Here is a 70,315-nt window from a genome sequence, read left to right as displayed (position 1 = left end):
AGGTGCGGTTGGCTTGGCATGGTGGGGCCAAGGGTTTGGCATGCCATTGGAGCATGGTTCGGCTAGCATGGTTGGGGACAAGGCAAGGTGCGGTTGGCTTGGCATGGTGGGGCCAAGGGTTTGGCATGCCATTGGCGCATCTAGCATGGTTGGGGCCAAGGCAAGGTGTGGTTGGCTTGGCATGGTGAGGCCAAGGGTTTGGCATTCCATTGGCGCATGGTGTGGCTAGCATGGTTGGCATGCCTTGGCGTGGAGATGTGGCTGGCATGGTTGGCATGCCTTGGCGCGGAGATGTGGCTGGCATGGTTTTTCATTGGCACAGTGGTGCGGCTGGCATGGTTGGCATGCCTTGGCGTTGATATGTGGCTGGCATGGTTGGCATGCCTTGGCGCGGAGACGTGGCTGGCATGGTTTGCCATTGGCACAGTGGTTCGGCTGGCATGGTTGGAATGCCTTGGCGCGGTAGCATGAGAATTAGGGTTTGGCATAGATGATGTCAGTCGATGTTAAAGGTTCTGCCATGGAACATGACCCATGTAAAAAAAAAAAGGTACCCCGGTAATTCTTTCGTAGGCATGCTGATTGATTCAATAAATGTGCTAATGGCCATAGAGACGTCATATGTCATTCTCTTCATATGGATTTCCTCTACAACATATCCAAATTTAATAGCAATTAGATAAACGACCAAAAATATGTGGCTGAAACCTTGGACTACATGACAGTTGAAAATTTTCTGAAAACATCCTAGAAGTTTACTGTTTCGTCAATTTCGGCCCTTAAACGTACTCAAAATCCGAAAAGCTTCTGTACTAAAGCTTGGAAATTTTCTGAGGATGAAGAAACATGGGTGGATCACAAAAATCCGGCATCGGACGAAGACTCTACAACAAATTCAATGAAGACTTAACTACTGAATTTTTTGATGACGAATTATGACAAAATTCTTCATTCATCCACATTTGAATAAGGATATACACCATCTATGCAAAGCCTAACTTCATATTCAGCCGATAGTCTAACTTGATGAAGTCGGTGGTGCTTCTGATGATGAGATATGAGCTTTTCATCTTCAGCTATTTTCTTCTATGATATTTCATCACATCCCCGCTTTCTCTCCGCATCTTCTAATACCAAGAAAGCATATATCTTAGCATGAACGACTACCAGATGATCGAGATACATACAAAGTATCATCTTTCCAGCGTCTTTGAAAGGTTGATTCACCTCGGCATGAATATCTGCAGAGGTTCTCATCTTTGACTTGATATTTCTGGAACATTCCCTGGAAGAGCCAGAAGGGTGGTTGTAACTGGAGGTCACCATTATCTAAGGCGAAATACATGGAGTCGTGAATATACCAATAACAAACACGCAACAAAAATGGTAACAATCCAACTCTTACTTGTTTACAATTTCACTAACAATAGTGAACTTAGCACAAAATTTTCAAAAGACTTGCTCGTTTCTTCAAACTTGCAAAGACGAGCAAAGTCCATTATTCAAAAAATCATAAATTGATTTTCATAAAACCGTGAACAACCCGCGTAAATTTTACTGTGTTAACATTCACTGATTTTTCAAAAATTGGACAGACGTCTATTCTACAATCGTGAAAACTCACATACAGACATTATTCCACCATGTATAATTGTCTACTTTCAACAGTTGTTCAAAATCAAAACATTGATTTTATAAAAAATATATTTTAACGTGAAACTCACGTAAATTTGGAAAAAAATATATTTTTTCTCCCTAACGCGAGCATCTGTCTTTGAAATGAGAGTATACTTTCAAAAATATGTGAACGCTCACATATCGAAAATAAAAAAATTCATAAAAGCTCATAGACAAATTTTTTATTACTAACAGATGCACGTCTATTCAAAAAAAAAATCCCTCACATGCAAGGATGCTAGGGATGATTACTCATTTATTAAACTAACTAACGAACATTCGTTCCCAAAATAAGGATTTCTTTTTTTGGGCTCGACCCCGTAAACGCTAAACCGACCAAAACTGGACGTCCGACCGTCCAAATCAGCAGTGCCTCGTCTCTCTGTACTCGTGAGATGACACTTTATCATGATGACAGGTTCCTTATCTGGGCATTTGCTCGTACATGACATCATTGGAGCAAATTGGGGATTCTGAAAATGCCTTTGTACGACTAAGCCTGACTGCTTATCTCCTCCACTGGAAAATCACCATCCAGTGCTTACTGCGGAACATGACCGTCCCCCACTAAGCAGGGGACTTAATGATGATGGTGGATTTTCAACAAAGGTCAAAATCGTAAAATCAATATACTGCATGTTTCTTACCCAGCTTCAGGAACTCATGTGATGATTCATATTTACGATCTGTGAACCGTTTCACGATCTCTGACCGAGTGATCGTTCCTCTCAGAGCCATGATGAACATGTTTCTCGAAAGGCCTCCCCGTCTGACTGTTCGATGCTGCACATTTCATCATGACCTCTATGTAGAATCAAATGTTTGGGCGGTTCTCTAGAAATAATTGTTTTTTAGAGGGCTTAACGCCTTCAGGAGGTCGGCGATACTCGTTGTTCCTTGACAACATAGAGAGACCCACCTCTATGTAGAATAATGATTGAGTGGTTCCCTAAACATAATTGTTTGTTAGAGGGCTTAACGCCTTCAGGACGTCGGCGATACTCTTTGTTCCCTGACTATGTAGAGAGACCATGTATATATTCAGGCGGCTCTCTAGACATAATTGTTTGCTGGAGGGCTAAACGCCTTCAGGACATCGACGATGCACGTTGTTTCCTGACTATGTACTCTTCAGAACGAATATGATGCTTCAACTATCTGATATCTCTTCTGCAATAGAATAATTCTACTGTGACATTCACCGACTGAATTCTTAGAAAATAATTTATTTCATCTCACTACTCCGTTCCATGGCTATCCCCAGCTGATTCCATGGATTAGTAATAGATATCCATTTTATCTCATTACTCTATTCCCTGAATCCCCCACCTGGATTCATGGATTAGTAATAGATACTCAATTCATTTTTATTACTCCGTTTCATGAATCATTCTCCATGGAATTTCATGAATTAGTAATAATTACTCAACAATCAGGCATCTGGACTATCACCGAGTAAGTCCCAAGAAAATGGTGCAAGTGTACTCAACGATGATGCACGAACGAGCACCGAAATGCGCGAACAAGCATTTAAAAGTATGGACAAACGAGGAATCCTACACAAAATAGGAGAGAAAAAAATAATAATAAAAAAAATATAAAATAGACGTTTAGGGACCGGGCCCACCGGCCGGCCTGTCATGCCGCTGTGGATGGTCCTCCACGCCTCTTCCTTATTTTTCTTGTTTTATTATTTTCATGATCTCATGAAGACTCCTTCATCCGAGCAATTTTCCTTCTTTGAGCAAAAATCACGGTTTCTTCATTTCCTTATACGATTAAAAATAATAAAATATGGGAAAGTATCACGGGACGGGCTACCTAGTCATGGCCGGTCCCGCACTTTACAATCCCTTGTTTTCATAATTATTATTTCCCTTATCTCATGAAATTCCTCCGTTTGAGCAAAAACCCTGGTTTTTCCATATTTTCTCAAATATTGCTCAAACCATGTAAAAGTCAAATGGTCACATGACCGACCAGGCTACTCACGAAAAATATTATTATTTTAATATTCTCAAAATATTGATCAAATGGGCAAAGTTTTACTTGCTCATTCGAGCAAAATCAATAATTTCGGTTAAAGATCGAACTCTTCTGAAAATCCAAAATATTGCTCAAACGCACACCAGAAAATACCAAAACTCTGAGGACTGAGACACGAATATTATGGTGACACGGGCATGCTTCCTTGACCGATCAAGGCCGACCCTAAGGATTGCAAGTTGCCGGTCCCACACATCTTCATGATTTTGACCTAATTTGCTCAAATGCTCATATTGTGTCCAAACTCTTTCCAACCAACTTGGAATTTTCTCAAACGACCAGACCACCAAGGGACGGTCTCATGCCCTCTTGGTAGGTCCCTCACTTCTACATAATTAAGTTTTATCACCTAACGCTCGCACGAGCATTATTCTAATAAATGATCAACACCAACATTTGATCATTCTTGAAAATGCGGGGGTCTAACAACCACACCCAACAATTCGTTTGGCAATCTGAGAGGACTTACTCCAATACACTTTCTAGAAAATCAACTAGACAGTCAGAATCAATCTAGAATAAAGTATATCAAAGAGTTTAATATCTCTAACTCTTAATTCAATCCGCAATCATCAAATATAAATCTGCGAGCCCGATTGAATATAAAAGGAGTTTCTTGAACGGTACCAAAGACCAATGTTCAAGTGTTAATCAATGTAAATCAACAACCAAAGGTTGGATATTCTAATTTATTGATCTTAACGCACAACCTGTGATATTTCAATTATATAACAAAATATAATGCGGAAAAGAAATGAAACAGACGCCAGAATTTTGTTAACGACGAAACCGCAAATGCAGAAAAACCTCGGGACCTAGTACAGTTTGAGCACCACACTGTACTAAGCCAATACAGATACTAGCCTACTACCAATTAACTTCAGACTGGACTGTAGTTGAACCCTAATCAATCTCACATTGATTCAAGGTAAAGATGCGCTCCTTAGTCTCTTATCCCAGCAGGATACTATGCACTTGATTCCCTTAGCTGATCTCACCCACAAATAAGATTTGCTACGACCCAAAGTCGAAGACTTGATAGACAAATCTGTCTCACATAGAAAAGTTCATAGGATTGAATAAATCTGTCTCCCACAGAAATACCCAAGATTTTTTGTTCCGTCTTTTAATAAATCAAGGTGAACATGAACCAATTGATAAGCCAGACTTATATTCCCAAAGAAGAGCCTAATATTATCAATCACCTCAAAATAAACTTAATCGACTAGCGAAACAAGTTATTGTGGAATCACAAACGATGAGACGAAGTTTGTTTGTGATTACTTTTCTATCTTTCCTATCGGAGATATAAAATCTCGAGACAATTATTCCAATTGCACTCAACACGATAGAAACAACAAGATCAAATCACGCAACGACAAAGACAATAGTTGGGTCTGGCTTCACAATTCTAATGAAGTATTCAAGTCGTTAACCTACAGGGTCTCGAGAAGAAACGTAAGGTTAAAGGATAATCGAATCTAGTTATGCAACTAGTAACACACATGAGGTGTGGGGATTAGTCTTCCAAGTTGCTAGAGTTCCCATTTATATAGTTTTCAAATCATTGGTAACAAAGCATTCAATCTAAGTTACCTTGGTAACAAAGCATTCAATAATCATCGTTAGATGAAAACCAAGCTAATATTTTTCAACCATTAGATCGAACTTATCTTGTTACACACAAATGAATTGTACCCTCATTTAGGTTTATGTAACCGTACCCAAACGTGTACACCAAGTTGGTTCACAAATAGTTAACCGAGGTTAGCCATATGATTACTCTCATATCAACCTTATTCATCTTAACCATAACTAGTTCAAGTGACTCAAATGAAACTAGTTAAAGAGTTGGTCAATTGTTTAGAGAACACAATTGTTTGAGTCACTTGAATAAATCATGGACATTATAGCCACGGTTTGCAAAGATTGCATTCCTTAGGATTTAAATGTTTAAGTCCATGAACTGACCGATTTGACAAAGTAACCAGCTTAAGTATGCGTACTTAAGCAACCGGATTTGAGTTTGTTAAGTTTCCAAACTCAGCAGAAATTTTCAGTTCAAAAAATTCTGCCGGTATGTGTACGGGTACGCATACTTAAGGTGACTAGTTAAGAGTTTGCCAAAACCAAACTCAGAAGAAATTTTTGGTTTGAAAACTTCCGCCAGTATGCGTACGGGTACACATACTTAACCTGTCTCCTTCACCAATTTCGTACACACACATATGCATACTCTTGGCTCCCGGTTTATGGATTTATACACTAATGTGCGAACACACTATATATGCTTATATACAAAGATGATTACATTATCAACTCTTTATTTCAATCATTGAAACATTCTTCTATAATGACAATAGTCGTTTTCACACACTATTAGCATCAAAGCAATTTTCAAGATATTGAAATAATCATTATCGAAACATTCCTAGCCTACATCAAATGATTGTATCACACAAACCATGTAAGATGTTACTCGACAATTTTCTCATGATATAAGATGAACTTGGTCGAAGCGAAAGCTTACCAACATATATTTCGAGAAATATGTAAGCGAGATATACTCAGCTCGAAATCTCAAATGTGTATAGAGAAAACTATATCATAACACGACTTATGTCTCAATATAGGAGATAGTAGAAATAGACTTTCCAAGTGATATATGAGTTAATATCTCCACATACCTTTTGTCGAAGAAGTTCCACAAGCTCCCCTTAGTAGTTATTCGTCTTCAAGAGATGAACTTCGAGAGATCTAAGCTCAACTACACTATCTATGTACTAGTCCGAGACATATATAAATAGGCTACAAATCAAGACTTATAGTTTTGATCACTAACATTGACAAACATGCTTGAGATAGCAATGCTCTAACAATTCTTTCACCAACCGGTCAACTAAAGGCTCTGGTGCATGCTCACTCGAGCACTTGGGAAACACATAGTTTTCCATTATCCCCCGTGGTCGGTCCCTCCTTCACTCAGTGATCTATTTTCAGTAATTCATCAATTGACGAACAATTTATCAAAATTAGGGTTTCGAACAAACGCTCCACAAATTATAATTTTGAGAAAGTTCAAATACTAATAATTTTATGTTAATCCAGTAATCAACGTCCATATTAATTATATAATATCCGGTCCATCTACCAATATTTTAATTAATATTTTATTTGGTCACGCTACCAATAATTCATCTAATGAGAAATATTCGCTCAGATGAGCAATATTTGCTCAATTCGTCAATATTGGTTCAACTATCAATATCCAACAATTCATCATACGAGAAATGTTTGCTGAGTTCATTAATATTCATCATGTTGATCCAATTATCAACATTTATTTAAGAATTATACGTCTCAACAGACAAGTTCAATCCATGAAACACTGAGCATTTGTCAATCATGCTCAATTCAACAAAACTTAGACTCACTGTCTAATTAAGTCAATAACTGACTAGTTAAATACACGTCTGCTTTGCAGACTCCACGTTCGTGAGATATCAATCACGTCACATGGGGGATATCAATTAAGGTTTTGGTCTGGCGGCCTACACCACCTGTGTTCATCCACAATGAGAAAAGTGAGTAATCCGTGCAAGCGATTGAGGGAGTTAGCAAAGTAGTGGGTGGACGATCAATCAAGTCTCCACACGATATGGAACTGATTTTATCACGATCTCCCACTTCCCCACTCTTTCACTAAAGAAACCATCATACTTAATAGGATCAATGTGTTTGCTATTCTGACAATATAAATAAGTTCTGAATCGATGACTGAAAACAACATTCGTCTACACAACAATTCTCTCGATCGAAACGTACTTACAGAACTCCACAGTTCACATACTTGTATAAACCTTCAACACATCCACAATCCTTGATCATCATTGATCCCACAATTCTCAGCTTCCCTCCTACAGATCAACCCATCTCCCTCTTTGTGACCGAATTGACTCTGGAACGTCCATTGACTTGGTTTAGTCCGGAATCTTACAGATTGATCTCTTGAACTCAAAGCACTCCCGTGCATTGCATCTGTGTGAGGTTAGGAAGTTTGCTCGGTTGAGGAGTCTCATCCGAACCGTCGTCTCTTCACTTTCCTAAAAACCAGCAAATCGTTTTCCCCATCTACAAGGTCAAAAGATTTTCATGTGAAAATCGCCCGGTAACATCTTACATGATTTGAGATAGTCATTTGATGTAGACTCGGAATGTTTCGTACTGATCATTTGATCACTTGAAAATTGCTTTGAAGCTAATAGTTTGTGTGAGACAACTATTCACGTCTTCTAAGAATTTTTCAATGATAAAAATGGGAGTACAGAAAAACTAATCATTGATTGGATATAGCACAGTATGCATACTTGTATGCTAACTGTTGCAAGTGGATTCCAAGTCCGGTAATTTAGTACGCATACACGTATGCATACTGATTTCAACTGAGTTCGGTCGTGAACGACAGTATGCGTACCCGTTTGGTTACTGGCGAACAAGACCAAGTCCGGGAACTTAGGTACGCGTACCCGTTTTCATACTTGAGTGGGTTAAGTTATAAAATCGGTTTACTCATGAACAAATATATTTATATAATAAGGAATGCAATCTTTGCAAACCGTGGTGATATGTTCATGAATTGATTCGAGTGAATCAAAACCAATTTTTCTTCAATTGTGTCTTGTATACTTCTATAAGGAAATAAACAATTGAAAAACTTTATAACTAGTTTCGTTTGAGTCATTTTAACTAGTTGTGATTAAGATGAAGAAGGTTGATATGAAAGTGTTCAGATGGCTAACTTCGGTTAACTATTGTTAATCCAACTAAGTGTGTACGTTTTGGTACGGTTACCCATATCTATTAGAGCATAGCTGGGTTGAACCCACTAAGCGTTGGTATGTCAAGTTTGGTTGTCATATTTTAGTGAGCCAAAACTCATTTAAAGAGTCGCTTGATTATGCACTAGAGTCAACTTCCTATTGGTTAGCTTGAAAGTATTAGGATATGAGACATTACAAGTATTGCGAAGACTTGAAAAAGTGAAGAAGTAAGGAGCTACAACAACAACATCATCCTTCCACTTGAGGTTAGTGTTATTTGACTTGAAATGTTTCATTCCCTAACATATCTTTTAAGTCGTGCATATTGAAAACATAACTGCGAAGAATGAATGATTATACTCTAGTTAGACATAATATTAAGGAATACAATACGAGTTTTATTGCTTAACCATTAAACTATGTATGTAAGACATCGACATAATTGTTTGAATGCTATTGTGATTATGTATGAGTATAAGGTGAGATTTTATCCTAGGAAACAATGTTTTACATTTGTTTTAAGGAAGTAAGTTCATGAACTTGTTTTATGAATCGAAAGGGAAATCGCCAGGTATTATTGGTATTGTATTCATTGCATATCTTTCGAACAACCAATATGTGTGATTAGTATAACCTCTCATGACTTATTTATGTTCTTGGTAAAATTATTCACAAATGCCTGACTTTTGTATTGGTATGACTTTTATTAGTGAAACCCGATCTTAAGTAATCACCTGAGATGGTATGATCGATTTAGTGTTATTGGTATGACCGACTTTGGATAAATAGGAACTGATCCTAGTAAGAGGTGCAACCAATCACAAAGGGGAATCGATCCTTGTATGAGGTGCAACAAGTTTTTAGCAAAAAGGAGAACCGATCCTATGGACATGTGCAACATGTTTTTAGGCAAAGGGGAACCGATCCTATGGACATGTGCATCAAATACAAGTAGTTACCATAAGTATGTGGGGAACCGATCCTAGTACCTAGTCAACCGAATTTTTGTAAAGCTAGTATGACTGTGCATAGTACCCACATGGAGGTAAAACTAGAACTTTCCTTGGTGATTGAGTGTTCTTGATCAATCACGTACTTCTTCAAATTCAGATGAACAAAATCTAAACTTGTTTGGAAGTGTGGCAAATCGGTTTCAAGATTGTAAGTTTGAAAGAGGACTTACAAAGTAAAAATGTCGACATACTTTGAACATGTGCAGTAACGCTTATCTTTAATTGTTCAAAGTTATTCCTATCTAAAGGAAAATCCCAGATCGAAAAATAAGTTGAGAACCTTTTAATTATGGTTCTTAATTTTATTTTTGAAAATTGAAAATTAGTAGTGTGAATTTACTAGTTGGAGATTTTCCAAGAGATTTTCTGTCAATATTTGGAAAAAGTATTTTCAGGAATTATGGAAACCGAATTTGGAATATATTGCATATCTTGAGAATATTTTCGGTTGTGGAAATTTCTTGGTGTCAGAATTTCCTTGTCTATAAACTAATCCTCAGAGACAACAAAGCTACCTCAGTTGCGTTGCTACTGGTGAAGCCGCCTATTCGGAGATGAAAGTAACCTAATTAGGCGAAATCTCTTACGACCGCTCAGTTTAAAGACTTCTTTGGGATTGAGAAGCTCTATTAGTACCGTTGGTGGGAAACTAGATAATTGCGGTTTATCTTTTGTTTTCGATTGATTTGAATGAATAACGGTGGTTGAACTTTGATTGCACCTAGTTTGTTTATGCTTGAGAATCTTCTCTTCTGATATAAGATTCACTCAAATTATATTGAAGTTTCGACGGGGATCTTTAGACTCTTTGTAGTTCCAAAGACATCTTGTGATAATCCATCGTTAACAGACTCCATTCTGTGCGTGATTGATCACAAGAGATTCAAGTTGATTGTGTGCAGGTGTTTATTGAAGATCTAAGAATATTTGAAGACAAAGAATACTTTGAAGATTTCTGATTTGGGTTTTATAATCTTTGGTGTGCACAATACTTGTTTCGGTAAAAGAGGATCCAACTTTAATCGGTTTATCCTTGTGGTAGATTAGATTAATTAGTTGTGTAGATCGGAATTAATACAATTCTTTGTGATTAAAAGTATTAATTGCAAAATCTTAACAATTACCTTGAGTAGTTGATAATAACATAGATCTAAGAAACTGACAAAGGAGTTTATTGAGATAAATATAAGAGCCTTTTGTCGAACTCACATCACTTGGTTAAAAAGATTTGATACCAAACAGATTTGTTGTTCCTTTACTGTTTGGAATACGAACCAAAGGAATTGTTCCATGTACGTGACTTATTACAGGTCAGAGGCGTGGGAATACACACGGAACTAGGCGAACTATAAGTTTAGTTGCTTGGTCTCAACTATACGAAGTTGGTTTGATTTTTTATAGCGGCTTAATCCTGAGAGTATTCAATTCTGGACAAGATCTCGGGTTTTTTCTGCATTTGAGGTTTCCACGTTAACAAAACCTTGTTGTGTCTTTTACTTTTATTTTCCGCAATTATAATTGTTGTTATTACAATTTAAAGTAAATTACACAAAGGTCAATTCCTATTTACTTTGTAGTAATCCTATTGTGTTTGGTTAAGTCTGAACCTCTTATCAAGTAAACATACTTCGTTGTTGTATTGTCTCGATCTCTTATCCATACGCGGTCACACGAAGTGTGAACCGATTTCTTGTATTGTCTCGACTCAGTCCATAGACAATCACTTTCGGAGAAAGGACTTATATGTGGAAAAGTTTTAGTTTGAGGTATATTTGGGTACTCTCGTATTTTTAATTGGTATCAGAGCAGGAAAACACGAAAATATCTCACAATCTGTGTTTGGTGCGATCCATCCTATAAGAAAGTGAATCTTATTGATGATTCAGGAAACGTAATGGCAGGATTTAACATATTTAGGGTTCCATGGTGAGAACTCAAATGAATAATGTTATATTCTTACTTAAGGAATCATCTAAAAGTTGGTCCGAAACTTGTGATTTCTTAAGAAAAACTCTCTTAGATCTAAGAGACAATTCTACGATTTCTTCTGTTGATGAATCTTTCATACAAGAAAATCAATACAGTTCAACAAAGTTTTATAATGTTGAACTGAGAGGGTTTCAAAATATGTTCTCAGTTGCTTCTGTTTCTCACCATGAACACTTCTCTAAAAGAGACAATCGTGTAAAAATCTTAAGCTTTGTGAATCTTACATTTGGACCTGTATCAATGATATTCACAAAGAATCATGTTGGATTAGATTTTAGAAAAAATCATATAGAGAGGTATTTTAAAAGAAAGAATTGAATAACTCAAAAGGTTATTAATAAAGTAAGAACTCCTATTTTATTAAAAACCAATATTGTAATAAATCCCTGCTACGATATAATTCGAGTTAAGGAGATACTTCTAACTTACAAGTTTAATAAAAAGAAGTATTCCTTCATATTCTCTATGAAAAATAGCCATATGCATTCTCCGCACAATGTTTTCATTGAAACCAGCGATAGGCTAAAGGGAATCAGTAACCTAAATGGTTTGTCATTTTATGTTTCGAAATTTCTCAAACATAACTTACAACTGGTGGGTTGTTCTTTGGATCTACGGGCCAATCCGGTCCCTAAAAATCCTTGAATGGTTTGGTATCATCTCTATCAAAAGAACGTATTTCCGAAAATATGTTTTCCTTAAAATAGATGTTTTCTCAACATCGAAAATTAAAACTTGGATTTTTCCGCAAGTTTTTGTGATATTTTTGGAGAAGATAAATATTTTGATTATTCAAAGTATTCATCTTGAAGGTCTCACAAGCATATGTTCAAAGATGATACTGAGTGAAGTTCTAAGGAGAAAACTGACGACTATGATACTCTCCAAGAAACTTGCTCGCATGTTCGATGGGAAGTGCTATCACATATTCTATGAAGTGGATGGTATAGTCTGCAGGGAGACTGTCAGTGATTATTTCCTTTACAAGATTGAAAGATATCTTGACTCCTTAGACTCTGACAGGTTGGTGTTGTGCAACAATACATGCTACCATTTAATTCAACTCATGTCCTCTTCAAAAGTACATGCATCTAGCCTTCTCGATGGTGTATTGGACCTGATCGGAAGAAGAGTTCTACTTGATGAAAGATTTGAAAGTGAATGGTACTACAAAGAGTTAATAAAAACAACTCATAAAAATTCGTCAAACGATATTGAGCATCTTACCAACATCCTTGATCATTATGAGGATGTTTTGTGGAAGTTTCAGTCTCTACTTGATAAGATTTCTCCTTAAACGGAATTACAAGTGAATTGGAAAAACACTTGTATGAAAAACAAGAAGATACAATAAGATTAGATTCTTATTTACTAAATGGAAAAATAGACATCAATTTTTGATTTCTTTCAATGATTGTATTAGGTCTATTATGAATAAAACTATTATGAATAAAATTATTTGATTTATAATTTTTCTTGTGATAGTTTTTGATTTACATAGCCTGTGTTTGAATGCTTTATCTTATTACTATGTATGTTTATGGGATGTTTGATTTCGGTTTTACTACCTTGATATTCGATCTCATAATGTTGTGAACCCTTATGGTTTTGGTGACTTTTTGATTTAGCGGGATTAAGTTCTAGCCCATGTTGGTAGGCTTTATCAAAGGATCATGAGGGGTTCCGATTGAAACAATATGTGAAAAAGTCACAATATGTTGAATAGTTTGGTTTAGTATAGAAGCATATGTGTTTCGGGGTTTTCAACTTTTGCTTGCAACAATTAAAAACCGATTTTCAACCTTTCTCTAGTAAAGGTTGGTTGTTGTTATTCTTTTGTTTTGCATAAGGATGACAACATAATGATATTTCGATATCAATTCTCCCTGGAAGAAGATGCAAACATATTGGACAAGTTTATGTGAAATTTGAGGTAACGAGTTTGTTAGTTAATCGTTTTCCTGTTTAAGAAAAGTCTGATTTTATTGCGTATATTTATTGCTTTTGTTTAACAAAATTTCGGTACAATTTATGTTTTATTCCATTATTTGTGTATGGATGTGTATGTGATTCAATTTTTTCCGGTTAAGAAAAACTATTGTTATCTTGCTTTATTATTTGATATCAATTGTTTAGGCTTACAAAATTTTGGTGCAATTACGGTGTTTTAATGTCTATGTTGTTTCAATTGCTTCCAGTTGAGGTGAATAATTATGCAAGTTGATTTATTTGGTTTGTATGAATTGTTTATGGCTTAACGAAATAAAAGGTTTTCGGGATGAATTGTTTAGTCCAATTCGATTCCAGATAAGAGAAACTAATTTAATTCTGATCTTAGTTAGACTTATCAAAGTGGAGGTTTCGTTTATTCAAGTCTAATCGAATGCCTTAACAAGAAATGCTAGTTAACTAACCTAGTACTTGTCTTGTTTAAAAGTTAAAGGTCTAAGTTATATGGATAATTAGAACCCGGTGAGAAAAATAAAGTTATCTTTGTTTTGGTCTTATCGAACAAGCGGTTGTATTTGTACAATCGGTTTAGCAAAGGAACTAAGGTGCTTAGTTGATTTTTGGTATGCTAAAATATTAGGAAAAATTTCTTCGGGCATTTGTTTCCTTGGTAACATATCAAAACAAAATTTATTATTGAAAAACATAAAGAATAAATAATAATTTATTCGTACAAACTTTAGGTGGCAGCCTAGCAACAAGCTGGACGCCAACACCCCTTTGAATAGCAACCCCTAGTCTATGAAATTTTTTTTACCTACTCCCCTACTAATGTCATTGCTAACAAGACAATTCTTCAACCTCTTAAAAAACGCAAAAAATCCTCCCCAAGCTCTCCCAACGTGGAAAATGCTAGAATACCCATCCCATAACCATGCGAAGCACATTGATCTAAATATTTGGTACATTTGCGCAAAACAGCCTTCGCAATAGCCTGACCCGGAATGAAAGCACGAACACCTTCATCTGTGAGGGGGAAACGCCTGTAAAATCCATACAAACATCTTGTCCATTCTCCCAAACATGAACAAAGATATCAGCAGGGCGCAAATCCTTGTTGTCATCTAACAAAAAACCAAGAGCAACTTCTTTGCTAGCAGGCACACTAGCTTTGTAACATATATCAACAACAATGTCAAGTACATGATCATGCCGAAACTTGATCCTAACATCCTTGGCACAATGAAGAGCGTGATCACCAAAAATATCCATAGGTTTATTGCAGCTTGAACATAAGCCATCTTCGACGAACAAGGGGATACCAAGGCGGTAACAAATAACAGCTCTAAATTGTCTTGGTCCAAGGCATTGATTCAGACCGCTAACAGGTATGGCCAAAAGATAGTCTTGAGCATGTTTAACCCGATTGCATTGCTACAAAACGGATTCTCTCACTGGCATAGAAAATTGGGCGGGGATTTGCCTTTTAACTGTGTCAACATAAGTAACTACCAAGGAGTGCATAGAAGGGGGGGATGTATCATCAACGCAAAAATTAGAAGGCAGACCACAAACCTGTATGAAGTTCTTAAGAGCCGATTGATAAGCAGAAACTTTGTCTGATGGGAATAAACTGAAAAAGCGGGTGTCTAACAAGACCACCCAATAATTCGATTAGCAATCTGTATGGACTAACCCCGAAATACTTTTCTAGAGAATCAACTAGACAGTCAGACTCAATCTAGATTAAAGTATCTCAAGGAGTTAATATCTCTCACTTGTTTTTATTTACTCAAGCTAAAACAATAGCGAGTCTTTAATCAAACACAAGGAATAACTTGGACGGTACCAAAGACCAATATCCAAGGATCAATCAATATCAATCAACAACCAAAGGTTGGATTTCAATTTGATGATCTTAACGCACAACCTGTATTATTTTAATTATATAAAATATAATGCGGAAAAGAAATAACACAGACACTAGAAGTTTTGTTAACGAGGAAACCGCAAATGCAGAAAAACCCTGGGACCTAGTCCATATTGAATACACATTGTATTAAGCCGCTACAGACTCTAGCCTACTACAAGCTAACTTCAGACTGGACTATAGTTGAACCCCACTCAGTCTCCCACCGATCCAAGGTACAGTTGTACTCCTACGCCTCTGATCCCAGCAGGACACTGCGTACTTGATTCCCTTAGCTGATCTCACCCACAACTAAGAGTTGATGCGAACCAAAATCGCAGACTTGATAATAAACAAATCTGTCTCACCCAGAAAAGTCTATCAAAGGATAAATCTATCTCCCACAGAAAAACCCTAGGTTTTGTTCCGTCTTATCATATGAAATCAAGGTGAACAGGAACCATATGATAATCCGGTCTTATATTCCCGAAGAACATCCTAGATTAATCAATCACCTCTCAACAATCCTTCCTGACTACACAAGCGGATTGTCGAGGAATCACAAACAGTGAGACAAAGATGTTTGTGACTTATTTATCTTTCCTATCGGAGAACTCTCACGATCTAAAGTCAATCAAAGATTGTACTCGTACGATAGAAGATGCAAGATCAGGTCACACAACTACGATAAAAGTAGTATCGGTTTGGCTTCACAATCCCAATGAAGTCTTTAAGTCGTTAACCTGGTTTTAGAGAAGAAAACCAAAGGTTAAACGAGAATCGACTCTAGCGAGCGCACTAGTATCACACAGACGTGTGGGGATTAGTTTTTCCCAATGCTAGATATCACCTTTATATAGCCTTCAAATCAGGTTTTTGCCTTTGTTACAAAGCAATCCATATTCACCGTTAGATGAAAACTTGATTTAGATTCAAGCTAATATTTCTCATCCGTTAGATCGAAAACTTAGCTTGTCACACACTTAAGATATACGTTTTACTGGGTTCGTGAAAACCGTGCCAAACGTGTATGTGTATGTTGGTTCAACATAGTAACCCAAAAGGTCAACCATATGAGCATTTCATATTAACCTTGTTCTTCTTCACCATAACTAGTTCAAATTGACTCAAATGAACTAGTTAGAGAGTTGTTCAATTTCCATGAGATCTTATGTACTATACAAGACACAATTGAAACAAAGATGATTCGATTCGATTGAATCGGCTCATGAACTTATAGCCACGGTTTGCATAAAACATTCCTTAGTAATTTAAGTTTCATGTTCATGGCACATCTTTAGATCATAACTACTTAAGCTCACAAAAAAGTTCGTGGACTTAAGACAACCGGCAGAGTTTTTCAAACTCAGCAGAAAATCTCGGCAAGGAGACTTCCGCCATTTCGCGGACTAGGTTCGCGGACTAACACGCAAACGAGTTTTTGGAAAATCCCATCAGAAATTCTCGGGAAGAGAACTTTCGTCAGTTCGCGGACTTGGCAATGCCAATTCCTCCGGCCTCTCTCAATCAACAAAGTTCAAAAACTTCGGACTAAGAAATATGACTTATGCACATATGTGTTACCACATAATGCTTATATCCATCATTGGTTATATAGACCTGAACTCTCATTCCAACTATTGAAACATTCTCAGAGGACGTTATTCAGTCGTTATTCACAGACCTTTCTCGTCAGAGCAATTTCCAAAGTAATTGAAACTTTTCATGACTTTCGTCACTAGGTGAAGATAAACTTGATCAAAGCGAAACGCTTTTTCCAACACACAATTTCGAGAAAAAATATAAGTAGAATAGCTCGAAATGTCAAATGTGTATGATCCAGTCTGTATAGCATACGACTTTTGTCTCATAAGAAGTAGGAGATAAAATAGATAGACTTTTAAGTGATAGATAAGTTCAAGGTTGGTGAAGTTCCACGGTTCCTTGAGTAGATCTTCGTCGTTGTATGATGAATCGCCATGAAGTCCTTGAGCTCAACTACACTTTTCTATCCTAGTCCGAGACTTAGCTATAATAGACTAGAAATCAAGACTCATAGTTTTGATCACTAACATTGACAAACATGCTTGATAAAGCAACGCATGCGAGGTTGACTGAGCTATGCTCTAACATAAACTACCAAGAATCAACTTTTGTACCGAAACCGTCTGACTCTGGGAGGCAAGGTATCAATAGTTGCGGGTGTCTGCCATAGTATAAATGCCAAGACCACCATCTTTGATGGGTAAAGTAGATAAACGCTGCTATAAAGGCAGTAAACCGGCCCTATCACTTGTGATCAAAAGTCTCAGATACTAAAATAAATGATCATCAAAAAGTTTTGTGGCTTACTGAAGAGCTGCAGGGTTGGTGGTACGCATAGCAAAGTACAATCTGGATACACTGGTACAGTTACGAAGAAGTAACATCTCACTCTGAGGGTCCTTGAGTTTTTTGATAGCGGACATAAGCTGAATAGTCTTGTGAACTCTACTCAAGGCCATGTCACTAATGAAATTCAAATCCAGACTCACTGGCCCCCCAAAAAGTTTAACACCATTGGTTGGCCTGCCAATATCTCGAGGGAAAAATCTTCTTCAAAACTTCTAGGATCCGCAGTAGGACAAAAAACCTCTGTTTTCTTAATGTTAAGATGTAAACCTATACCAGGGCCCTCTGCTTATATGATGCTGAGTGCTTTGGACACCTCAAGAGTGTCACCAATAATAGTCCCATCATCGAGGTACCAGGCATGCAAATCAAGTTTGCACCGAGAAGCAATGGTTTTCACAAGTGGATGGAGTGTCAAAGAAAACAACAAATGACCAAGTTGTTCCCCTTGTTGAACACCAAGAGCCGAGGACAATATATATTGGTCAGAATAAAGTCTAGCATGCTTACTATAACAAAACTCCACCCAACGTGAAATAACTGGACAATGGAGCCGAACTTCCTTAATGAGATGAGACCGGCACACCAAATTGAAAGCATTAGAGAAGTCAAAAAGCAGCATTGACATCTTGGAAGACTGACCTTTCAACTCCAACAAGTTATTTACATCATGTAAAATACTTTCACCTCCAACGGGCACTCCAACCTCAAATTGGTAATCGCCTAAGTAAGAAGTCATGGCCTTGCTGACAGAAAAGGAAGCTATCTTGGAGACCAATCTGCGGCAAATGGTACCCACCACAATAGGCCTAAGCCCGCCACCTGGATTCAATAAAGGAGTTAGGAGTGCACTAGCTATGAACTCACCCAAAACCTCGGGGCATTTACCAGCCAACCATAAATTGACGATCCCCGTGATTGAAGACAATAACTCGTCCCCTATAACAGAAGCCGACCCACTCAATGCATCCAATAAATGTTGTGCTCGCAAACCGTCTCGACCGCAAGAGGTTCCTTTAAGTAAGCTCTTAATAGCTCCAAAAACAGCCTTAGAATCAACTGTGATTGCATCAACACCAACGGATTCACTAGGAATTGAAGGGGTCGGGGATGTAGGATGTTTCGACTTTAACTCTGCAAAGGCTGATTCGTTGTAAGGAGCAACTCTGTTTGAAGAAAGCACACGAATTGCAGCTGAAAAATTCCCACAACTCATCTTCTTCTTAGCAGCAGTCAAGTTGGTAGCTGTTTGCTTCTTCCCTACTGATGGTTTCCTCGGAAAATGTACATGTTTTTGAAGCAATATGCGGACCAAGACAATACAACCATTGATCTCCTTCCATTCCAGCAGTGCTTGATTAATGGCTATGACCTGTAGCCTCCTCCTTGTACCAGATTTCTCCTCAGCTGAATTCTTGGGTTTGTAAACGCGCAAGGTACAAACAGGGAGGAGTAAAAGTCGTAACCAAGCTGAAATATTAGCTGGATTGGAGAGTACCTTATCAAGGCACACTTTGAGAATACGGGAGAAAGCGAATCTGCATTGGTGTGGGATGCAGGCAACAGTAGATACCTGCCTCTGCAAAACCAGGTTGAGAAGCTCCAGCGAAAGTATTTCAGCCAAACCTGTAGTGTTCTCAACAGCAGCAGTCACGGTTTGAGCATCAGTACAATCAACAGTCTCAATGACAGTAGCAGGTTTAGGCAAACCAAGGATATGGGATTCAGCAGCGTCTTCATTTCCAGGCCCGACAATAATATCACCATGAATTCGACCTTCTTTACCTTTGCAGGGTAATCTCATAGAATGCAAATGCATGCACTTGCCACAGATCCACATTTCCAAATGACGGAGAACTTCTTTCCAGGCCCGGTACACCCCTAATCTGTAGAGATTAAATCTCTGCGTTCAGTCTTTCTGTCCTCAGATAAGAAATGCCGATCATGTAAATGTCAAAGGAAGGAACCCTTGACATATCCCCTACTACGAACCTCATCACCACAGCCATGGAAACCTTTAAAGGGACAATGGCAGTAAACTGCGTTAGCATCATCCATTGTAGCAGAGAATGGAGAGGACGATGGACGAAACTGAGGCGCAATATTGGGAGAACACTGATATAATCGATGAGAAGACCTGGTTTTCCTAGACATACCGAAAAAGATAAACCCTAAAAAAACGAAAACCAAAACCCTAAAAAAAGATCGGAAAAAATACACAAAACTCAGCAAAACGGGTATCGACTGAAAAGGAAAGGAAACCAGAAAAGGAAAAAGAAAAGGGGTTTTCATGAAAACAAGGATAGCTCCCATGATTCTGGTGAAGAACTCTGGTTTTCAGTCGCCAGAGCAGTCGACTTATTGAAAAACATACAATAGTGTTTAACTCTATAGGTTGCAAGTCTATTGAGATTTGTAAGATCCGTTCGGGTTGTCCTTTATTTTTTTTCGTTTCTTTGTCATTTTGTGACAAAAAGGGGGAAATATATGGAGTAAACAAGCGATACTGGTATTGATTTATATTGATTGGTATGACAAAGGGAAAGGATATTGGTGCTTAAACGTTTATCTAATGAAAGAGTAAAAGCATAGACTAAGGGGGAGTAGCATATCATATGATACTTTTCGTTATATGGTCTAAAAGGGAATAACAAAGACGAGCGGATTGAAAATCTACCTATCTTACCTTTAGGGGGAGTATTAACTTTGTTATTGTAATATCAACATCGGCATATAATGAATGAATGTATACAGGTTATTGTGTTGTTGAATTCGGGAATCAAGCATATGAGTAATGAATTTTTGTAATTTGTTTATCCATATGATATAAGAGTTTTGTCACTAAATTGACAAAAGAAGGAGATTTTTAAAGCATAGCTCGGTTGAACCCACCAAGCGTTGGTATGTTAAGTTTGGTTGTCATATTTTAGTGATCCAAAACTCATTTAAAAAGTCGCTTGATTATGTACTAGAGTCAACTTCATATAGGTTAGCTTGAAAGTATTAGGATATGAGACATTACAAGTATTGCGAAGACTTGAAGAAGTGAGGAAGTAAGGAGCTACAACGACAACATCATCCTTCCACTTGAGGTTAGTGACATTTGACTTGAACTGTTTCATTCCCTAACGTATCTTTCAAGTCGTGCATATTGAAAACATAACTGCGAATAATGAATGATTATACTCTAATTAGACACAGTATTAAGGAATACAATACGAGGTTTATTGCTTAACCATTAAACTTTGTATATAAGACATCGACATAATCGTTTGAATGCTATTGTGATTATGTATGGGTATAAGGTGAAGATTTCATCCTAGGAAACAATGTTTTACATTTGTTTTAAGGAAGTAAGTTCATGAACTTGTTTTATGAATCGAAAGGGAAATCGCCAAGAATTCTTGGTATTGCTATTCATTGCATATCTTTTGAACAACCAATATGTGTGATTAGTATAACCCTCATGACTTGTTTACATTCTTGGTAAAACTATTCACAAAGGCCTGACTTTTGTAGTGGTATGACTTTTATTAGTGAAACCGATCTTAAGTAATCACTTGATATGGTATGATCGATTTAGTGTTATTGTTATGACCGACTCTGGGTAAAGGCGAACCGATTCTAGTAAGAGGTGAAACCAATCACAAAGGGGAATCGATCCTTATATGAGGTGCAACAAGTTCTTAGCAGAAAGGGGAACCGATCCTATGGACATGTGCAACACGTTTTTAGGAAAAGGGGAATTGATCCTATGGACATGTGCCTCAAATACAAGTAGTTACCATAAGTATGTGGGAACCGATCCTAGTACCTATCCAACCAAATTTTTGGAAAGCTAGTGTGACTATGCACAGTACCCACATGGAGGTAGAACCGAAACTTGTTTTGGTAGAACCGTGAAACCCATGTTTGGTGATTGAGTGTTCTTGATCAATCATGTAGTTCTTGAAAGTCATATGAACCAATTCTAAACTTGTTTGGAAGTGTGGCAACTCTGTTTCAAGATTGTAAGTTTGAAAGAGGACTTACAAAGTAAAGATGTCGACATACTTTGAACATGTGCAGTAACGCTTATCTTTAATTGTTCAAAGTTATACCTTAATAGCTAAAGGAAAATCCCAGTTCGAAAAATAAATTGAGAATCTTTTAATTAAGTTTTTTAATTTTATTTTTGGAAATTGAAAATTAGTAATGTGCAATTACTAGTTGGAGATTTTCCAAGAGATTTTCGGTCAATATTTGGACAAAGCATTTCCAAAAATTATGAAAACCGAATTTGGAATATATTGCATATCTTGAGAATATTTTCGGTTTTGGAAATTCCTTGGTGTCCAAATTTCCTTGTATATAAATACTAAGTTTGCATTGCAAGCAAACTAATCCTCAGAGACAACAAGACTACCTAGGTTGCGTTGCTACTGGTGAAGCTGCCTATTAGAAGAGGAAAGTTACCTAATTAGGCGAAATCTCTTACGACCGCTCAGTTTAAAGAATTATTTGGGATTGAGAAGCTCTATTGGTACCGTTGGTGGGAAACTAGATAATTGCGGTTTATCTTTTATTTTTCATTGATTTAATTGGCTAACGGTGATTGAACATTGATTGCACCTAGTTTGTTTATGCTTGAGAATCTTCTCTTCTGATATAAGATTCACTCAAACTAGATCGAAGTTTCGACGGGGATCTTTAGACTGTTTGTAGTTCTAAATACATCTAGTGATAATCCATTGTTAACAAACTTCGTTCTGTGTGTGATTGATCACAAGAGATTCAAGTTGATTGTGTGCAGGTGTTTATTGAAGATCTAAGAAGATTTGAAGACAAAGAAGACTTTGAAGATTTCTGATTTGGGTTTATAATCTTTGGTGTGCACAATACTTGTTTCGGTAAAAGAGGATCCAACTATAATCGGTTTATCCTTGTGGTAGATTAGATTGATTAGTTGTGTAGATCGGCATCAATACAATTCTTTGTGATTAAAAGTATGGACTGCAAAATCTTAACAATTACCTTGAGTAGTTGATAATAAGATAAATCTAAGAACCTGACAAAGGAGTTTATTGAGATAAATAGAAGAGCCTTTTGTCAAACTCACATCACTTGGTTGAAAAGAGTTGACACCAAAAAGATTTGTTGTTCCTTTACTGTTTGGCATACGAACCAAAGGAATTGTTCCAAGTACGTGACTTATTACAGGTCGGAGGCGTGGGAATACAGACGGAACTAGGTGAACTGTAGGTTTAGTTGTTGTGTCATTTACTTTATTTTCCGCAATTATAATTGTTGTTATTACAATTCAAAGTAAATTACACAAACGTTAATTCTTATTTACTTGATAGTAATCCTATTGTGTTTAGTTAAGTCCGAATCTCTTATCAAGTAAACATACTTCATTGTTGTATTGTCTCGATCTCGTATCCATAGACGATTACACGAAGTGTGAATCGATTTGTTATATTGTCTCGACTCAGTCCATAGACAATTTCACTTTCGGAGAAAGGACTTATAGGTGGAAAAGTTTTATTTTGAGGTATATTTGGGTACCCGCGTCTTTTCAATATTTAAATGAAAGTACATTTCAATTGTGTGTAACAAGCCAAGACCACCTAAAAGTTGAAAGATATTGGCTCGAATCTAATTAAGTTTTCATATAACGGTTAATATTGAATACTTTGTTACCAAGGTAACATTGATTGCAAACCCTGATTTAAAGACTATATAAGGGAGAACTCTAGCAACTGGGAAACCTGATCCCCACACCTCATGTATGATACTAGTTGCGACTAGAGTTGATTCTCCTTTAACCTAGGTTTTTCAAAAACCATCATAGGTTAACTATTTAAAGACTTCATTGGGATTTTGAAGCTGTTAGAGCACTGCTCGGTCAAAATCGCATGCGTTGCTATATCAAGCATGTTTGTCAATGTTGGTGATCAAAACTATAAGTATTGATTTCTAGTCTACTATAGCTAAGTCTCGGACTAGTATAGTAAGTGTAGTTGAGCTCAAGGACTTCATGGAGATTCATCATACAAGTGGAAGAACTACTCAAGGAACCGGTGGAACTTCTCGACAAAAAGGTATGTGAAGACTTGAACTTATCTGTCACTCAAAAGTCTATCTATTTTATCTCCTACTTCTTGAGACAAAAGTCGTATGCTATATATATAGACTTAGATTATACACATTTGATATTTCGATCCGAGTATACCTCTCCTATATATATCTCGAAATATGTGTTGGTAAGCGTTTCGCTTTGACCATGTTTTTCTTTACCTAGTGACGCAAGTCATGATATGTTTCAATCATATTGAAAATTTCTTTGACGAGAAATAGTGTAATAACAATATAACGTCCTCTAAGAATGTTTCAATGATTGGAATGAGAGTTTAGATTACATAACCGTAATGGACATAAGTATGTTGTGGAAACACATATGTGCATAAGTCCTATACTGGAAATGGATAGTAGCCAAGTCCGCGAACTCAGTCCGCGAACTGCCAAAGTTCTCAAACCCGAGAATTTCTGCTGGAGTTAACAAACTGTTGCGTGAGCCAAGTCCGCGAACCCAGTCCGTGAACCGGCGAAGTTCTCATCCCTAGAATTTCTGCTGGAGTTTGTAAACTCTATCCAGTACCTCAAGTCCGCGAACCTAGTCTGCGAACTTGTGTAGGTTATATATCTAAAGATGATTTCTAAACTTAAACTTATAAATACTAAGGAATTCTTTTGCAAACCGTGGATATAAAGTTCATGAACCGGTTCATGTGAATCAAATCATCTTTGCTTCAATTGTGTCTTGTGTAGTACATGAGATTTCCTTGCAATTGAACAACTCTCTAACTAGTTCATGTGAGTCATTTGAACTAGTCATGGTGAAGAATAAAATGGTTGGTATGAAATGCTCAAATGGCTAACCTTTTGGTTGAATATTATTGAACCAACAATGTACATGTTTGGGTGCGGTTAACAAACCTAGAAGCGTGCATTTCATTTGTATATAACAAGCTAAGATTTCGATCTAATGATTGAGAGATATTAGCTTGAATCTAAATTAGGTTTTCATCTAACGGTGGATAGCATTTGCTTTGTGAGCAATGCGAAACCCTTATTTGAAAGGATATATAAGGGGACATCTAGCAACTCTACAAACTAATCCCCACACCTTAGTGTGATACTAGTTTGCGTGCTAGAGTGGGTTCTCCTTTAACCTTTGGTTTTCTTCTTCTAAAACCAGGTTAACGACTTAAAGACTTCATTGGGATTGTGAAGCCATACCGATACTACTTTTATCGTAGTTGTGTGTTCCGATCTTGCATCTTCTATTGTACGAGTAAAACCAGATTGATTGGCTTGAGATTAACCTCTCCAATAGGCAAGATATAAAAGTAATCAAAAACATCTTCGTCTCATCGTTTGTGATTCCACGACGTCTTGTTTCGCTACCATATGATTAAGATTGTTGTGAGGTGATTGATTAATCTAGGATGTTCTTCGGGAATATAAGACCGAATTATCAATTGGTTTCTGTTCACCTTGATTTTATATTAAAAGAAGAAACAAAAACTTTAGGGTTTTTCTGTGTGTGACAGATTGATCCTTTGATAGACTTGTCTGTGTGAGACAGATTTGTTTATTGTTAAAGCCTGCGATTTTGGGTCGTAGCAACTCTTAGTTGTGGGTGAGATCAGCTAAGGGAATCAGGTGCGTAGTATCCTGCTGGGATCAGAGGCGTAGGGTAGCAACTGTACCTTGGATCAGTGGGAGACTGATTGGGGTTCAACTACAGTCCAGTCCAAAGTTAGCTTAGAGTAGGCTAGTGTCTGTAGCGGCTTAATACAGTGTGTATTCAATCTGGACTAGGTCCCGTGGTTTTTCTGCATTTGCGGTTTCCTCGTTAACAAAACTTATGGTGTCTATGTTATTTATTTTCTTCATTATATTTGTTTATTTAATAGAAACAATACAGTTTGTGCGTTAGATCAATCAATTGGATAGTCCGACCTAATGGTTGTTGATTGATATTGATTGATCTTTGGATATTGGTCTTTGCTACCGTCCAAGTTTATCTCTCTTTGATAAAGACTCATAGATTTCTATTTGCTTGAGTAAAGATCAAATCGAGAGATTAAGATATTAACTTCTTGAGATACTTTTACCTAGATTGAGTCTGACTGTCTAGTTGATTCTCTAGAATGTATTTCGGAGTTAGTCCATACAGATTGCTAAGCGAAATATTGGGTGGTGTTGTTAGACCCCCGCTTTTTTTCAATTGGTATCAGAGTAGGCAAACACGTTTAAGACCTTACAAATATGTGTTTGTAGCGATCTGACTCTATGGACAAGAGTACTATCTCTGATGAACGCATCGCCAGAAATAAAAGTTCTATCTCATCAAATTTTATTAAAGAGAAAGGCTTCCGAATCTCGAATATAGACGAACCTTGTGTTCTGATGAGACAAACTAACATCGACATGGGTGTTCCAGATTATTCTTCAAAAGAGAGCGAATTTATTCTAAATCTTGTTAGAATTCAAGCTGGTAGATTTAATCGGTTGAAGCACCATGTAAATACTCTTCTTGGTGTAATAAGTGATTGCAAATCCAAAGGTAATACTGAAGAACAGTCTTCGTGCACGAATCTTGAGGCTAGCCTCAAAAAGGATGCTTTGGAGATTGAACATCACTTGAGTAAGCTCTTTATTCAAGGATGCTCATAGCAATCCAATATGTCGAGTACTTCTGACACAACTAAAGTGGTTTTATGCTCAGAAGTAAAAACATAAGCCCCTTCTGATAAAATAGATGTGCCTGATGTCTCTTTCACTCAAGGATGTTGCACATCAAATGGAGGGAAGAAATCTTCTAACGATGTTGTGAATACTGTACTATCTAATCATTCAGATGATCAGAAAGTATGTCTTGTCTGTGAGACTAAGAATCATTTTAAACAAAAAGGATCCTCTAGGTTGAAGAAAAACTCCTTTGTTCATCTTCAACACACCTTAGATTTAATTCTTAAAGGTGTAACTGACATTCTTATGACTAAACCAATTGGTTTCCATACTTACCGTGTGTATGCTACTAGGAAATTCAGTTCAGTGAGCTCCTCGAACGCTCAAGAACAAAACAGACGTCCTAATACACATCATCTAAAGGAAGTTCGTGTTATGGTCTCTGGAAATAACGCCGTCCCTAACAAGAAAGGAAGTTCAGAAGAAAGGAGGAAAATTGATGAAATAAGAGATAATCTGAAAAAGGTTATCGAAGAATATAAAGATTTCGTCAACAGGTTATCTTCCTCCTCAGACCAAAAATCTTCTGGTAAGAATTCAAACTACATGTCGTACTTTGATGACAATAAGTTTTATGATAACTTCTCGCATAAAAAGGGATCCCTCTTTAGGTTCAGAAGGAAAAAGAGACTTGATCATAAATACAAATCTCTTGATGAGCGTATAGATCATACTTGTGTTCATTAATCACAAGGTTTAAGGAGCTTACTCATAAAAATCCTTGTGAGTAAGACGTGTTAATAAGTAGGTATACTTTTTGTATTCACATTTGTTATGTTGAGCTATTTTCTTATCGTCTATAGCTAAACTGTTGTTTGCAGACCTGTGATACTTAAAGTATTAGATTTTGTCTGTTTCGTTTCCTTGTCATCTTTTGGCTCTTTCCACAACCTCTGTGAAATTCTTTTTTGTTTGAGTGTTTTGATTGGTTGCATGCAAACGTGTTTGGGATACTTTTTATGGGTTAAATGTTGCACTCGAACAGATACCTGTTCTGTCCCGAGTCAACGGTTTTAATAAACCCTAGATTTCCTCCCCTAAGGTTAAATATTGGACCCTTTGAGTTACAAGTCACGTACATATACTCAAGGTTGGATTTCGGTTCTTTAAGAATGTTTTCCTCCTCGTCTTACTATGGTGGTTTTGCAAAAGGATTCCTTGACAAAAGTTTTGTTATTGAATCAAAGAGGAAAAGAACGCTTGTAGAAGAAGATCATCCCAATGCTTCATGTTTCTTTGCCTATGTTCATGAAGATGCTGAGAAGGATGATATGATTTCTGCTGAAGTTGTTCATGACTTTCTTAAGTACTTTGGGGAAGCAAAACAAAAGCTTGTTGTTACTCTAAAAGGTCTCGATGAGTTAAAAACTGAGTTGGAAAAGGTTGCCTCAGACCTTGGTCTCATAAAATCTCAAATCAAGGATCTTCGCCAAGAGAATCATCTTTCCGATGATGCAGAGAAAGTTGTTGATCACAAGCTCGGGGACCCTAAAATCCGTGAGGATCATGAACCATCCATATGATCTTAGTTCGTGTTCGGAATTGCACTGGAGTCTGCCTTTATTTAGCTTGTTTTATTTTTGTTGCCTAGTATGTCTTCTTTTTGGCTTAGTTGGAAGAATAACTAGTTCTTTGAATAGCAATGATTGTGACCACACATAGCTATTATTTTCATCTTCTTGTATTATTTTTTAGGTTTATTGGTTTTAAATTCTAAAAACATTTTGAGGATGATGGTTTGCAGTATTTAATCTTATGATTTGTTATATTGCAATTTTTTATGGGATGTTGGTGTTTACGTCCGTGAGATATGTTGTCCCATATCTTGTCAAAAGTAAAGTCGTTCATGATCGGTATTCATGTATTGATTTAAGGATGAATAGACTTTTGACAAATACAAAAGTTAAGCCTATATTGTCAATTCTTTGATGGAAGATAGGTTAAAATCTTTTGTGTTCAAGGATGATGTCTATTAAATATCGTTATGCAAATAGTGATGGAAGATAGAATGAATCCTTGTGTATTCCACAGTATTGATCTTCATTGATCCATATTTTATGTATTACTGTGAGGCTCCGTAATGTGTCTTATGTTGAGCACGATATGACTAAGTTGATTAATTTTTGATTAGCTTGGTTGGTTGTTCCGTAAGGTATGTTATGTTGAGCATTTGTGAACTAAATTAATCATCTTGTTTGGTTATTTAGTTATTGCTCTGTAAGTTCTCTTATGTCGAGCAAAAAAAATGGCAATTAAATTGATTACTTTTGTGATTAGTTTGATTATGTATTCCAATTAGATTAATTATGAGTTCTCTTGTAATTAGTCTTGTTGAGTATTCATATATTCCATAAGTTTTTTCTTCTTGTGTTGAGTATATGAACGACTATCCTAATCGTTTTCTAATGGTTATGTTAGTCATATGTTCCGTAAGTTTACTTATGTTGAGCATAATCAATTAAGTTGAGCACTTTTTGTGTTTAATTTGATTGTGTATTCCAATTAGATTAATCATGGGTTTACTTGTGATTAATTTGATTGAGTTTTTGGATATAGAAAATCATTTATCATGGTTTTTGGTGTCCAATAAAAATCCTTCTTTTCTCTCGAAATTAAGGTTGCTCTTGTTGTTCCCTTGGGAATGACATCTAATGGGGGAGAGTTTTTTTGAACTTGTGCTTAATAGTCATATCTTGAGGGGTGTGCGGCTGTGAAATTTTAGAGGGGTTATCTTGTATCTTTAAACTCCTTGATGGATGCTATTAGCTTCGGCTATATGATTGCATCTAAATTAAGATAATGTGCGTCCTTTCTTTTAGTCATGAAATGTCTCTTGTGGAAGTTTCATTATGATCCCGTTCTTGTACCTTTGCCAATTTTATTGACAAAAAGGGGGAGAATTAATATGTAGTTCACACTACAAATACATATGGTTTTCAGATCATTGTGTAAGGGGGAGTGGTTTCCATGATCGAGATGGAGTATTGACTAAGGGGGAGTGGTACATATCACAATAGTATTATTGTTGAAGTCGTGATACAATTGGACTTTGACACTGTATAGTAATACTATGACACTGTATAACAATGATCGAGACCGATGCTTTCTCATTGTTATAGCTACGGATCTTCAACAACGGTGATGCTAAACTTACAACCTTTGGGATCATCGGAGTACTTGGAAAGACGAAGATTTCAAGGAATGTTGAAGATTAGACATGTGGAATAGGAGCTACTAAAGTTTCATTATCTTTTTTGTATTCCATATGAATTGATAGTTTTGTCACTAAAATTGACAAAGGGGGAGATTGTTAGAGCACTGCTCTGTCGAACTCGCATGCATTGCTATATCAAGCATGTTTGTCAATGTTAGTGATCAAAACTATAAGTCTTGATTTCTAGTCTATTATAGCTAAGTCTCGGACTAGGATAGTAAGTGTATTTGAGATCAAGGACTTCATGGAGATTCATCATACAAGTGGAAGAACTACTCAAGAAACCGGTGGAACTTCTCAACAAAAAGGTATGTGAAGACTTGAACTTATCTGTCACTCAAAAGTCTATCTATTCTATCTCCTACTTCTTGAGACAAAAGTCATATGCTATAAATATAGAGTTAGATTATACACATTTGATATTTTGAGCCGAGTATACCTCGCCTATCTATATCTCGAAATATGTGTTGGTAAGCGTTTCGCTTCGACCATGTTTTTATTTACCTAGTGACGCAAGTCATGATATGCTTCAATCATCTTGAAAATTGCTTTGACGATAAATAATGCAACAACTATATAACGTCCTCTAAGAATGTTTCAATGATTGGAATGAGAGTTTAGATTACACAACCATAATGGACATAAGTATGTTGTGGAAACACATATGTGCATAAGTCCTATACTGGAAATGGCTAGTATCCAAGTCCGCAAACTCAGTCCGCGAACTTATGAAGTTCTCAAACCCGAGAATTTCTGCTGGAGTTAACAAACTGTTGCGTGAGCCAAGTCCGCGAACCCAATCCGCGAACCGGCGAAGTTCTCATCCCGAGAATTTCTGCTGGAGTTTGTAAACTCTATCCAGTACCTCAAGTCCGCGAACCTAGTCTGCGAACTTGTGTAGGTTATATATCTAAAGATGATTTCTGAACTTAAACTTATAAATACTAAGGAATTCTTTTGAAAACGTGGCTATAAAGTTCATGAACCGATTCATGTGAATCAAATCATCTTTGCTTCAATTGTGTCTTGTGTAGTACATGAGATTTCCTTGCAATTGAACAACTCTCTAACTAGTTCATGTGAGCCATTTGAACTAGTTATGGCGAAGAAGAAAATGGTTGGTATGAAATGCTCAAATGGCTAACCTTTTGTTGATTATTATTGAACCAACAATGTACACTTTTGGGTGCGGTTAACAAACCTAGAAGCGTGCATTTCATTTGTGTATAAGAAGCTAAGATTTCGATCGAACGGTTGATATATATTAGCTTGAATCTAAATCAGGTTTTCATCTAACAGTGGATAGTGTTTGCTTTGTGAGCAATGCGAAACCCTTATTTGAAAGGCTATATAAGGGGACATCTAGGAACTTTACAAACTAATCCCCACACCTTACGTGTGATACTAGTTTGCGTGCTAGAGTCGATTCTCCTTTAACCTTTGGTTTTCTTCTTCTAAAACCAGGTTAACGACTTAAAGACTTCTTTGGGATTGTGAAGCCAGACCGATACTACTTTTATCGTAGTTGTGTGTTCCGATCTTGCATCTTCTATCGTATGAGTACAATCAGATTGATTGGCTTGAGATTAACCTCTCCGATAAGCAAGATATAAAAGTAATCACAAACATCTTCTTCTCATCGTTTGTGATTCCACGCCGTCTTGTTTCGCTACCATACGATTAAGATTGTTGTGAGGTGACTGATTAGTTTAGGCTGTTCTTCGAGAATATAAGACTGGATTATCAATTGGTTTCTGTTCACCTTGGTTTTATATCAAAAGAAGAAACAAAAACTTTAGGGTTTTTCTATGGGAGACAGATTGATCCTTTGATAGACTTGTCTGTGTGAGACAGATTTGTTTATCGTTAAAGCCTGCGATTTTGGGTCAAAGCAACTCTTATTTGTGGGTGAGATCAACTAAGGGAATCAAGTGCGTAGTATCCTGCTGGGATCAGAGGCGTAGGGTAGCAACCGTACCTTGGACCAGTGGGAGACTGATTGGGGTTCAACTACAGTCCAGTCTGAAGTTAGCTTGGAGTAGGCTAGTGTCTGTAGCGGCTTAATACAGTGTGTATTCAATCTGGACTAGGTCCCAGGGTTTTTCTGCATTTGCAGTTTCCTCGTTAACAAAACTTCTGGTGTCTGTGTTATTTTCTTTCCTCATTATATTTGTTTATATAATAGAAACAATACAGTTTGTGCGTTAGATCAATCAATTGGATAGTCCGACCTAATGGTTGTTGATTGATATTGATTGATCCTTGGATATTGGTCTTCGTACCGTCCAAGTTTATCTCTCTTTGATACTCACAGATATCTATTTGCTTGAGTAAAGATCAAATCGAGATATTAAGATATTAACTCCTTGAGATACTTTTACCTAGATTGAGTCTGACTGTATAGTTGATTCTCTAGAAAGTGTTTCGGAGTTAGTCCATACAGATTGTTAAGAGAAATATTGGGTGGTGTTGTTAGACCCCCGCTTTTTCAGAAGCCAGACCCAACTATTTTCTTTGTAGTTGAGTATTCTGATCTTACTTTGTTTTATCGTATTGAGTACCATCTTCTCTAAGATTTTCTCGAGATTTAATCTCCGATAGGTAAGATAAAAGGTAATCACAAAGCTCTTTGTCTCGTTATTTGTGATTCCACAATACCTTGTTCCGCTACCATATGGTTAAGACTATTGTGAGGTGATTGATATTACTAGGTTGTTCTTCAGGAGTATAAGCCTAGTGTATCAATGGGTTCATGTTGACCTTGATTTATCAAAATACGAAATAAAACTCTTAGGTATTTCTGTGGGAGACAGAGTTATCCATTCAATAGACTTTTCAGTATGTGACAAATTTGTTTATCGAGTCTTCGACTTTGGGTCGGAACAACTCTTAGTTGTGGGTGAGATTAGCTAAGGAAATCAAGTGTGTAGAGTTCTGCTGGGATTCAGAGGCGTAAGGAACGCGACTGTACCTTGATCAGTGTGATATTGGATATGGCTCAACTACATTCCAGTTCGAAGTTAACTTTTAGTAGGCTAGAGTCTGTAGAGGCTTAATACAATGTGATGTTCAAATCTAGACTAGGTCCCTGGGTTTTTCTGCATTTGCGGTTTCCCCGTTAACAAAATTTCTAGTGTCTGTGTTATTTCTTTTCTGCATTATATTTTCTATATAACTGAAATATCACATGTTGTGTGTAGTTCAATCAATTGGTAAATCCAACCTTTGGTTTTTTATATAAATTGATTGACACTTGAACATCGGTATTGACCAATATTCCAAACATAATGTGCTACTTTGGCACATTATTGGCCTTTAACCAATATGCCAACGCAATGTGCCATATTGGCATACACCAATGTTCCTTTTAATACGCAACAGAAGCCTTGGATGAAGCTTCATCCCAAGCCATGGCGCATCTTTGAGTATACGTCATGCTAAAAGCATAGAGTGTTACAGATTAAATGTAAGAAAAAAATGAAAAATGAAAAAACAACAAACACAAAAACTAGCAAAGAATTTTGCAAAATGATGAACTAAATAATGAATAACCAGGTGCCCGACGGGTATTATCCGTTTAGACCTGTTAAGATCTCGGGTCCAGTCGGATATTAAGTTGCTAATGGGTCAAATTTTAGGACCTGGATCCGGACCCAAATCCACTGGTCCAATTTCGGTTTCGAGTAATGCGTACATATTGACAACCCTAATTTTAAAATAACATGGCTGTTGAAAGTGCAATGGAAGTTTTCATGTTGCACAAATAGATGCGGAGAAAAGACACAAGGTTATGAATCTTGAATTTCATGTTCATCGGTCAGGTGGAAGCTTAATCCCTTCCCACAAACCAATCATGGGTCGTTCCGGCACAAGTCATATCTCACATGGACCTCACAAAACTCCTGCAGATATGTTTTTGCTTAATTAGGTTCCACCAAATACAAATCTTACCCGTTTTCTCATAATGGAGAAATGCATTGGTGGCATGGTAAACTAAATTTCGGAAATGTTAAGACCATAAGAACCGGCCTGAATGAAGTCCAAATCTGTTCACACTACTCTAACGAGTGTATATTTCACATATTTTTTTTTGATCAGTTGGTTATTTAACTGATGTCCCCATTATCTTCCACGTTTAGAATCACAACCGTCATTACATAACTCCCTAAATTAAAATAAGTGTGGAGATTGAAATGTGAAATATACAAGGAATGGACACGAATTCGGACTCGCCTGAATTGCCAGGTTAGGAGACTCGAACCCGATCCACGTCCAACGCCCCCAAACTTGAACTTCCGAAAGCAATAAAGAACCCATCCCTTAAAACCCTAACTAACTCTTCTTCTTCCTCCTATTTCTTCTGCTCAGCAACACTCGAGTGCGGACTTGCAGCTTTTGTTGCCAGTCAACATTTCTTATCCATCAATACCCATATCTCACGATGGACAAGATGTTAGCTGCTGCGGAGAAGAGGGTATTTTCTTTCTTTTTTATTGGATTATGTAATTAAATTTATGGCGAGCAATAGGTATTTCAGAAACCCATTAGAATTGAAAGTTACATCAAGGGATCATAGGTATCCAATTCTGTCCTCGTTATTGTTTGTCTAGATGTGTTTAACTATCATGTATTAGTCGATAAAGTTTATAACTTTTAAGGTCACCGTTTCACTACTAGTATGACTGTAGGTGTAACCTCAATTGCTTAGTTGAAGCTTTATTCTGGTTATATAGTTTTTCTAATGTTGGATGGAGCTACTATCTCTCCGTTTTACTGAAAGTTATCAAATTGGTTAGCTTCTGTCGATGATACTAGTAACCAATAAAACAACTAGATTTATTTGTTCTTATTTTTTTTAAGCAAACATTGAAATACTATAGTTTTTTTTTGATCTACGAAGCACAGACACTTCTCATTTGATGTGTCATTTTTCCCGCATCCACCATTTATTGTTTAGCTTCTCCGTGATGGTGTTTAATTGTTTATATATTTTTTTCTTGATTGAATTTTAATTTTTTTTTTTTTTTGATAATGATTGAATTTTAAATGTGTATAGGTTCTTGTTCATATGGTAAAAATGATGCAAAAGAAAGGAAAAAGAGGCACCAAAGGATATTGGAAGGAATTTTTGAACGTTCATGACCTTAAAAAGGGTGACACTATAAGGGACCCTTCAAGAAGGTCTATTGATGACTTAGTTTCTTTTCTGACAACATTTACCGAAGAGGAAGATATAAAGGTGAATTTTCTTCTCAGTATTCTTATCAAATTGCTTTTTGAAATCTTAGAAATGGTTTCATTTTTGCCGGTTTCTCATGGATATTTATGCTGTTTTTTTGTTTAAGTAATTGCTAGTGACCCAAGAATATAAGAGGTCAAAAGGTCTTACATATTCTTAGCAATTATATAACTGAAAACAACTTGATTCATATCCTTTTTGCCTATTATGAATCAGTAAGTTGATGCATTCTAATTGTCTGAAAGACCTTAGTATGCACGTTTGTCTTAATTCGATGTTGCATCAAGGTGGTAAGTTTTATCTTAATTTGTTTTTGCAATGCAAAATTAACAGTTTTTGGAGAAAGCATTGGAACGTGGATCTAATCGCGAAGCAGTAATACAGTTGCAGAAGAATGCTTCAGTTATTGAATCCTCTCCCCAGGTATGAACTAGAGAGATACCGTATATCAATTCATGTTTCTCTGTCTTTCAGTTCGTGACACTTTTGGATTGGTTTGCCTACAATTTTCTCATTTGCATTAGTCAAATAATAGAATATATTGAGCCTATTATGATTCACAACGGTTGATTATTGTGGAATCTCAGAAGCTGGTTGTCTTAACTCTTGAACACCCAGAATACGCATGCAATTACACCTTCCCATCCGATGAGGAGGTATGATACAACTTCACATCCCAAGTCTTCTTAATGCTATATTTGTAAATCGATTAAACAAGGTTTATGGGACACCCACTGATACTTCAAATATTCAATATTAATTATCGCCATAGTTAACTATCACCTGATGTTTCTCTTGATTCATACAAGGAGTGTTTTCCTTATTTCTGATTTGTTACTTTTATGGGTCACGGACGTTGGTACAGGACTGGGTAATCACAAAATTGGGTAAACTTTCTAAGACGAAGGAATCCGGTAAAATGGTTGCTATTGATTGTGAGATGGTTCTTTGTGAAGATGGTACAGAGGCTGTAGTGCAAGTGTGTGTTGTAGATCAGAATTTAGAGGTACATTTTCTGAACCATATTATCTTAGTATTACTTTTGTAGCTAAGCAGGCTGACAATTACATCAAGTAACCTTCAGGATTTAGGCCTGGTCTATGTTCCAAGTGTATTATACTTTGTTATCTAAAATCACTGCATCACTCTGTATGTTTCTTCCAGGTTAAACTCGATACACTTGTGAAACCCAATAAGCCTATTGTTGACTATAGATCTGAAATTACTGGAATCACTGCTAAGGATTTGGAAGGAGTTACTTGTTCTTTAGCAGATGTACAGGTAATATTTGAAACTTAGATGTTTGTAATATGAATTTTTAAACCTCCCTAAATTGATATCCGTCTTTGTAGAAATCAATGAAAAAGCTGTTGTCGCATGGAACTATTTTGATCGGTCACAGTTTGAATTGTGATCTACGAGGTACTTGAACGACTAGATTCATCTGTACACAGCCACAACTCTCCCCCTTATATTTGTTAAACATTTTTTTTAGCTTACATTTCTTTTAATTTTTTTTAATGTTGTGTAGCTCTGAAATTGGATCATGCAAGGGTTATCGACACATCGCTTATCTTCCGATGTACAGATGGAACTACTCGCAGGAAACCTTCGTTGTGCCACCTTAGCAAGGCAAGTTCACAACTTTTTTTTTATGAATCACAACAGAGTCACCAATTTCCACCTTTACATCTGTTATCTATATGTTTTCTGGCAAAATTAGATTGATTTTCATTGGTCTACTAAGCCATGACTTAAACAAAATTACTTACTTTGGTTCTTTTCATGACGAATGTTATGATAATAATACGTATATAAGTTTTGGCTGGCACTATTGATGAAAGAGTAGCTGGAGAAAGCAAAGAATTTGTAGGACTCACTATCTGAAACCTTATTATTTTTATCTTATCATTAACATATCTCACCCAGGACTGGTTGGTCATCAAATCTTTTATTAGGAGCTAGTGGATTGGTAAATGATCAAGAGATATTTGTGAGTCATCTTGACTTTGTTCTAGTTTTACTCTGACAGATTGTGCTCGGCCATGACCTCAGGGAGAAGGGTGCTCCACATAATTGTCTAGCCGATGCACGTGCTGCAATAAAACTGGTTCTTGCCAAGCTGGAAAAAGGATTTGATGAAATCATTTCCTTGGATGCCAAAGAGGTAATGTTGGAACTATAATATGGCACTGTATATTTATGTATTAACACATTGTTTTGCTGATATGTTTCTTCTGTCTTGATATCGTACGCAGGTAACCGGTGACGATCTATTGAAGCTTTTTGTTCACAGAATACCAATTCGTGTAACTGCAGATGAATTACGTAAAATATTTCCAGAGGACTCTACTGTCGTATTTGAGGTATGCATGCACGTTAGGTTGAATTTTCTCTCTGTTGAAATTAAATGTCAAGGAAGGAGCCAGAAAAAGTTTACCGTTGTGCTTTCCTAATTGCTGATAAGTTTGAATCTGAATTGAGATTGTCAAATCCAATGGTGGAAAGGAGCACCTTGATGCAATTTACTTTTTTGCCGCTGGCACATCCCTTTTGCGGTATAGAAGTCCAAAACCTGCGTTTTGATGCGGGCATTGATGTGTTTTTTCGATCTTTTTCATTTTTGACTTTTAAGCCTTGAAAATACAACCCTACTACCCACCTATCTACTCCCTACCTATATAAGTATTATTAGAGAATACAAGTGTCTAAGTTGAAGAGACTAAAGGTGGAGACTGTACTGTACCATGCAAACAACTAAATTATTAGTCACTTGTTGACTTCTTGTTTTATGAACATATATGTTTTCTCTCCCTGTTTACCTTTTTTCCGCTCTTCTAGCACTTTATCAGTTGTGCTTATATATTTGTTTTTCTAGCATTTACTTTTAGCAATGTGAGGCTCTGCATTGCTGTTGTGCATTTCCTTGCCAACGGAAAACGAGTCGCATCCGCTCAATGTTTTGTTAAACCTCGGGCCAACTAAAAAGTCATTTTACTGGAATTTTTTTGTCAGTTTTAGTGGAAGTCAGTTCTTGGATTGTGTAGTTCACGTAGAACTTAATGAGACTCTTTCATTTTACTTTTTCAAAACTTGCTGTAATTTTTTTTTCCAGCAATTGTAGATCCTTGTTTTCCAACTTCGATAACCAATGTTGTCAGAAAAGTTTCAAACTTTGCTAAACTTTGGCTGGCAGCCTTTCTACAAACCCCAAGCAAAACAATATTATGCATCTGCGATTTTCAAAGATCAACAGGAGGTACTTGCCACTTTTGAAAGTATTGAAGGTGAAGAAGGAAAGGTATGAATTCACCTTCTCATTCATTTTCCTTTTATGGTAGGAACTAAGCATATGCCATGATCAAATTAGGATGATATGAAAAGGATACATAGACACTTGTAACTTACAGTTATCAGAAATTTGAAACTTCCTTCTTGGGGAGAGTGTAAGGTTTCTCAAGAACGTAGGTAGATGTATATTCAGAGTATCTTAGCACAGGTAAATCACCTTATACTTCATTAAAGAGTGGAAACCATGGACAAGCTAGAGACTGAATACAAGACACCGAGAGAAATATTAGCGGCCTGTCATCTCATCCTACACTCATGGATGTTAGCACAAACAGCTCCCTCATCCAACTGTTAGCATCAATCCGTCTGTCCTGTTTTTCGTAATTGGTCTACGCAACTTTTTTGCAAAATTGAGAAGAGAACATTCTGTTTTTCTACCTCAGAAGAATGTGGACTGAAGTAATGTTCAACTTTCTTGTTACATTATTTTGCAGGATTCACATGGTTTGCCTCAGAAGTTTGTTACCTTTCAACTCAAAAATGGAAATTTTGCCAGTGTTTATGTTCTCTAAAATGGTTAGAGATGACCATCCTTTACTAGATTCTTCAAGAAAGAGACGTATCCAAGAAGTAGAAGACAACGATGAGGAGTCTAACAAAAAGCAGAAAACAAACAAAGACAAATGTGCGGAACACATCAAAGAGATTAAAAGTCTTAAAGAACAACTCGAGCAAAAGAATAGTCAGGTGGTTCACTTGCAAAAAATCATAGCTGCTCTAATAAGGAAAGAAGGACTCTAAAAAGTTGTCACCGTCTCTATTTTTCCTCTATTTATTTCCATCGCTAATATGTTGTAGAATAGAACGGAATTTGCCATTATAAGCTTCATGGCTCTTCCCTTTGAGCGAATGATTTATCAACCTAGCTAACTTAAAAATGTTTATCAGTGTACTAGTGAAGAAAAACATTATCATTCTTTAATCAGAGAGTTCAATTTTGATACTATAGCATCTTCTTAATATAATTTGTACTCCCCAAAGCTTGCATTTTTCCATTAATCGCAGTTTATATTTCATACGGCCAAGGCATATTTTTTTCCTCCGGGCAGATGGGTGCGCCTTTTTTTAAGCCAAACAAGCCTCCTGGGCCATGACAGTCATTGCATTTTATTCCTTTTGAAGGGACTTGCAGTGCTGCCTCCAACTCTTTATTGTTTTTGCCTCCTGTAATTGAGGTATTATCAGTCGGTGAACCCATCCGACGCCCAGACATTTTTTCTGTGGTGTTTCTCGGAGACATCCAAATAGCACATCCAACCGTCCAACGAGTCCAATGGGAAACACATGAGTATATGAAACACGGATAGGATTTTGTTACTATGGGAAGAGTGGGACTGGAAATTATGTGTAAATAAATAGACGTGGCATCTGAAACACATGACACCACTGATGCAAACCTCCCGACATGACTGGCGTACCTCTCTACTCGGTACGGGACACGGCTTTCTTTATTCATATACGTGACACATTTTTTCAATTTCTATTCTTTTTTTACTCCATATAAAAAGCACAGGAGTGAGAGAAACAGAAAAAGAAATAGCAAGAGAGTACTAGGAAAATATATAAAAAATGTCATCTTCAGTAATTGAATTAGGATCAACAATAACACAAGGCGGTAGCAGCAGTAGAGATGATCATGGTGACCATGATGATCAAAGGCTTGAATCAGTACAGATGGAAGACTTGACGATATATAGAAATTTGTCACTTCCTTCTGAAACTTTTCTCAAATCAGCTATTTCTCTTAAAGACCAGGTATGAACTTAATTTCTCTACTCTACCTCAACTGCGTAGTGAAGGTTAAGTTAGTATCAATTGGAATATGAATTGAATGATGGTTTTATTTTTCTAGTCGCTGTAATCAGTTTTTCTGGTTGTTGGTTTTTAGGTAGTGGAAGCTACTTGGAGAGAAGCAAATGGTAGAAAGAAGGGTTGTGTTGATCCAACGGTGTATACAGGTTTACTTGGAACAGTTTTTACTTGTTTGAGATCATATGAAGCTACCGGAAATCAGAATGACTTGCTATTGTGCACTGAGATTGTTGATTCTTGTGCTGCGTTTATTGCAAGCACTTCTAAAAGGTCGGTTGCCTTAATTAGTTTTTCCTAACTAATCTTCTTTATTGAAGTTTTGTTGTTAATCAATTAGTTGGTTCAAGTTAAGCTATCAGAAAAGAAGGATGGGGAACTTAGGCGCATGCCCAAAATTCTTTTTTTTCTTACCGCCAGGTCCAGAATTACTTTTCCCTACGATCGCGCCCAACATTATTTAAAATCATTAAAAATGTGCAGAGTTCCTCAATTACCCTTCAACGGTTTTATTAACTCCCAAAAACGGTCGGAACCATTTGTTTTCTCTTCTTCTCATTTTTTCTTCATCTGTTCTTCTTATTTTTTCTTCATCCGTTTTTCTATTCCTATTCCTCCATAAACACTGTAACGGATGACTGATTATTGAAGTTGATCAAACCCTAAAAATCAATTTCAAACTCTAAAAAACATTGACCCTAGAATTCAGTAGAACCAAAATGGATGAAACACCGACAAAAACACGTCTTCAGAAATCAAAAGAGAAGAAATTAGGTACTAAAACTAGTTTAATCGATCTTATTCTTGCATGCATTCGGTACATTTGATTTTATCGATTTTCGATTTTAATTTTTATTCTTGATGCTTCAGATGAAAAAGGAAAAATGAAGTCGAAGAAACAGAAAAAACCCGGTGAGATTTATCATTAGCTTCATCTGTCATTGTTTGATTTTGTTTTTTTTTGAATTTATTTTTTTTAATCCTGAATACCCATAATTTTTTTTTGAGTTATCACTTTATTCTTCTTCGATTTTAACATAATTTTCTCCTCAATGTGATTTTACCTTCTGATATTGAAGATGAACAAGAAGAAATTGATAGCGTCGAAACACTGAAGGAGATGCAAATCAAGGCAAAGAAAGCTGCACCAAAGGAAGTATTGGGTGATGCAGATAATGAGGATGATAATACAAATAAGCAATGTGTTGTCTATAAACAAGGTGCGTTGAATTCCTTCCTGTTCCTGTTATGCATCAGTTATGCGCCTTAACAAAAATCAATGCATGACATATTATTCAGTTCCAATATTAAATGCATGACTAGTTATGCACCTTAATAAATCAATGCATAACATGTTATGCAGCCCAATATATGAATGCATGACCGGTTATGCATTTTTCAATATTGAAAAGGAGTTAAGCAGGGTTGTGTTTTTAAATGCATAATAAGTTATGCACCTTAACAAAAATCAATGCATGACATATTATTCAGTTCCAATATTAAATGCATGACTAGTTATGCACCTTAATAAATCAATGCATAACATGTTATGCAGCCCAATATATGAATGCATGACCGGTTATGCATTTTTCAATATTGAAAAGGAGTTAAGCAGGGTTGTGTTTTTAAATGCATAATAAGTTATGCACCTTAACAAATCAATGCATGACATATTATTCAGTTCCAATATTAAATGCATGACTAGTTATGCATTGTTTAGATTAGCTGCATCACAGGTTATGCATATAAAAAATGTTGTTATATTTTTTATGCATTCCTTTGATGAGTGTCATTAATCATGTTGCAGTATAATGAGAAATTTAGAGATGAGTACAGTGCAATGGAGATGGAATTCTGTGAACCAAGAAAACCAAGAAAAAGAAAGAGATATATGATCTCGTCGCAATGAATCTTGAAAAGAACAGGGACAAGTATGAAGAAGCATTTCTGGATGCGATTAAGATCATTGAACAAGAAACGTGTCCCCCCGATAGTGCTGAAGCAAGGTTGCAGATCATTGAAGCAAAGCTGAAAGACATGAAGCAGACTCAGGAGAGGAATAGACAGAGTGGAGTAGACTTCAATGAAAAGTTGTATAATTACGTGAAGGAATTGCTTGTTGATTGTGGCAACATAGAAGTGCAGGAGGAGTCGTCAGGTGGACCTAGTGTCAATGTATCATCAGCTGAGCCAAGCGACCCACTGAGCCAAAACTTGCCAAGGAATGAGACTCTTGTTGAACTGGTATCTTCAACTGAACCACCTACACAAGAATCAGTCCCAGAAGTTATCAGACTCGATAGCCAAGACCAAACGGCTAGTCAAGGTATCCAGTCTTCACCTTTCAAGTTCATGGACATGGAAAAAGCTGTTAATCTCTCCAGCGACGACAAGGAAACAGAAACTCAAGTGGAATTGGAGACAACACCAAATATAGCAACAACACAAGAAAGACTTGAAGCACAGGAAAGAGACTTTTTGGCCGGTGGTGATGATGACATTCTTCCAGAAACTCAGAAGAAAGCAGAAGAATATGTGGTGCCCACATTTAATCTGCATTTATCACAACCTGCTGCTGCAATTAAAGATGATGCTGGTGGACCACAAGAGCAAGCTGAAAATCTGCAACAACCCGCTGTTGAGATACCACAACATCAAACTGAAGAACCACAACAACCAGAAGAGCCAGTGGCTGAAAATCCACAACAAGTAGCTGTTGAGATGGTTGTTGATGCAGAGAAGGAGATGGTGGTTGAGAATCCTTTAACTCCTGGTGCCACACAAGATGCTGAAAAAGAAAAAGGCTATAATGAAGATGCTGAGATGGAGACCGTTTCAAAAAACCTGGTACCTCTTCTTTTATTATAAACTGTTTACTATATTGTTGTTTTGTTGTTTAATCAACTATTTACTTAATTTCATAATAAACTGTTTATATCTAACACATTTTGGTTACATGAATCTCTAGGAAGAAGACGTAGGAGGGGAGTTTGTACCAAGAACAGAATTTTTGAAGAGGTCACCATTGAAGAAAAAGTCAGTATTCAAGCGAAAAGCAAACAAGGCAGAAGAGGATGGGAAGCAACCAGGAAGCAAGGTAAGAAGAATCAAGGAAAGGACAACATGTAATCAAAGGACAACCAGTGTACTACTCAAAGATTGTGAGCTAGGGAAGCAGAAGAAGCAAAAAGACAAGCCTGATGAGAATAAAGTTGAAGAAGAAAATCCCCGTACGTCTACTGGCTTGCCGTTCAGAAAATTACCTCCGCTGGAAACAATGGAATGCTTTCAAGATTACAAGGATACAATAGAACCATCCATGATGGAAGTACCGAAGACATACTTTGAGAATGCCAACAGCCTGTAAGTACATCAAAATTACCTTTATGCTTGTTTGCATAATATGTCATGCAGCTCCCAATGTTTAATGCATGGTTAGTTATGCATTGTTTAAAATATCTACATCACATGTTATGCAGCTCCAATGTTTAATGCATGTTCAGTTATGCAAAAAATGTTGTTATATTTATTATGCTTGTTTAATAAATCAATGCATTACAGGTTATGCTTCTGATGAAATAAATGCATAACAAGTTATGCTTAAAAAAAACCCATGCATAACACAACCCTCTAGTTTATGGTTCTGCCGCATGTCACTTGAATAAAACATCTCACCAATTGTGTCTTATGTCATCTGCAGAAATTCGGCTTGGAGTATCAGAGAAGGAGAAGACCCGTACTTGGGATATTCGGATTCACAGAGATATAATAAGGCAGCTAATGAACAACGAATACTTAGAAGACCAAGTAGTACGCTACTACAGTTATAGGTTGTTCAAGAAGCGGGAAAATGAAAAGATGGCTGATAGTGTTGAACATAGGTATGCGGAGTCTGCATTCATGATGCCAGATGCTTGGATAAGTCAAGAAAATAAAATCATTTTGCTGCATAACAAGTCATTCCTTCATATTATCTTATGCCCATATAATTACTTCAGCATAAAATGTTATGCAACTATATTGAACTGCATAACAAGTTATTCAACATTGTTTTCTACACCTGTTGTGCACCCTTTCAATTGCATCCACTAACTTTTTTTTCCTAAAAAATATTTCTTTTGCAGTTCTTTGTTAAAACAAAGGAGAAAGATGGGATTGACAAATTTGTTGGAGAATTCATCTTGAATCTCCCTATTGAAGTTGAGAGAATGTTCATTCCAATGAACTATATGACAAAGGAAAACCCTGCTGGTACACATTGGACATTGTTAGAGTATGACTTTTCAGAGGGTGAGTGGAACTACTATAACAGTGTTGAAGGCTATAAATCTAACTGCAAGAAACAAGCTCTCATAATGGCAAAGGCTTGTATGCCGTATTTGATCCAAAGATATGATGAACTGAATCTATCACCACAAATCGTAGATATAAAGCGGGAACCGCTTGTATACAAGGATATTTTTACCAAGATTGTTCCTGAACAAGGTCATCACCCCGACTGCCTCATATTTGTATGCTATTATATGAAGATGAGCATGAAGTCTCAAGTCAGGAACAAATGGCTGAAGTTGGGAAAGGAAGATGCAGTAGAAAAATCCAACAAGAAAAGAGTAAGTCTGGTATTGAAAATGCTGACGGATCTTAGAAACAGTTGGGCGATAGATGCCAATGAAGACATCTGGGATGATATTGCGCGTCAATGTGATGAAGATGAGCGTCAAATGTGAAGTTGTGCATAATAAAAAGGCTCAAACATAACTTTGTTTTAACAACCTGTGTGTTGTTGGTAGGTTGAGAAATTTAACTTGGGAGTGAAAACTAATGGGAAAGTAGTTAGTAGTTCTTGTCAGAACAACTTATATTATCTTGTCGGTGTTTATAAATATATTTATTATATATCAATGCTGGTTTCAGTGCTTCTATTTGCTGCAATCTTATTTCATTTAACTGTACTATGATATAAATCTTACAAGGAAAATGAAGGAACAACAAGTTACATATAAACATCTAAATAACAAGTTATGCAACAAAATAAACCTGAATAACATGTTATTCCTAATAAAATAAATGTGCATGGCTTGTTATGCATATGCAGATGCATGAAGGAACCACATTTGCATGAGTCGTTATGACGCCATCTTTAAAAGAATAAATGCTTAACAGATCGTGCATCGTCGAAAAACAATGCATAAGAGATTATGCATCTTCAAAACAATAACGCATCATACGTTATGCATCATAAAAACTAATGCATAACAAGTTATGCATCATCAAAAACTAAAGCATAATCCATTATGTATTTAAGAATAAAAATGAAAACATTATCTGATAGAAGCAGAAAAACACACAGTGAAAAAAAAGTATTTTTCATAAAACCAATACAAAAAAGAAACTAAGTACAGAAAAAGTACTTGTTCATAAAAACTAATACAGAAACTAATGAAACAAAATAAACCTGAATAACATGTTATTCCTAATAAAATAAATGTGCATGACTTGTTATGCAGACGCATGACTTGTTATGCAGATGCAGATGCATGAAGGAACCACATTTGCATGAGTCGTTATGACGCCATCTTTAAAAGAATAAATGCATAACAGATCGTGCATCGTCGAAAAACAATGCATAAGAGATTATGCATCTACAAAACAATAAAGCATAATACGTTATGCATCATAAAAACTAATGCATAACAAGTTATGCATCATCAAAAATTAAAGCATAATCCATTATGCATTTAAGAATAAAAATGAAAACATTATCTGATAGAAGCAGAAAAACACACAGTGAAAAAAAAAGTTTTTTCATAAAACCAATACAAAAAAGAAACTAAGTACCGAAAAAGTACTTGTTCATAAAAACTAATACAGAAACTAATGAAAGAAAAATGAATAAGGTTCAAACATAAAAGTAATAGTCTGAAGAAACACACAAGATAATTGCTCTTCTTTAACTTCCCTTAGGCTGCTTCGGCGGCTTCGGAGGCTTCTCATAACAGGTAGGATTCGTACATGTTTGCTTGTTATGATGACCAAGCTCAAAACAATTACCACAGCGAATAGCTCTCCTGGGCGGCTTCTCATATCTGCTCAAATGACTATTAGCTTGTGGTCTCCCTGGCGGCCTCCTAACATCAGGTACATCGATAATATCATTACCTTCATAAACTTCAGGCCTGTTATAGTTCGGAATAGGATGAATTGCATGACTGTATGCATTATTGAAGTATGAAGTAGTGAAATAAGGTTCAACAAAATCATATGGATTAGAACCAGACATTGTTATCGATGCGAAAGCATGCACACATGGAAACCCATAGACGCGCCAACTCTGACAGGTACATGTCCTTGCCACAAGGTTAACACTATGAGAACTGTCCCCTCCTTCCACTTCATAAACATGAGTATCGGACTGTATAGCCATCCAGGTTAAACCCTCATCAATAAGAGCCTTCGTCTTATTTTCATTCTTCGGCGTGAGAATTGTTATGAAACTATTACCCGTATTCCGCCTTTCTGACATCATACTCATCACATCCTTCCTTATCTGATCCAGAAGAGCATTTGCAGGGAGCTTCTTGTGTACCTTCATCCAACTATTGAAGGATTCAGCAAGAGTAGAAGATGTCCTACCATACCTACAACCCTGGAAAAAGGCATTTGACCACTTCTCTGGAGGGATATCTTCAATATAGTCGGCAACCCAACCACAACCAAGACCCCTAATAGTAGCGACGCCAGTTTGGAAACCTTCGTGACTAAGAGCATAAGCAGCAGCTTGAAATGAGTCAATAACTGCACCATACCTTTCGTCAGATGCATTAATAGGTAAGTTCATCTTAAGATGATAATAGTAGAAACTATGGAAGGCTCCAGGAAAGTAAAATGGAATCGCTCTCTTTAATCCTTCTGCACGATCAGATAAAAATGTGATTGGCCTTTGATCATGATCAAGAACATTACTCAAATTCCTCATGAACCATTCCCAGTTATCATTATCTTCACCAGGTACCAGGTCCATGGCTAGTGGGAAGAAGCCTGCACAGAAAAAAAATATAAAATCAAGCCAGCGTCTACATGAAGTATGTGCAGCTAAAAAAATGCATAATGGCTCATGCATCTAAACTAAACAATGCATAAGACATTATGCATCTAAAACAGAAATGATGCATAACCAGAAAAGTGAAAACAAATAATGCATAATGTCTTATGCATCTAAACTAAATGATGCATAAGACATTATGCATGTGCATAAAAAGGATGCATAAAATCAGTAAGTGAAAACCATAATGCATAAGACATTATGCATCTAAACTAAACAATGCATAAGACATTATGCATCTAAAACAGAAATGATGCATAACCAGAAAAGTGAAAACACATAATGCATAATGTCTTATGCATCTAAACTAAATGATGCATAAGACATTATGCATGTGCATAAAAAAGGATGCATAAAATCAATAAGTGAAAACCATAATGCATAAGACATTATGCACCTAAAAAAATAATGTATAATGTCTTATGCATATAAAACAGAAATGATGCATAACCAGAAAAGTGAAAACAATAATGCATAAGACATTATGAAGAAAAAATAAATAATGCATGAGACATTATGCACATATATAAAAAGGATGCATTATCAGAAAAATTACCATTTTCAGCATTGATAGCGGTTGCAGCCATGAGGCATCCTCTATATGTCCCTGTAAGAAAGGTAGCATCGACATAAACCATGGGGCGAAGGTAACGGTAACCATAGATGCATGCCTCGAAAGAAATAAAAAGACGCACAAACTTATTTGAAGGTGCCTCATCTTCTAATTCAGCTGAACTATCCTCGTTCACTTCATGTTCATCCGTTTGAACTTGAAAATCAATCCAACTCCCAGGATTTGTGCTGCGAATGGAATCTACATACCATGAAAGATGCGAATACGACATGGCTTCATCACCAAATATATCCTCATACACTTTCTCTCTTCCGTTGTAAGCTTGGTAGTATTTCACATTGATCCCGTAGCTAGTTTTGAAAAACTTTGCCAAATCAGATGCTTTGAAACTCGTATCACTTTGGATTTCATCCTTGATCAGACTAGAAACAAATTTACTGCTGAGCCTGTGGAAAAGCCTTTCAGTTCCAACACCACAGGTATGACTGCTCTCATATTTCTTAACCTTAAGCATCCTGTTTTCAACATCAACAACACAAACCTTATACTCCCAAGGGCAATTTTCTTTTGAGCATTTTGCATAGAACCTGCTAGGTTCATTCTTCTTATATACAATAACATTCCCAGCTTTTAACTCGTATTTCTTCACTACGATACGTACCTCTACTACACCTCCAAAAAACACTTTACCAACTTCACCAAGTAATTTATCCCAACCTTCAGTCCTAAGAACCTTGTTAACAGGCACATAACCATCTTCAAGGAAATTCACCATAGCTTGTTCGGGTTCAGGTTCTATTACACGACTACTTGAAGCTCTACTACGACTTCTGGAAGAATTACAGCCAACTTCGACAAGTAAATCAAAGCTCTTCTGACCTTTACAGTGGCAACGAGATACAAAACATTGAAGCAGAATATCAGAATCAACTCGCACAAACTTGCTTCCATCATTAAAGAAAAATCTGACATGATGCGGTAATAAACTAGTCCAGTTCTGGCAAACGGCTGTCTTCAAAGACTCCAAAGTTGTGTTGACATCAACAGGATGTGCTAAGAATTCACTGAAGTAGTGAATTACAGCTAGTGCACTACCAACATGCATTTTCACCCTGCAAAACACAAAAGAGAAAAAACCAAACATATCTATCCTGCATATTGCTTCACAAAAATTCTTACTCAAAATTAAAAGATCAAATCAACAACAGCAAACAATCTACATTAACCATAATCAGATGAGAAATCAACAGGATATCAAAATCAATAACAGATAACAGATCAAAAATAAGAATGGAAAAACAAATCAAATAAAAAATCCAACATAACATAAGCAAAACCTAGTAAATTGGTATGTCAACATCGGAACATGAAATCGAAACAAAAAAATTTAATCGAAAAGATCTACATTGATGTTAACAAATTCAAAACCTAGAAAATAAACAAAAATTCAAAAACAAGCTTAAAAGATCTAAAAAACGATTCGAAAAACTAAATTAAGCTTCGGAAACATAAAATAATAGATCCTAATCTTACAGAAACTAAAACATAGAATCGAATCAAGATTAAACAAAAATCAGAATCAAAGATTGGAATAAAAATGAACGAACCTGAAGCTTTGCTGAGTAAATTGAATCTCTCTCGGTAATCAAGGACAAGTGAGGCTAAAGCTTTGCTGAGTAAATTGAATCTCTCTCGATAATCAATCTCTCGAAAATAAACAGGATATACTGAAACTGAAAGTGAGGCTAAACTGGGAAATAAAAAAGAAAATAAACGAATTTTGAAAACTCTGGGCCTGCAAATAATTTGTTGGCTGCTTTTGGGTGCGCCCGTGAGATTTTGTGAGGATGGGTTTCACATTAGAAAAATGTGTAAGAATGGGTCTCCCTGTAGTTTTCACAAGAAGGATACATATAGGGATGGGCTCCACCCACTCACAAGGGAAATTAGAATCGAATAACTTTTAAACGAGACGCTATAGTATAGACCATACTTATGGATATTGTTTTTAAAAAGTAAGGAAGTCTGTTTTAGGATTGCAATTTCATATTCGCGTAGAGAACGTCACGACGAAAAATGGCCATCAAATTTGATTCCAAGATGACTTTGTACCTCTCCAAAAAGAATCAGCTCATCTTTGTTGTCGCACGGGGAAAACGGAAAGACACGGAAAAAGCCAATAATGTGAAAATCGTTTCGAAATGAGCCCATTATAGTATGATGTAAAAGAGATATTAAAAGTTGGTCCTGATAGTGATAGAGATGGGTCGAAGCGCATTTCTTTGACAACCAACGGTGAAGGGTGGTTATGGTAAGTTACATTTCTGATTTCGACATATTTGTTTTGTGGATTGCAGGCATTTGACATTTTTGTGTGGAAGTGGAGGAGTGTATGCACTTGGAGTTGTGACCGCTAATTACAGAAATGACCTTCAAAGGCGTAGTCTGTTCTTGGACCATTTCCTTCAGGTAAGTCTAGGTATTAGTATGTATTTATTTTTTTTCTTTGATGAAAAATATATTTTGAACCAAAATGTGTCCTCTCTAGGTTTTTCTACTTAAACTCGGCAAACATTTACAAGTAGTCTATCCGTGGTAGCCTGGTAGGAGTAGGATAGCACATGCATTATGTGTACTATGTCTTAAATTATTAGATGTAAGAGCATCTAGTGCAATAATGGTAATGCAGTAGATTATCTCTTGTACAGTGAATGGGTGTGGAATGTGGGCAAGAAGAAATTCACATTCCAAACACCTTTAATAATTCAGAGAAGCATGTTCCTAATCTGCTGATATACTAGGCCCGCCGCGTTCCTTGATATTACTACTAAATCCTTTTTGAGTTGCACACAAGCGATGCACAATTTCATGGAGAGTTACTAAAAACACGAAACTTTAAGAAACTTATGATATTGTTTTCATATCATAACGACCACTTTTTTACTTCTAGTAAATAAAAGGGTAACCGTGTGTTTCTTCTAGCTCAATCTGTTGATGAAATTTACTAGTAGGCATGTGATATATCCTCATTTCAGTTGCTTTACAGAACCTATTTAGCTAGTTTATTTATTTAAACTCGTAGGATGGGTAATGGGTAGAGAATAAGGATCAAACATAAGGGAAATAATGATGCTACCTGACCAGCTGTAAAATTTCTTATCAGTGCCAACAAAAAGCATGGGTCAAATCAAACTGCATTGTAAACCTTTGCCATTTTTAAAATGGCATAGCATATTGTTATGGTTATTGATTTGATAACATAAAATTTGTTTGTCTATTTGTTCTTCACTGATGCTGATTATCAATTTGTGATTGAAACCGCTGTTTATATGCATAATTTGAAAATTATGATTTTTGTGCTGTGAAGACGTGAGTTAGATTATGTTAGCTGAGATTATGGGTAAGGGACTGATGCTCTAGAGAGAATTACCGAGAAAATATACTCCACGCAAAACAACTCAGAAAATCAGATCCTGTTCATGTACTATGGCGGCAGCCGAACTCCGACGCCTGCACTATTTAGACTCTCAGCCAGCCGAAGGTCATGGTCCTAAGCTAGGGCTTAATGTTGTTGTGTAATTTCAACGTTGAGATTCTAGGGTCATGGAGTATTAAAAAAAAAATGCTGAGCTATCATCCACTTGTTCATACCTAGCTTTTTGGAGTTTGGTTATTTGCTACTGAACTCTTTTAACTGCAACATTTGTCTCAAAAGTCGTGTCAGTTTCTGTCTTTAATTTCCATCATGTGTGATTTAGTTCTCTTAACTGGTCCTAAGAGTTTGTACATTGTGCAAGACATGTGAAGAAAGCAGATATCTGTTGCTTCTGGCATTAAGATATCTCTGACTTTGAAATTGGTCCAAATTTTAGAATCAACTTTTGTGAAAGCTTTATATCATGAGGGCAGTCCTGCCATATAATCTTCAGTTTTTGTTCACTCTCCATGGTCCTGGATCTGTGCCTGGATATACTTTACTCATTGGTGTCGCATCCATTAACCTTTACTGTGTTGGATTGTAAATTGTACCCAAATTGCACTTCACATGGACCTTTACTGTGCTGGATATATTCTACCATAATTTTGTGATTTTGTGTTAGTCAGCCAAGCTTGACAGGGTTTTCTTATAATGATTAGGTAGCACAAGAGAGAGCACTTCCTGCTGGGCCTGAGGAAGGTGGTTTTGGAATGTCATATGAACTTCTATATAGGCCTGTCAATGGAAATCCGTTAACCGTTAGCCGAATCCGATTACCCGGTTGCCGTTACGTTTAGTTCCATTATATCCGTTATCCGTTACCGATAATGTAGAGGTTAATTTTATATGACGGTGACGGCAACGAAAGACCTATTTCCGTTAGCCTTAGTTCCGTTAACCGCTAACGTGTGCCTAGCACGTGTAACATTCATCTATACCTAGGTTACTATACTCGAATGAACATCATTTTCATCTTCTTCTGTTCTTCAACTCACAAACGAGAGAAGAAAAACTCACCCCTCAGTCGATTAGAAAACTAGGGTCATCTCCTTCCTTTCAATTCGAGCAAAATCATCATCTTCATTCGATTAGAAAACTAGGGTTATCTTGTACTTTTTATTTCGAGTTTAATTTCAATCCTAAAAACTAAATTTTCAATTTAGGGTTTCTGAAAATTGAAATTAGGGTTTTCAATTCGTGAAATTAATCATGACCCAAAGCGAAAGAGGAGCATCCAATTGCGTTGGTTCATCAAAAAGAAGTCATCCCTCTCAATCACTTTCAGTTGCATCTGAATTACCTTCTGCATCTCAAGTTCAACAATCAGGAATTCAATCAACACCTGCTGCTGTTGCAACAGAAGAAGCAGTAGAAGAAATAGAAGTAGATGAAGATCCAATTATAGCTGAAGCAAAGAAGAAACTGCGTGCAGTAAGGTCTGATGTTTGGGATGATTTTGAAAGGTTAACTGAAAAGAAGATGGTAAAAGGTAAGGAGATTGGGATACTTGTAGCTAAATGCAAACATTGTAATAAGAGAATGACTTCACCCAGTAGCCAAGGAACCAGCAAATTGCATTACCATGCCAAAACTTGCCAAAAAAAGCCTGCCAACAAGAAAGGACAAACAAAGATTACTACAGTCAGAACAGGTAATGCACAAACTAAGCTTGCTAATTGGAAGTATGATGCTGATGCTACTAGGATACTAGTTGCCAAAATGATTGCTAAACATGGTTATCCAATCACTATAGTTGAGCATCCATATTTTGTTGAGTTTGTGAAGTCTTTAAATCCTGCTGCTAAACTTTACACTAGGAATACAGTTAGGGAAGATATCATGAAACTAAGAACTGAGTTCAAAAAAGAATTACAAGACCAATTTGAGGACTAAGGAGGAATGCAGTTGGCATTGGCAGTGGACTAAGGAGGACTAAGGAGGAATGCAGTTGGCATTGGCAGTGGAGAATTTGGAGATGGAGGAATGCATTTGCAGTTGCAGATGCAGTTGGCATCCCTTTGTCTTTTCTTTTGCAAAAACTTGGTTTTTTTCTTTTGATAGAACATGTGATGATCTGAACATGTAATTTGGTTTAGAACATGAACATCTGTATGTTTTTTTTTTTCTGTGTGTCATGGATTTAGAACTTGTTTGCTTGGATTTAGAACTATTCTATGTAATTGGTTTGTGTTTTAAACCTGCTTTTGTGTTGTCCTGTGACATACCGGTTAATACCGGAAAATTAACCGTTAGCCGATAAGTCCGACGTAACGGCAATGGTTTTGGATTTTGCAATTCCGTCGGCATTTAACGGATAACGGTTAACCTCTAATTTAAACGGCAAAGGTAGCGGCAGAGCCATTATTTGTTACGTTAAGTGCCGTTGACAGGCCTACTTCTATACGGCCGAGCTGGATTTCTTTGGTCTGCATTATTCGTTAACAAGCATCTCGGAGAAGATACTATCCCTAAGGACCTTCTCATACCAATCGTGGAAGCCGTGCTGGCTGGGGGTCGAGCAGGGGCATTAAATCACACTGCGTGCCCGTTGATGTATAGATGGCATGGGACTAGGTATTAGGGTGCAGCTCATGGTCTTGCTGGAATCCTTCAGGTTTTACTAAACTTTCCGCTGTCCGCTTATGATGCTGAAGATGTTAAAGAGACCTTAAGGTACATGATGAGAAACAGGTTCCAACAGAGCGGCAATTATCCTGTAAGTGGAGGAAACCCCAGGGATAAGTTGGTGCAGTGGTCACATGGTGCGACGGGTATGGTCATTACCCTATGCAAGGCTGCACAGGTTAGTCCTTTCCATTTCTGTTTCGTTTCTATAGTACAGTATTTTTAACAGCAAACGGAAGTATGAATTGAAATTAAACATTGGTGGAAATCATTAAAAAATCAATAATTTTAGTGCGCATAGGTAATCATCGAAGGCTATAACGACTGCGGCGGAGAAGACAATTTGTCCCCCTGTTCTTGAATATATGGGCGAGTGACCCTGTAGCTTTGATTTTCTATCGCTGCTCTGCTAACTTACAAAAAAGAAAATAGAAGAATCTGTTGATTAAAGGTTTGGAATATTTTGAAATGATACAGGTTTTGCATGCAGTAGTGCTTAATTCAACCATTTCCTTTCCTCAGGTATTTTCAAGTGACAGGGAGTTCCGAGATGCGGCTATAGAAGCAGGAGAAGTTGTTTGGAAGAATGGATTAGTAGAAAAGTAGGACTGGCAGATGGTGTAAGCGGAAATGCATGTGCATTCCTATCGCTATATCGTCTAACAGGTGAAAGTATATATATTGAAAGGGCAATGGCTTTCGCAAGTTTTCTATATCAAAATGCACCAAAGCTCGTGGGAGTCAATCAGCAACGAGAATCTGAACATGCGTACTCTCTTTTCCAAGGACTTGCTGGAACAGCTTGTCTATGGTTTGACATAGTCTCACCAGAGAGCTCAAGATTTCCTTGTTTTGAACTTTAAACACGAATAATGGTTTTTCTTGCTCACGGTCACTGATAAATGGCTGAAGATCAAAACGAAGGCAGAAGAGTACGGCCTGAAAGTGATTCTATGGTTTACATTCCAAAATTGTATTTGACATCTTCCATAAGTCGTACACACTTGCCTATAGTTCACGAGTCCTTATGATTTTTCTGGAAAACAACATTGCACTAGTTCTCTGTGGATTTTGGGTGTAGTTAGATAAATACTATCGTAATTGGGCACTATGATTTCGAACTCAGGTCAGAATCAAATTCTTAAAAGAACAGTGCATTTCGGTTTTAGGTTATGTATTAACTAGTTCAATCTCTAGTACCGCTGGTTAACCTAGAGACTGCATTGAGTATACTTGAGCCTTACAAGTTCTCGACAATATGAAAAATCAGAACAAAATTATTATATCAATGATACACAGATTAACAAACTAGACATTTAAAACCAGCACCAGTACCCAGCAACAAGGTGTATCAGAAACAATTTTCTTTAAGAAAAATAAGAAAACAAGTCGATCTAGTTCGTACAAAAAAAACAAGGCAATATATTACTCGAGGTAGTATAAGAAGGAATCTAACTTTTTCTCTGCCTGCTGCTGCTTCTCAACTTTAGGCATGTACATGTTGATGTTAAATAAAACTTGTAAAGCTCCTTCCTCTCTGGTGCCGGATCCATCCTTCTCCACCTTTGCTAGTCCGAAGAATGCAACCCGATTTTCATCACCAGACAACAAATCAGATAAAGGAGAAACACTTCCAATTTTACGATTTTTTTCACTTCTTAAGAAATCCCATAAAGGAATTCTAGCTCTACCAATAACCGTAATGCCTTCAGAAGGCTCGACTATGTTATGGGGAGTGTCGTCGTCGTCGTCGTCATCATCATCGTCGAACTGTTCCCAACGGTCCTCATCAAACGGATAATTCCAAGATTTTTGATCCCACCGTGTTTTACCCCGACGTTGTTGATTCCAACCCCAGTTTTTCATTCTAAACTCTGTAAGGTAAAACCTATTCACTTCAATTTTGACAAACGATTCATGAATCTTCCGTAAATCTATATCAAACCTGATTCCAAAATAGTTCCATACGGTAGGTTCTTCTGGTTTGTTGTTTCTCATCATTGGTTTACGAATCTCATCAGTTGTCTCACTGGCAGACGGACCGTCATCTACTAAACTTGATTCCAAACTAACGCTAACAGAGTAAACCGATGACACCTCTACCGTCCGTTGTTGTCCGAGTCGCTGTCTGAAGTATGGAGGATTATACCCATAATAGCCAGGATAGCCATAGCCATGGTCGCGCTTTAATCGTAGTTGTTGTGCCGCTTCTTCCTCTTCTGCTTCTCCTTTGAAGGAGATGGCACCAATATGTAGAACAACTGCAGCTTTGGAGATGTCTTCTAGTATGGAAGAATCAGGAACGCATATAACTGATTTTCCCTTCCAGCCGTTGGACGAATATTAGTATGTGCTTTTAAGATTTCAATAAAGTTTTCTGTGTGTTGATGAAGGAGAGTTATACACTGTTTTATTGACCCTATTTATAGGAATTTGACTTCTATACGAATTTGGAAGCCATGAAATTGTGTAACTTATTTAAGAAGCAAGAAACGTGCGCGACGATCTATTTTTGGAGAATCCCACTAGAATCGAGTTAAGGCAAAAGACGGCTAGGATTGATCGATTAATCGAATTTGGGTCGCTAACTCCTAAATCTCCGCTATCTATATGCTAACCTTGGGTTACGGACGTGTTGAGGTCTTGTAATGGAAGGTGGATCGTTTGTTGTTTTTTACCTCCGAGAATGCATTGATTGAAAGTGGTACTGACTTCACGTCATGTTGTAGAACCTCTTTTATCCACTCGGGTGTTACATTAACCCAAACACTTCATGTTTTGTTGGCTTATGGGCTGTATTATGTGAGAAAAATATCGTTTGGTCTTTTTTTAGGTGGGACATGTCTGTTTAGTCCTTTGGTCAAACGCCTTTGCTGTTTGGTCCATAATTATTTTAAAATATTTAAATGGACAAAAATACCCTTCCGTGTTTTTTTTGTAGCAGTTCATTTTTCAAAATGAACTCCTGTTAATTTCTACTTCTTTTTTCAGAAATCACCTAAAAAAACAGAGTTCATTCCAGAAATGAACTCCGTATAAAAACCTACAAAAACAGAGTTCATTCCAGAAATGAACTCCATATAAAACCTAAAAAAAACAGAGTTCATTCCAGAAATGAACTCCTGATAAAAATCCATATAAACCAGACTTCATTCCAGAAAATGAATTCATGATAAGAAAACATATAAACCAGAGTTCATTCCAGAAATGAACTCCTGATAAAAACCTATACAAAGCAGAGTTTATTCATCAGAATGAACTGCTGATAAAAACCTACATAAAGCAGAGTTCATTCGTAAAAATGAACTGCAACATCATCAACTTCATCTTCTTCATCGTCTTCAACAAAAACAACAAAACATCATCGTCTTCAACAGCAGCAAAAATTCATCTTTAATACGAGCAACAAACATCTTCAACAACAAAATCAAGATCTTCAACATCAACATCAAAATCATCGTCATCTTTATCATCGTCAATAACAAGATATTTATCATCAAAATCAAGATCTTCATCATCTTCATTCGTTTGCATCATCATCTTCTATAGAAAACAGAGTTCATTTCAAGAATGAAGTTCATCAAATTCATCATCTTCAACAGTTTCAGCAGCAGTGACGAAGAAGAACATAAATCTTCGTCGTTTTCATCATCTTCATCGTGTTCATCATCATCTTCAACTACAACAACATCAAAACAGGGAGAAAAACAGAGTTCATCTCAAGAATGAACTTCATCAAATTCATCATCTTCAACAGTAGCAGCAGCAGTGACGAAAAAGAACATAAATCTTCATCGTTTTCATCATCTTCATCGTGTTCATCATCATCTTCAACCACAAACATCATCAAAACAGGGAGAAAACACAAAATCTTTGTCAAAAAATCGTCGTCTTGTTCATCATCTTGATATACTCATGATGTTTATCATCTATGCAAATCGTATTCATCATCTCTGCAAAATCAAAACCCTAGAACTCACACAATCTTCATTGTTTATGCAGCAGCAGGAGAAGAAAAAAGAGGAGAGAAAAAGTATATCTGAAAATATGGAGGTGAGAGAAAATAAATCTGAAAATAATATCTTCTCTCATGATAATTGACTATATATATCATATGGTGACGTCATGGATGATGTAATGGTCCCAAAAGGGTATTTCTGCCACTACAAGATGACATTTACATCATCCATGACATCACCCTAGGACCAAACTATAATTTTTAGGACCAAACTATAATTTATATTACCAAATAGGACCAAACAGACAATTGACTAGGTCAATTGGACCATACTCTCTCTAATATATTATTCTTAGGACCAATTGGTATTTCTTGCAGAACGTTTTCAAATGAACATGCTCACCTGTCAAAACTAGTCTAAATCTAAGAGCAACTCTGGTGGGCTTTGGCAAATGGGAAGATTTGCCCATTTTTACCCACAGTGGGACTGCTGGAAAACCCTCAAATAAGTGGGACTGTTATATATGCCCCTACTATCCATGGGCTTTGCACGAACACCCTTTAGAGACTTTACAAATACCCTCAATGGCATAATTGAAATTATGAATAAAAAAATAATTCACCCAATCCCTCTTTTAACCCTTTTTTTTGTGAATAAGGCATTGCATAGAAGAAAACTAGCACTCCGAAGGAGGCTCAATTACATCAGAAGTAGAGGCATCTAATATAGAGAGTTGTGTAGTTCTCCTTATATTAGATTTATCTACTGCCAGTTTTTTTAAGATACATGTTGGAGGGGTCATATCCCAGTCCGTAACAAAAGTTAGTTTTTTTGCAAACTTAGCAAGAGAGTCTACTACTTCATTTCCTAGTCTAGGCACAAAATGAAAACCCAAAAAGTTATGACTTTCGCTAATGATTTTAGGTGCTTCATCCAGTAAAGCTTTACTTCTCCATGAAACCTCGGAGAGCTTTCCTTGCAAGTAGTTAAAACAGCTTTCACAATCTCCTTCAATGCTGAAATCTTTGAAGTTCTTTTCCTTCGCCCAAATTGCTGCCTGGTACACTCTTATTGCTTCTGCTTCTTGTGGATCTGTTGATAGTGACGGTCCTGCTCTGCCTCCTTTGAAAATTCCTGTATCATTACGTAAAATTATAGCAAAACTTAGAGGGGGTTATATGAGAATCCCAAGCTGCATCAATGTTGATTTTTTGTGTGTTATCTTCTGGAGCTATCCAAGACGGTCTGGGAGTAGCAGGTTTCTTTGTTAATAGATTTAGAGTGATTCTTAGTCCAAAAAGATAGATGTCGTTGAATATCCTGAGATAATTGTGTTGATGTTCTAGTTTTAGATTCAAAGACACTGTTACACCTTTCTTTCCAGATCATCCACATTTTTGTTAGAATTAGTTATATAGATATCTCCTGTCTTGAATTTTTAATCCATTCCTTATAGGTGTCTAGTAAGGAAGTAGAGGGATCCAGTTGTAAAGAGGTAGGGTTAGGAGCCATTTCCGTATCCCTCTTTTAACCTTTGGATGTTATATTCGGACTTCTACTTTATAATATCTCACTCAGGGAAAAATCAATAGAAATAACCGGCGCATCTTCATCGTTGCACCACCAGCACCATCTTCGCATCTGCCACCACCATCTTCATCGTTGACATTATCAGCTCCGTCACTACCTAAACCACCACCTATAGCACCACACCCGACTATATTCATTTAGATACAAAACTAATCTGGGTATCAACTAGAAAATAGGCCTCAAAACTTAGATCCGGTGAGGAATCAACGAGAAAAAAAAATCTTCAACCAGAAATCAACACCACCACCACCGTTACGATGACGGCCACCATCGTTTCAACAATAACAACTTCCTTTTCCAGATAAAAATGGAAACTAAGGTATGATTTAGAGATTTGAAATTAAAAATCAAATCAGAAAATGATTTTCAGATTCAGCAATTTAGAGTTTAAGGTTTCAATTTCTGAAAATTTTTCGATCTTTGTTGTACAAATTTATCAAAAGGAGATGGATTCTTCAAAATCGATTGTGTATTGGTGATTTTTACATTACAAAGGTCAGATTCAGATCATGAGGTGGAGTTTCAAGACAAAAATCAAGTGCAGAATGGGTTCTCAGGTAGCAGATTCAAATAAGGTTAAATGGATTTGTGTGGTGGATGTATAGGGCTCAGTTATGAGATGGAAGTTGCTGGAGGTATTTGGTGGTCAAATGGGTGTTGATTTATTTGGTTTTGAGTTCGAGTTGGTGGTGTTCTGTGTGATTTTTGGGATCACAAAAAAAAAGAAGGAATAAGATGTTGCTGCTATGGTTGCGAGATTGAGACTCACAGAGAACCAGATATGGTTTGAATGAGGGAAAATGGTGTTCATGGATGCAGCAATTTCTTTATCTCACATTTCTTTACAGGCAACAACAACATGAAGAAGGAGAGATACAATAGAAGGCTTGTACTAATTGTTCGAATTGATTGGCAGGAAGGAATATATAGATGTGTATTGACTGTGTCGCGGCCATGGTTGATCATTGGCTTCTATTTACTATTGTTGTGTACGAATGGCTTGTATTGGAGAATGTTTGGTATCGTGGGTGTGCTGGGAACTTTGGTGGTGGTGGGTATTGGTGTTGCGTGTGTAGTAGTGTTGATTGGATTAGTTCTTGCTTTGGTTGTAATTGGTGATGGAATAAGTGGAATTGGTGGGGGTATGAAGTTGGTGTGCGTGTAATTGGTAATTTTGCTTGCCGAGTACGTGAATCAGAAGTTTTGAGTTATGCCGCAATGCTTAGAGAGTTCTCCTGCCGAAATGATCCCGAAGGAGTCATAAGACTATATGAGGGTCAGCCTGCAGTGATTATGTGAAAGCCTTAGTCAAAGTGGATAGGCTGGATGAAACTGAATTGCTCAAGACATTGCAACGAGGTAATTATTATTTGTTTAAGTTGGTTCTTAACCATGTGCCACATTAGATAAGTTCCATATTGCATCAAATCCTTAGGAACTTCATTCCGGTGCACTAACCAAATGCTCCTTACAGATCTTTCAGCCATTTCCTTACTAGCTCATGACGGGTTCTGATGCTTTTTGCCCCATTTTTGAAGGTGGAAATTGTAGAGATATACTTAATATGATTATCTTGCAGTCTTGGGTGAATCGGTATTGTTTTATTATCAGTTTACATATTGATTTGGTTTAGTTGTTTCATGAAACGTATCAAATATTTTTTACATATTTTGGTTTAGTTGTTACATTTAGTAGTTGAAACTTATTTTGGTTAATATACGTCCTGCGTTTATTCATTTGCCGAGTTCACCGGTGTTTGCTACGAATGATAACTTCAGTAGTATAACAACATTGGAATTAAAGCTTATGCGAAACTCAATGTTCATTTGCTGGTATTATCAGACACCATTTAGTAATCTTGGAAGTTGGAACCTGACTTGGATATTGGGTGCTAAGACAGCTAATTACTCTGAGATACAACAGAACTTGGTAAATACTTACTTGCTAGCAGTTCTGTCATCATGTCTGTTGCTGTCTTCAGGGTATTTCTACGCCTTAATTACCATTTTTCTTATTCTATAGCTGGCACGTACTTGTTAAACTAGTGCATGTTAGTATGTGGTATAGCTTAAAATAAAAACAAAGTTTTTTAGATGTACATTTACGACCACTCCTCCTGCGGAAACTATGTGTGTTAGTTTTTGGTGCTTTGTGTTTAATAATTGCTTAGAAATAGAATCAGTTTATAAAACAATGCAACTTCATTTGATTTTTCGAAAAAATGTTACTAGGAAGGCATGTAAATGTATTGAGGTACGCTGAATTCATGTACTTATATTTGATCAGGTCCGGATATTTATGTGTGATGAACTTGTGGTGCAATGGTAGCGCGACTGACTCCGTGTAAGAAAATGTGTGTTCGAATCACGCCAGGTTTACTCATTTTTTTAACACTTTGGAGACAACTTGTGTTAGTTGGTTTCAAATTTGGAGACAACTTGAACAAGTTGTTTCTATATTTGAAGACAACTTGGGCTAGTTGGCTTCAGTTTTATAGCAACTTGTCCCTATATAGATTTGCTTTTATGGACAACTTGTGCTAGTTGCCTCCATATTTGGAGACACCTTGAGCTAGTTGGTTCTAGATTGGAGACAACTTGGTACAGGTTTGTTTTTGTAGACAATTTGTGCTAGTTGCCTCCATATTTGGAGACAACTTGAGCAAGTTGGTTCTAGATTGGAGACAACTTGGGCTAGTTGTCTCAGATTCAGAGACAATTTGAGTTAGTTGGTTCCATTTTGTTTTGCAATTTTTTTTTCTGTACACTATTTGTTGGAGACAACTTGAGCTAGTTGCCTCTCTGATATGGACACAACTTCAGCAAGTTGACTCCACATGGCGGTGGTAGTTGGCGGCGGTGGTGGTAGTTGGCGGCGGTGATGGTGGTTGACGGCGGCGGTGGGTGGTGGATACGAGGAAAGTGGTGGTGGTCTGCGATGGTGGTGGCTAATGGTCGGCGGTGGCGGAAAGTGGTTGTTGACGGTGGCGGAAAATGGTGGCGGCGGTGGTGGGCGGTGGTGGACGGCGGTGGCAGAAAGTGGTGACGGTGGTGGTGGTTGGCTGACAGCGGCGGCGGTGGACAGTGGTGGTGGTGGTGGTGGTTGACGGTGGTGGACAGTAGTGGTGAGTAGTATAGTGTTTTTTTTTTAATAGTGTAGTGGTGGTAGTTTTGTATATAATCATATAAAAAAGGGTATTTTAGTAATGTGTTAAGCATAGTGGTATTTGTATAAGTTGATAAGGGTATTTTGGAAGGGGCCTTATAATAAGGGTATTTAAATAATCTTCCCATCGAATAAAATGGTGAGGGTTTGCCCATCTCGTTTTAGGTTGTGACGCTCACATCACGTCAGGCAACTGGTCTCAACTGGGTCAGGGCTCGACTCACATGGAGACGAGACTCGTCTAGCACTGGGAAGAGCGGCTTAGTATGAGCTTGCTCGACTCACCAGCAGGATACTGCGTACTTGATTCCCTTAGTTGTTCTCACCCATAACTAAGAGTTGCTACGACCCAAAATCGCAGGTTTTGACAATAAACAAATCTGTCTCACACAAACAAGTCTAAAAAGGATCAATCTGTCTCCCACAGAAAAATCCTAAAGATTTTGTTCCGTCTTTTGATAATAATCAAGATGAACAGGAACTAATTGATAATCTGGTCTTATATTCCCGAAGAACAGCCTAGATTAATCAATCACCTCGCAACAATCTTAATCGTATGGTAGCGAAACAAGACGTCGAGGAATCACAAACGATGAGACGAAGATGTTTGTGATTACTTTTTATATCTTGCCTATCGGAGATATCAAATCTCAAGCCAATCAATCTGATTGTACTCGTACGATAGAAGATGCAAGATCAGAACACACAACTATGATAAAATTAGTATCGGTCTGGCTTCACAATCCCAATGAAGTCTTTAAGTCGTTAACCTGGTTTTAGAAGAAGAAAACCAAAGGTTAAAGGAGAACCAACTCTAACACGCAAACTAGTATCACACGTAAGGTGTGGGGATTAGTTTGTAGAGTTGCTAGATGTCCCCTTATATAGTCTTTCAAATCAGGGTTTCGCCTTTCTCACAAAGCAAACACTATCCACCGTTAGATGAAAACCTGATTTAGATTCAAGCTTATATATCTCAATCGTTAGATCGAAATCTTAGCTTGCTATACACAAATGAAATGCACGCTTCTAGGTTTATTAACCGCACCTAAACGTGTACATTGTTGGTTCAACAATAGTCAACCAAAAGGTTAGCCTTTTGAGCATTTCATACCAACCAATTTCTTCTTCATCATAACTAGTTCAAATGACTCATACGAACTAGTTAGAGAGTTGCTCAATTGCAAGGAAATCTCATGTACAACACAAGACACAATTGAAGCAAAGATGATTTGATTCACATGAATCGGTTCATGAACTTTATAGCCACGGTTTGCAAAAGAATTCCTTAGTCTTTATAAGTTTAGTTCAGAAATCATCTTTAGATATATAACCTTCACAAGTTCGCAGGCTAGGTTCGCGGACTTGAGGTACTGGACAGAGTTTACAAACTCCAACAGAAATTCTCGGGATGAAAACTTCGCCGGTTCGCGGGCTGGGTTCGCGGGCTATGATTCTCTCAATTCATCCACAACTTAATCTTTCGTCAAACTCCCTGTTCCATCTTCTAATTCTTCTTAATCTCGAGTTTGGGGAAGAACATTAAACCCTATAATTCACTGATTATTCAAATCTTCAATTTCTTCTTTAGACGGCTTCACCGCACCAATCCACCAACTACCCCTTTGTACTTCATCTATTTGCTACTCTAAATCATTATTAATTTAACTCAAACCCTAATTCAATTTGGGGAAGAACACATGAACCCTAACCCTTCAATTTCTCAAATCGAATCCCCAAATTAATACAACCAACTTCTTCTTCATGACTTGTTCCTAAAACCCATCCTTCATTTCATCTTAATCATCACCAAATCGAATTCAAACTTCTATCAGCAGAAACCCTAATTCCTGAATTCTCAAATCAAATCCTCAAATTGACATAGTCATCTTCTTCTTCATAAAACGTACTCAAAACCCATCTTCAATTTGATCTTCTAGAGTATCAATTTCATCTTCGAATTCTTCAACTCTCATGAAACCCTAATTCAAATCTCATCAGTGATTCTTCACTGAATCACCTTCAAGACTCTAATCAAACACCAACCCGTTCGATCTTCATCCAACATAAACGTAATATACTAATCAAATCCACGTATCTCAAAACGAAATCTAAAACCCTAATTACAATTCTATGTTTCACCTTCCTTTTGGGTTTGATTCCACCAAAACAACCAAAACTACTACTATCAATTAACCTTCGATCTCCGCCAGCTTTATATCATCTCAGAATCATGAACTGATTCTCGAAATCATTAAGAAGGAAGAACAGGGAGAAGATAAGAGAAGAAAGAAGAAGAAAGAGAAATAAGAAGATAAGGATAAACTCTTCTCGGTCGGTTTGGTGGAGATATGGCCAACCAAAAATGCTAAAGGTACCCGAGAAACGGATAAGGACTGCCAAGTTGGCTATACTGCAAAAAGGCCAATTTATTCTTCGTCTGATATCTGAATGACACGCTCGAGTAGTCCATCTCGCATAACTTTTCGAGATCTTTTCAACGATACTAGTTTTGCAACTAAAACGTTGTTAGATTAATTTCTATTAATTAACATTCGTGATAAAATAATTGAGTTATTATCAGCTAATTCGTCACTTGACTGGTCTAATAGCGTTGACGAGCTTTAGGGTCATTACAATGTCATTCCCGAAAGAACAATAAGAGCGACCTTACTTTTACAAGAAAAAAAGGATTTCTTTGGACATTAACAAATCACATGAAACATGAATTTGTATCCAGAAAACTCAATTAAATTAACCACAAAGGAACCTTAATGATTAATTTAATCGGAAAATCACAACATAAGAAAACTTACGGAGACGTACAGTACTTTCACATATAAGTGGATCAGGGAAAGATCAATGCTGCGGAATATTAAAAAGTTTATTCTTTATTTTATCAATATTTGCATAATGACATAATAGATTTAACTTTTGACATATATGGGACAATCATAGTTCACGAACGTAAACACACATATCCCATGATATTATTTGCAATATATGAAACCAACAAAGATTAATACCGCAAAGTCATCTTCCAAACGACTTAGAATTTTAATAAATAAATCTAAAATATTGCAAGATGAAAATCGTTGGCAACAGCTATGTGTAATCACAATATAAGTTATTCCAAACCCTAGTTATCCTTCTTAAAACATAAGAATAAATTCTCATAAGAAGTTTCCTAGACATTAAGAATCAAAAAACTGGAAAAAAAAGAAAGAAAAACAAGTGACTCTTGAACCAACAAAACCGATCATTAACTGATATCAAGGAGCATTCCCGGAACCCTCACGAGTCTTGAGTCCTTTGAGCTTGTAATTGACAACATCCACTGCTTCTTCAGAGAATATATCCTCATTGAGAAGATCTTTAACATGTGTCTTCATGAGAACAAGGTAAGAATTAACCTTTTTCAACTCAATTCGTAACATATCGAGACGCTTCATAGTATCAACGAGCTGTAGTTTTGCTTCCTCAAAGTATTTAAGAAAATCATGAACCACTTCGGCTGAAACCATCTCATCATTTTCAACATCTTGATGAGTATATGCATAGTAGCATGAGGCATCACAAAAATCCTCAGGATTTTGACCATCAACTTCTACTAGGGTTCTTTTCTTCCTCCCTTTGGACTCGAAACCAATACCTTTATCAAGAAAACCTCTTGCAAAAACACAAGTGCGAGAAGGTTAAGACATTTTTGACACAAAGAAAATAACCTAGAGTACGCGTACGTGACTCAATAGGTTTGGTATTTAAATGGTTTCTTAGGGACGATGAATTTTAGGGTTTGTATAAATGGTTCGTGGAAAGCAATATTTGGGTACCCGTACGAACACAATCTGAACCCAAAAGAAAAACTAAAACTGTAACGTACCTTTTTATAATGTAAAACCAATACAACAAAATTTTGCTAAGTGAAGATTTTCGTTCACAATTTTTGGCTCAATAAATTTTATATTTCCACATAAAGAAAAATTTAGAGCACAAGAGTAGCAGACAACTTTTTTGCAACAAAAACCTTTTTTTTTTCTATTTTTTTTTTAAAATAAAATCAAAAGAAGACAATTGAAGTAATTCTCGAGACAAAACAATACTTAGACAAAGCTATCTGTAGACAATAGTGTAGCTATGAACGATAAGAAAATAACTCAACTAAACAGAAGGCATTTTACCAATAAGTATACCTGATTATCAGCAAATCTTACCCAACAAGATTTTTCATGAGTAAGAATTCAACCCTTGTGATTAATTAACACAAGTATGAGTTTTACGCTCATAAAATGAATATTGTTCATGGTTAATCCTCTTTTTTCTTCTAATTTTTGGAGAAAACCATTTTTGATGTGAAAAAGTATCATAAAACTTACCGTCATCAAAGTATGAGACTAAGTTTAAACCTTACCGGAATAAGTTTGCATGGAGGATTTTGACATCCTGTTGATAAGATGATTGTATCCTTCAATTATTAGATCATGGTTGTCCTTCATATCTCCACTGTTGTTTTCACTTGCTAGTATTTTTCTCACATCTTGAACATCATCCTTGACCGATTTGTACTGCTACAATTAGTTCGAACGTTCGATGAGCAGATTGAACTGAATTTCCTGGAAGAATTTACAGGGTGAGTACTAAAACCAATAGGTTTAAACATCCGAATGTCAATTAAACCTTTGAGTATTTAATCTAAGGTGTGTTGAAGTCGATCAAAATAGTTATTATTCGACCTCAATTTGCTCTTCCGTTGAACATGTCCTTTTGAATCACAAAAGAGACATACTTTCTAATCACTGGTGTGATTAGAGTGTGTAGGATTAACAACATCGTTAGACGATTTCTTTCTTCCATGAGATGTGGTGTTCCCTTGATTAGTGGAAGAACCAAGCACCTCTTTCGCGATAGGAAGGGTTTGCAGTTTAACTTCTGAAGCTGGTTTCATTAGAGAAGCATGATAACAAGTAGTCACGTTTTATAATATCACACCAGTGTCAGAAGTAATTGGTATGACAGACTCCCCATAACATCCTTTATCTTGAATAGAGAAATTACTCAATAGTTGTTCTATTTCACGGGCATCTTCCTTGATTTTAGCCTCGATTAAGGTTCGGGATGAACAAACTACAACATTTTCCTCACGAAGAATCCTTAATTGGGAATCACGATCTTTTACCATACCAGCCATTGTATTGACCTTGTGTTTCAGCCTATTGATTTCAACTGCCTGGATTCTAACAAGTTTTAGAATCGCTGCACTCTCTTGGGATGCTTCCCTTTCTACTTCAGAGTCAGACTCATCAGTAAGATAATCAAGTTAACACTTATGAATACTTTTCTGTTTCGTGGGAAGGGAATCTATCTATATGCGAGATCGACAAGTCACTCTCATTAATAGATTTCATAAAAACAGAACTTTTGTCTCTGGTGATGAGTCTGTCAGAGATAGTATTCCTGTCCATAGAGTCAGATTGCTACAAACACAGACTTATGAGATCTTAAACGTGTTTTCCTGCTCTGATACCAATTGAAAAATCGGGGGGTCTAACAAACACACTCAATATTTCGTTTAGAAATCTATATGGACTAACTCCAATATAATTCCAAGAGAATCAACTAGACATCCAAACTCAATCAAGGAAAATATATATGAAAAGGAGAGGGTACCCAAATATACCTCAAGCTAAAACTTTTCCTACCTATAAGTCCTTTCTCCGAAAGTGATTGTCTATGGACTGAGTCGAGACAATACAACTAATCGGTTCACACTTCGTGTGATCGTCTATGGATACGAGATCGATACAATACAACAACGAAGTATGTTTACTTGATATAAAGGTTCGGACTTAACCAAACACAATAGGATTGCTTATCAAGTAAATAGGAATTAACGTTTGTGTAATTTACTTTAATTATAATAAAACAATTATAATAAAGAAAATAAAAGTAAATGACACATCAATATTTTGTTAACGAGGAAACCGCTAATAGAGAAAAACCCCGGGACCTAGTCCAGAATTGAATACTCTCAGGATTAAGCCGCTACACAAAATTACACCCAACTTTGTATAGTTGAGACCGAGTAGCTAACTCTATAGTATACCTAGTTCCGTCTGTATTCCCACGCCTCCGACTTGTAATAAGTCACGTACTTGGAACAATCCCTTTGGTTCGTATTCCAAACAGTAAAGGAACAAGAAATCTGTTTGGTATCAACTCTATTCAACCAAGTGATATGAGTCAGACAAAGGCTCTTCCGTTTATCTAAACATAAACTCCTTCGTCGGGTCTAGATCTATCTTATGTTCAATCACCCAAAGGTAATCGGTTAAGATGAAGACAACAACACCTTTAATCTGAAGAATCGTGTTGATGCCGATCTACTCAATTAATCAATCCAATCTACCACAAGGATAAACCGATTATTAATTGGATCCTCTTTTCCCAAACAAGTATTGTGCACACCAGAGATTATAAAACCCAAGTCAAATCTTCAATATCTTCTTTGTCTTAAAATCTTCAATAAACACCTGCACACAATCACTTGAATCTCTTGTGATCAATCACGCACAGAACGGAGTCTGTTAACAATATATTATCACAAGATCGTCTTTAGATCTAACAACAGTCTAAAGATCCCTGTCGAAACTCTGAACTAGTTTGAGTGAATCTTATATCAGAAGAGAAGATTCTCAAGAATAAACAAACTAGGTGCAATCAGATTTCAACCACCGTTATTCAATCAAATCAATCGAAAACAAAGATAAACCGCAATTATCTAGTTTCCCACCAATGGGTCGCGCTAGAGCTTCTCAATCCCAAAGAAGACCTTAAAACGAGCGGACGTAAGAGATTTCACCTAATTAGATTACTCTCCTCTTCGGTAGGCGTCTACACCAGTAAAAAAGACAAAAGAGGAAGTCTGTTGTTACGAAGGATTAGTTTGCTAGAAAGGCAAACTTCGTGTATTTATAGACAAGGAAGATTGGACACCAAGGAATTTACAAAACCGAAAATATTCTCAAGATATTCATAAATGCACAAATTCGGTTTTCATAATTCCTGGAAATGCTCTATCCAAAAATAACAATCGAAATCTCTCGGAAAATCTAATTAGTAAATGCACATTACTAATTCCATAATTTCCCTACAGAGTTAAGTTTATAACCTTAATTAAAAGATTCTTAACTTACTTATGTTTCGATCCGGGGATTCTCTTCCCTTAGCCTTTAAGGAATATCTTTGAAAAATTATAGAAATATACATTCACAACACGTGTTCGAAGTTTGTCGACATCTTTACTTTGAAAGTTCTCTTTCACACTTACAACCTTGAAACAGGTTTGCCACACTTCCAAACAAGTTTAGAATTGGTTCATCTGACTTTCAAGAACTATGTGATTGATCAAACCAACATTCAATCACAATCATGGGTTTAAAGGTTCTACCTCCATGTGAGTACTACGCATAGTCACACTAGCTTTCCAAAGATTCGGTTGACTAGGTACTAGGATCGGTTCCACACATATATATGGTATTAAATTTATATGTTTTGCACATGTCCATAGGATCGGTTCCCCTTTCTTCTATAAACCTTGCTGCACCCCATACAAGGA

At 36.7% G+C, this 70,315-nt stretch overlaps 3 protein-coding genes, 1 long non-coding RNA gene and 1 pseudogene across 7 annotated transcripts; all 5 read left to right on the top strand.

Annotated features, from left to right (window-relative positions):
* The first annotated feature begins 34,148 nt into the window (after positions 1-34,148).
* LOC113330680 (small RNA degrading nuclease 1-like) lies at positions 34,149-39,346 on the top strand. The gene is made up of 12 exons (XM_026577505.1): positions 34,149-34,282; positions 34,865-35,047; positions 35,381-35,470; positions 35,635-35,703; positions 35,913-36,053; positions 36,212-36,328; positions 36,400-36,469; positions 36,579-36,679; positions 37,080-37,214; positions 37,306-37,413; positions 38,244-38,348; positions 38,833-39,346. The coding sequence occupies exons 1-12, from the start codon at positions 34,250-34,252 to the stop codon at positions 38,908-38,910; spliced, it is 1,230 nt and encodes a 409-aa protein (XP_026433290.1). The 5' UTR covers positions 34,149-34,249; the 3' UTR covers positions 38,911-39,346.
* A 457-nt stretch (positions 39,347-39,803) lies between these two features.
* LOC113330411 (lanC-like protein GCL1) lies at positions 39,804-41,335 on the top strand. The gene is made up of 3 exons (XM_026577223.1): positions 39,804-40,153; positions 40,287-40,480; positions 41,078-41,335. Exons 1-3 carry the CDS (start codon positions 39,968-39,970, stop codon positions 41,079-41,081), a joined length of 384 nt encoding a protein of 127 aa, XP_026433008.1. The 5' UTR covers positions 39,804-39,967; the 3' UTR covers positions 41,082-41,335.
* Positions 41,336-42,902: 1,567 nt separating this feature from the next.
* Positions 42,903-44,386, top strand: LOC113330410. 2 transcript variants are annotated; one of them, XR_003350258.1, is made up of 4 exons: positions 42,903-43,054; positions 43,176-43,570; positions 43,908-44,088; positions 44,332-44,386. XR_003350258.1 is itself a non-coding variant. In XM_026577222.1 (3 exons), exons 1-3 carry the CDS (start codon positions 42,929-42,931, stop codon positions 44,035-44,037), a joined length of 651 nt encoding a protein of 216 aa, XP_026433007.1. In that variant the 5' UTR covers positions 42,903-42,928; the 3' UTR covers positions 44,038-44,206. The 2 variants fall into 2 exon arrangements, 1 of the variants encoding a protein (XP_026433007.1); XM_026577222.1 differs by lacking the exon at positions 44,332-44,386 and having other exon boundaries at positions 43,908-44,206.
* Positions 44,387-49,730: 5,344 nt separating this feature from the next.
* On the top strand, positions 49,731-54,850 carry LOC113330524 (annotated as a pseudogene).
* Positions 54,851-59,258: 4,408 nt separating this feature from the next.
* LOC113330592 lies at positions 59,259-62,545 on the top strand. Of its 3 annotated transcripts, none has more exons than XR_003350342.1 (3): positions 59,259-60,894; positions 61,010-61,517; positions 61,822-62,545. It is a non-coding gene; the product is annotated as an uncharacterized LOC113330592 (long non-coding RNA). The 3 variants fall into 3 exon arrangements; XR_003350341.1 differs by having other exon boundaries at positions 59,260-60,894; positions 61,010-61,464; XR_003350343.1 differs by lacking the exon at positions 61,822-62,545 and having other exon boundaries at positions 59,264-60,894; positions 61,010-61,128; positions 61,378-61,813.
* Positions 62,546-70,315: the final 7,770 nt, after the last annotated feature.

The sequence above is a fragment of the Papaver somniferum genome, unplaced genomic scaffold (genome assembly GCF_003573695.1).
Source record: "Papaver somniferum cultivar HN1 unplaced genomic scaffold, ASM357369v1 unplaced-scaffold_118, whole genome shotgun sequence".
Lineage (NCBI taxonomy): Eukaryota > Viridiplantae > Streptophyta > Magnoliopsida > Ranunculales > Papaveraceae > Papaver > Papaver somniferum.
The sequence above is the reverse complement of the archived record's forward strand: the minus strand, read 5'-3'. Positions and strand labels throughout refer to the sequence as shown.

What these genes read in the sequence shown, in the direction of transcription:
- LOC113330680 (XM_026577505.1), top strand. Translation starts at nt 34,250, where the DNA reads ATGGACAAGATGTTAGCTGCTGCGGAGAAGAGG. An exon ending in CCGAAGAGGAAGATATAAAG is followed by an intron (nt 35,048 to 35,380) that starts GTGAATTTTCTT and finishes CAAAATTAACAG; the next exon opens with TTTTTGGAGAAAGCATTGGA. An exon ending in TTTCCTTGGATGCCAAAGAG is followed by an intron (nt 37,215 to 37,305) that starts GTAATGTTGGAA and finishes TATCGTACGCAG; the next exon opens with GTAACCGGTGACGATCTATT.
- LOC113330411 (XM_026577223.1), top strand. Translation starts at nt 39,968, where the DNA reads ATGTCATCTTCAGTAATTGAATTAGGATCAACAATAACACAAGGCGGT. An exon ending in CTATTTCTCTTAAAGACCAG is followed by an intron (nt 40,154 to 40,286) that starts GTATGAACTTAA and finishes GTTGGTTTTTAG; the next exon opens with GTAGTGGAAGCTACTTGGAG.
- LOC113330410 (XM_026577222.1), top strand. Translation starts at nt 42,929, where the DNA reads ATGGTTGTTGATGCAGAGAAGGAGATGGTGGTTGAGAATCCTTTAACT. An exon ending in AGACCGTTTCAAAAAACCTG is followed by an intron (nt 43,055 to 43,175) that starts GTACCTCTTCTT and finishes ATGAATCTCTAG; the next exon opens with GAAGAAGACGTAGGAGGGGA. An exon ending in TTTGAGAATGCCAACAGCCT is followed by an intron (nt 43,571 to 43,907) that starts GTAAGTACATCA and finishes TGTCATCTGCAG; the next exon opens with AAATTCGGCTTGGAGTATCA.